The 51,415-nt window shown below is 43.8% G+C and overlaps 3 protein-coding genes and 1 long non-coding RNA gene across 7 annotated transcripts; all 4 read right to left on the bottom strand.

Moving 5' to 3' along the window:
• Positions 1–2,951: 2,951 nt before the first annotated feature.
• Positions 2,952–24,801, bottom strand: LOC135914260 (lysosomal alpha-mannosidase-like). The gene is made up of 9 exons (XM_065447040.2): positions 24,701–24,801; positions 23,851–24,118; positions 22,933–23,051; positions 12,852–12,971; positions 10,993–11,065; positions 9,797–9,883; positions 7,145–7,363; positions 4,854–4,985; positions 2,952–4,551 (listed from the first exon to the last, which is right to left on the bottom strand). Exons 2-9 carry the CDS (start codon positions 24,070–24,072, stop codon positions 4,300–4,302), a joined length of 1,224 nt encoding a protein of 407 aa, XP_065303112.1. The 5' UTR covers positions 24,073–24,118; positions 24,701–24,801; the 3' UTR covers positions 2,952–4,299.
• Positions 13,747–20,695, bottom strand: LOC135914218 (uncharacterized). The gene is made up of 4 exons (XR_010568253.2): positions 20,456–20,695; positions 18,058–18,143; positions 17,227–17,446; positions 13,747–13,837 (listed from the first exon to the last, which is right to left on the bottom strand). It is a non-coding gene; the product is annotated as an uncharacterized lncRNA (long non-coding RNA).
• Positions 23,925–38,172, bottom strand: LOC135914237 (lysosomal alpha-mannosidase-like). 3 transcript variants are annotated; one of them, XM_065447000.1, is made up of 11 exons: positions 38,040–38,172; positions 37,253–37,312; positions 36,428–36,610; positions 34,817–34,963; positions 32,606–32,666; positions 32,045–32,084; positions 31,884–31,953; positions 30,644–30,775; positions 29,123–29,248; positions 24,730–24,920; positions 23,925–24,063 (listed from the first exon to the last, which is right to left on the bottom strand). In XM_065447000.1, exons 1-10 carry the CDS (start codon positions 38,088–38,090, stop codon positions 24,765–24,767), a joined length of 1,026 nt encoding a protein of 341 aa, XP_065303072.1. In that variant the 5' UTR covers positions 38,091–38,172; the 3' UTR covers positions 23,925–24,063; positions 24,730–24,764. The 3 variants fall into 3 exon arrangements, with proteins under 3 accessions (XP_065303072.1, XP_065303073.1, XP_070395994.1); XM_065447001.1 differs by lacking the exon at positions 23,925–24,063 and having other exon boundaries at positions 24,783–24,920; positions 29,123–29,223; XM_070539893.1 differs by lacking the exons at positions 23,925–24,063; positions 24,730–24,920; positions 29,123–29,248 and adding an exon at positions 29,360–29,423.
• Positions 38,173–38,620: 448 nt separating this feature from the next.
• Positions 38,621–43,620, bottom strand: LOC135914238 (lysosomal alpha-mannosidase-like). Of its 2 annotated transcripts, none has more exons than XM_065447003.1 (5): positions 43,471–43,620; positions 42,264–42,366; positions 40,004–40,153; positions 39,396–39,592; positions 38,621–38,759 (listed from the first exon to the last, which is right to left on the bottom strand). In XM_065447003.1, the coding sequence occupies exons 1-5, from the start codon at positions 43,606–43,608 to the stop codon at positions 38,634–38,636; spliced, it is 714 nt and encodes a 237-aa protein (XP_065303075.1). In that variant the 5' UTR covers positions 43,609–43,620; the 3' UTR covers positions 38,621–38,633. The 2 variants fall into 2 exon arrangements, with proteins under 2 accessions (XP_065303075.1, XP_065303076.1); XM_065447004.1 differs by having other exon boundaries at positions 42,266–42,385; positions 43,471–43,593.
• Between the last annotated feature and the right edge of the window lie 7,795 nt (positions 43,621–51,415).

Here is a 51,415-nt window from a genome sequence, read left to right as displayed (position 1 = left end):
GTGCCCTCAAGCGAACGCGTCGCAATCTGTCAAGTCCTCGGAGTGATGGCGGCGAACGACCATTGTTTCTTTTTCTCATCTGGTAGCCGAAAAGCATCCCTAAAAACTGCCAGGCCAAAATCCACTCGGTCAGAGGAAAACGAATGCGCACCGAAGTGCGCCGCGCGGTGGTTGGGGCAACACGAGAAAAACGCATGCGCTCTGGCTGGCTTGGGCAGTCCGCGGGTAGCGAGAACAGAAAGAATTGAACCTCAATGTGTCCTCGCGAGTGAAAGTCAAAGTAGAAAAATAAGAACGTAGTTACCTTTGCTTGCGTTAGTGTCTAGACATGGATGCTTTGGCGCAGGTGAAAAAAATGTTGATAGTCTTTTCTGTGACACGACGGCACAAATGAACCCCCACAACTCTGTCTCATCGGACCCCACTGCGTGCTTTGTCAACTTGTCTGATAATGCGTTGATTTGGCTTATCTCGCTGTATGGTCCGGTGTACGAGTTTAGAAAAGTCAATGGGCCTTTGGCCTCAAATGTTTATAGGAACATTAAGCTCACAAAGTTCCGGAATTGAAAATCTAAATCACCACATTGGAAAATGTCAATGCACCTTTTGCATCAAAAATTTGAGAACTTTGTACCCATAAATTTTCGAAATCGAAATTCGATCATGCGCTCCGGCATCTCGCGTCGTCCGCGAGATGAGGGTTATCTAAGAGGGTTATCTAACTCTAAGAGGGTTATCGCAGGAGTGGGGAACAAAATCAAAGGTGCCACGCACACAACAAAGGAGGTTCACAAATCAAAGGTACAAGACACAGCAAGAAATATGCTGAAAAGAAAAATCGTCTCAATACATACATATATGCATATAAACATAGTATCTAATGGTCCTAGGAATGACGAGCATCAATCAGTGAGTGCCTTAAGAGGAAGCTTTAGCTCGGGCCCAACTCCGACGCGGCCTATACAAATACATGTAAAACGCAAAAACGTTTTTATGAGATAACCCCTGGACCGATTTTGATGAAATTTGTTGCATTTGAAAGAAAAAGTTAAATTCTAGTGACTGTTGGAAGCGGAATTTCGATTTAGGGCTTGAATTTTCTTAAAACGATTTTCAAATATTTGACCGTTTGAAAAAGATAGAAGCACGAAGTTTACAAATTCATAGATCTACATCAAAAACAGATATCGCGATTCTGTAAACGGCATCCATTAGATCATTCGAAGCGGACAAATTCAATGTCATTTTACATCTTACGTGAATTTGTTACGTTGGTTACAACGGTTTTGCAAAAGTTGTATTTCCCTATGATTAATTTTTTTTATATTCATGTGTAACATATCAATTTTGTCCGCTTTGGATGTACTACTAGATGCAATTCACAGAATTGTATTATCATTTTTAGTGGTTGAGTTACAGAGTTGTAAACTTGATAGTTTCGTTTTCTGAAAATTTTCGATTTTCGCCAATTTGTAATAAAAAATTGACGACCTAACTCGAAAATTCGAAACCAACAGTCACTAGATTTTAAGTTTTTCTTTTAAATGCAACAAACCTCGTCAAATTTGGTGCAGTGGTTGCCGAAAAAAACGAATTCTCCTGTTACATGTATTTAGATAGGAGCACTCGAGCTAAAGCTTCCTCTTAACAGAATCATCAAGTGTCAATTTTCGTATGTTAGGGGCAAGCTGGCTCCACATTTTGATGGATGGGGGCAAAAGCTGTATTTGAATTTGTCAGCCCGGGCGTACAGGGGTGTTATATTTCGGAGGTGAAAATTCCGTGTGTTAGACGCTTTAGTAAACTTAATGTATTCCAAAGATGGAGCAACGTTCAGGGTTAACAGTGGTGCAAAACAGTTTAAGGCTCTCTACATGACGCCGCTCTACTATCGAATAGAGGTTTAAAGAGTGAAAGTTAGAAGAGGGGGAGAAGTCCTTGTAACGCCGGTATATAGATCGAATAGCTTTTTTTTTTTTTGACGGATTCGAGTTTTTTTATGTCGGATTTCAGATATGGATTTAAAATGGCACACCCGTAATCCAAGATTACAGGTGTGCCAGCACTAGGGTTTTGTACGTGAGAAATTTTGGTTCTTTAGGGGCTGAGTGCAGATAACGTCTTGGGTAACCTAGACGTGCTAGAGCTTTAGAACAGGTTGCTTCAATATGTTTGGACCAGGGTAAATCAGCTGTAAATAGAAGCACTGTGAATAGAAGCCAATGTACTTATATTGAGAAACGTTTCCCAGAGGAATACCATTGAAACAATAATACAGTTTTGCGAAAATTGATGTTCGCCTACCACTCGTTACACCAAGTACAAAAGTTAGAAAATGCTTTATTCAGAATGACGTGATCTCCATAAATGGTAATTGTGTGATAGATAACGCAGTCATCGGCCTAAAGACGGATTTTGGTTGGTAGCACGTTGTTATGTAGGACATCTATATACAGGAGGAAGAGAAGTGAGCCTAAATCTGAACCCTGCGGAACACCAGACGTAACGGCCACCGTAGGCGATTTGGCAGAATTGAAACAAACGTATTGCGACCTATCTGAGAAAAAACCAGAGATCCAGGCTACTAGGCTGGGATTATTTGAAATACTATTTAGTTTATGCAAAAGTTTGGAACGTACAACTGTATCAAAGGCTTTGAAAAAGTCTACGAATATGGCGTCGATTTGAAGGCTATTTCAAGTGCGTGGCAGACGTCATGAGCAAATTCAGATGTTTGCGTAATGGTGCTGAGGCCATTGCGAAATCCATGCTGGAAGACTGCTAAAATATTGTTGGTTTCAAGAAACTCAATAATATGTGTGTAGACGACATGTTATAAAGGAATTAACTGCAACTAGAGGCTAAGGAAATTGGTCTGTAGTTGGATAGGTCTTGTTTAGTCCCTTATAAAGGGAGTAAATGTTCGCGCCGAAATGTCTTTTCGAGAGAGAGAGAGAGAGAAGAAACTTTATTAATGAATGGCCGGCAATTTCGTTGTGGTGGCCTCAGGTGGCGGCTCCAAGTCCTTGGACTCGGGCGGCATCTTTGGCTCGCCGGACGGCCCAGAGTTGGTCTGCCAACTCTGAACTTTTGAGAGCCGCCTCCCAGCGACGGCGGCGCCGATGAAGAAGGTCTCCGGCGGGACCCGCAGCCGGGGCGGCGTCGGGGAGAAGCGAGCTCGAGGCTTCCCGTACTGATGTAACGGCCGCGATTACGGTCGCGTCGCGAACGGATGTGGTCCCATTACCGTGGTTGCCGGCACATTCCCATAGCATATGTCGCAGCGTTGCTCGCTGTCCGCAAGCTTTACAGGCATCTGTGGGATATAAACCTGGGTTGAAGTGATGTAGGACCGCGGGGCTAGGGTAGCTGTGCGTCTGGAGCAAGCGTAAAGTTACGGCCTCATTTTCGAGCGTGAAAAAGATATTCTAGACAAAATCCAGAGTGATTTCTGGCGCCGGGGGTTGTTTTGGTCGGCGGTGCATGACAGCACGAGAAAATTGTAGGGATCCGGTGGTCGCTGCGGCATGTTCTGCTGTTGTGCTAATCTTCCCAATGCGCTCGAAGCGACGCCAGCTTCTTTTGCCCAAAGGTGCTACTCACGTGAAGAGAAGGACTAGAAAATAAAATAAAGAAATCTAAATAGGAAGAAATCAAGAAAGCGAGTGCTCACATGCCAGATGTGTCAGTGCCCCTTGACGTCCACCAACCCGAAACTTCTGCCTAGCCTTGCTCTTCGTGAAGCTAGTGGCGTGAGCGCGTTGTTCCTTCCCGAAGCTTCCTGCAGAGCGACAGTACTTCTTTCCCCACCCCGAGATGCTAGTTCGTGCCTGAAACCGCGGAGAAAAATTTTGGCTCCGAACTGTGTTCTCGTCATCCGTCGAGCCAGCGCCGGTTTTGTTGGGGTCGCGCTGTGTTTAAATGTATAGCATTTGATACTCGGGGGTGCGTTTGAACTGGTCGCGTATTTCACTCAGTAACGAAATTGGCGACGCGCAAATTCGTCCGAACGCAGCGGCTCCGAAAAGGGGTGGAGTGGGAGCGAACGTCTCACAGGTTCCATTGCATGAGGGCACTGGCACCCTCTAATATAGTAAATAAGCATTGGTATCACAATAAAAAAAGTTTGTATAGGCAAAACGAGCCCGGCTCTTGCACCCCACACTCAAAAACCACTTTCGGAACCCTTGTCAGAACGCGCTAACTGGCTAAAATTGATTCCCTGGCAAAATCACGACGCCGATGAGCTGCTGTGATGCTTCCGTCGTTTCTGATCGGCCCTGGTTCGCGGGAACGCGCTCACTCGGCGACCAGCTTCGCCAAGAAAGTAGCGATTTGTCCCGGTCGCAGATGGACGTGCGTCTCGCCCGTGCTCCATTCCGTGCTCAGTTCGGGAGCTGTCATTGGCACGTCGTCGACGGGAAGCCGTGACTTCCCGCCGTCGGCCGCCTCTTGCGGGCGCCAGCGTTGGCGCTTGGGACCCGGAAGGAAGCGGTTGGCCCCCAGCGTCGTTGGCCGGACGTTCTCCAGTCGGCAACCCGCCAGCAGACGCTGTGTACATCAATAAATCAATCACTTTTAGAAGCTCTAAGCTAGGTCTATAAACTGTAGCAAGGGATGCATACAGGAGTCGTTGTGAAAGTGTGAAGTCTCTTCGGGATTGTAAGCGAAGTGCGTAACGCAAGGACAAAAACTTCTGTTCTCGCTTGTCTTGCGAAATGTGCATGCAAATGTTTTATTAGATCACCCAGCTCTCCGCAGGAGTCGGAATTTTGCGTAACATTTGCGCATCGTAATCGGAAGTCTTCGGACAAAAGGCGACTGAGAGCTTTCAAGCGTGGTGTACTACTCACGGTGATGCCGATCTTGACGGTCGTGTCGTTGATGGACAAGTGCTCTAGACGGAGGAGGACTTCGTGTGCTTGGAGCGTCTCCAAAGTCAGCACGTGCACGGTGCTCGGAAGCGGCTGTCTCAGCGCCGAAAACTGCAAGACGAGATAGGGACAACACTCTTTGCAGAGTATTATCAGCGTATTTCAGAAGACGGAGTAGTGACGGAGATTATGTGCATTCAAGAGGATTTCCGTTCTCCTCAGAGTCCTGTGACAGTTACGCCACTTTTCTTTTTCATTCTAGAACAAGAAAAGAATTGGTTGCGGCTTAGGTCAGCTAATCCTGGATATGCAAAACGAAAGCTGGTTAAGTCTTGGTTTCACTTCGTTAACCTTTCGTTTAGCTGTAATTATTATACTTAGGTATACAATCATCGTTAAGCCAGGTATGACGGCTGTGCCTAGGTCAGTGGCTAGACATGAGTGTGATTAGGCTTGGGTAGACACGCATCGTTCAACGGTGCGACGCCTCTTGTGCCACAGGGAAAGCGCAAGTGCTAGACTTGCATAGAGACGCCGCGAACGCGGTCGCTACATTGATCTCGACGGTGCGACGCCTGTTGCATTCCGGACCCTGTCCAGTGAAGCAGCTGGCCGGGCGATATACGCGGGGTGGACGCCGATTGGCGACGACGGCTCAAAGCCTCGCGCTTCGGCGCAACGCTCAGAGAAGACGGCCCCTGCGCTCACATCCATGGCCAAACTCGCACTGACTAGGCGAGCGCGGCGCCAGGCGCGCGGCGGGTCACGTGGTCAGGCGGCGACCCAGCTGCAGAGGGCGCATGCGCCAAGCCGGCGGCGGTGGCGGAGCTCGGCCAACACCCTGCAGACTATATATATATATATATATATATATATATATATATATATATATATATATATATATATATATATATGTGTGTGTGTGTGTGTGTGTGTGTGTGTGTGTGTGCTGGGCATGTTCTGGAAGCTTGGGCCACTGCATGGTACATGCCCATTCTTGGCCGATCCCCTAGAATGGATGTGCCGCTGTGACACAGGGGATATGAAGCTTTAAATGTATATTTTTTATGTATGTCTTGTGCTTTCTGCTTCGACAAGCATCACGCACTGCCTCTGTCCTCGTGGCGCACACCTTACGGCTGTAGGTGACGAGGCTGCGCTCGTGTCATGCGCTACCGCTGCCATACGTAACTCAACAAGCTTCGCATCATTTACATTTCAACATTGCGTTGGATCTGCTTGTTTTTTTTTGTTTTTTCATTCGTCTCGAAAGTAACCCATATACGAAAACATTAATACTCTGATATACATGACGTCATGCTGACGTACCGGCTCGAGGCTTCAGCGAGAGAAAGACAAAGAGGTAAGATTGGCTTTATTTTCTACATTACTAATTCTATACCGCCCCACACTCCGCGGACGCCCCCCACGGGGCTCCACGAATAAACGTCAATACGAGGAAATCGAACTCCATCTGAGGGATGGCGGACCCATACCCGTGGACCCTAGCACCCGCGTTCTTGGTATGACCATAGAAGCCAACGGAGCTAACTCTACGGCTATCTCCAAGATCCTTCGACAGACTGCTAACACACCCAGACTGCTGAAACGAGTGACCGACCGACGAGGGGGTATGAAGGAAGAAAGCCTCATCCGCCTTTCCAATGTTTTATCATCTGTCACATTACTTACGTTGCGCCCTTTCTCAACTGGTACAAAGCTGAAAAGACTAAACTGGACATCGTCATCAGAGGAGCCTATAAGCAGGCCTTTGGACTACCAAACCACACCAGCACGGAACTTCTATTACAATTATAGGTATTCACAACACGCTAGACGAGTTAATCGAAGCGCAACGTCGACCCCAACTGGAGCGGCTTACCCTTACGGAAACAGGCCGCAGCATTCTAACGAAGCTTTATATCACCTACCACCACCAACATGGAGACAAACACCCAATACCACGCGACATTCAGCAATGAATACACGCCGACCCTATTCCGCAAAACATGCGCCCAGACCACAACAAAGAACGCAGCAAGGCACGAGCTACCTCCCTCATCAAAGCTTATGCCAACACCGCGCACGTCATTAAATTATCTCTCTCTCTCTCTCTCTAATCAAGCTTTTTTTTCGGCCAAACGAACGAAGATAGAGTTACGAAATAATACACTAGGAGTATAAAGTAATTTATTGTTGCTATAATCATGAGTTTAAAGGAATGATAACAATAATTATGAGGCTGTTTCGGGGGAGACCTGCACTCCTACCTTTTCTTTTCTGGGTCTCCACCCGGCCGGAGCAAAGACCAACAGCGGCCGATAGACGAGCTGCAGCGCCTGCAGCCGCATGATGCTCGCAACCTCAGCTAGTGAACCCAAGAAAAGGCGGTGAGTTCCCCTCGCCACCAGGGCCTCGTCATCGGTTCCGGTTTCGAGCAGGAACTCGGGATTTCCAAGGTCGTCGTTGGTCGCGTGCCGCCGATGTACCTGCGGTATACCGTGACGCTTTAGGCATAATGACGGTGTGTTTCCTGGGTAGGTGCCTTTGCTGTTTACATTATCCTACTCGTTTGTATAAGCAAACACTGTAGATCTCCATATAACAATAGACAGCTGAGCAGGTTGGTCAAGATCAAGGGTTGGAAAGGCAGGCGTGCACACGAGCATAAGAGGAACGAAAATGATCCCGCAAGCGCCAACTGCCAGCTGAAAGGCCGCGTAGTGGCTGAGAACGAAAGCAAACAAAACAATAATACACACGCAATAAAGAGATAGAGTTAGAGATAGAAAACATCTGGGTTACCACGCAATAAAGAGATAGAGAAGGCTGTCTGCGTGCTGTCGGCACTGCACTACCGCTATTGCAAGTGTATACTGCTAAATTCTAGAATAGTGAAGCTTTATTTAGACATCGGGATAAAGTAGGTCTTATTGTCCAGGCGTGGCAAATCAATACATGCAGTATAGCGCATGCGTGAGCCAGCCTTCGATCAACTTACTCAAAAAAGAATAATCATGCTTACATTGGTACATTTCGTGTCACCTGTCCTTGTTTGGAGGATTGGCGCTGACTTTCTCAGAACATGCGCGAATGCCCTTCTTTTTTTTTTTTTGTCTTTATCTGCCGTGGTGGTTCAGGGCGTTGTGCGGCTGGGTATGAGGTTGTAGATTCGATTACCAGTCGCGCCTGCCGCACGTCAATGGGATCGGAATGCAAAAACTTTAATGTAGCGTGAGATTAGGTGCAAGTTAAGGAACCCCAGGTGGTCAACCTTAATCCGGAGCTGCCCTCTAGGCGTCACTCCTAGCCCACAGAGCAGTTCCGGGACATCAAACAACGCAATTTCAAAGGATTTAGATAAGAGACGAAAAGAAAAAAATAATTAAATTCTGGGTTTTCTTACGCGCCACACCCACGATATGATTATGAGGCCCGCCGTAGTGGGGGGCTCCGAAATATTTGTGTCCACCTGGGATTCTTGAACGTGCACCTAATTCACGGTACACGGCTGTTTTTGCATTTCGCACCCATCAGGATACGGCCGTCGCGACTGGGATTTGATGCCACGTCCTCGGGCTTAGCAGCGTAACGCCAAAGCCTGATATGATTATGAGGCACGCCGTATTTGGGTGACTCCGGATTCATTTCGACTACAACATTGAAATTGAGACTGAACGAAGAAAAACGAGTGGCTATGACGCCAATCACGGAGGTCGTGCCTTTCGTCTCGCAACAAACTTAACCGCTACAGCTACCCCTCTGCCAGCCAAGCCTTGCGGCCCATATTCATTTTTTTTTTAAATCGCTGCTTTCGGTAGCAGCCTATCGTTTTGATGCCGGTGGTGGCACATACTAAGGCGAAAACCCTGTTGCGGCGTAAACGCGAGCAAATGTGTCAAAGTTGCACAATGTTATTCCGATGCGCTACAGAGTTCATTGAAAGAAAGCGAATGTGGTAGGATTACGATGTGTGCGGTTTTTAGTGGGTCTTCGTAATTTCAGACTAGTTCGATCTTTAATTATAGTGCTGTGAGCCATGTAGTATTTCATTTTTCGTTGAAATGAATCATCACCTAAAAAACACATGCACAAGTGAACTACTGACTCTAGGTATTACTAGAACGAAAAAGAAAGCTTTGTTCACAATTTCCAAAGAAATGTTGAACGTCTTGTCAAACCTGTAATGCCTTCAGTAAGGTCGTCGTGTACATCTGCAAGCTGAAGGAAAATGAAGTTGCACTGGGTAACGCGGAGGCCCAGTGCAACTGAGATGGCGTACATCTCAATGTACCTTTTTTTTCGTTGCCACTACTAAACACAACTGGAAAAAATAAGTCGCGCGCACAAATGCATGCACGGTGACTGAAGGAGACACAATTGGCGTGCCGAAGCTGAATCTCTGTGTTCGAGTCTCGACCACCGGAGCAAAAAAACGTAGCACGTTATAGAACAGGACCAACAAATAAGTAACACATGACGTTAACTAGCAACAGTTTATTTCGAAGCTTGGAGCCTTTTATAAATCAGGCAAGTGAGTTCATTGCGGAAGTCAAGTAACAGCAGAATAAAAATTCAAAAAAGAAAAAAATATGCGAACGTTTCAGTGTATTTTTATATTAGCTGAATACAATCGTTGACTCTACGTTTATCCAACACGTGCATCTGTGCCTAAGAATTTTAATTTTTTATCAGATAAGAAAATCGATGCAGAGCTGACTCATCCGTCATTCAAGCTTGATTCGTTTTGCGTCTCCACAATCTCACGCGCAAACTGATTGCCGCAGAGCCTTGAAACACGCGCTCTCGGCCACAGTACTTGTAGCGCATAGCAAGCCACCCTGTAGCTTCGATCGTAGCTGGCAGAAGAAGAGTTGCTAGAGCAAATTTGCTTACCATGAGCTCCAGACAAATTTACTTACCATGAGCTCCAGATGTCCCCTCCGTAGGCTGGTCCCACCCTGTGGTCGGTCGGGAGCGACCAGCATCTTCAGGTCTCTGGCTTTGTCCTGCGAGCGATGGGTAACAACTCGTCTTGTAGCACAGCCACTCTGGCGCGCAGCTGCGGTTCCGCGTCTCCACATACAGATGTTTTATGTTCGATGCTTCTGAGTGGGCGAACCTTGTCCAACTTTTGAGGTTTCCCTGCACTTACGCAAAATACGCCTTGAAAGATGGCTTCTTAACAGTAAGGGTCTTTCTGCAGAGAAGCCAATATTTGCACTTGGGGGTTCATTTGAGTAAGCTCGTCCGTCGTTATGAAAACTCAGTGCTAAAATGGACAAGAGTAGCAAAATAAAGACAAAATTATCTATCTGCTTCTGTTACTACCTGTCGTTGTGCATAATAACAATCTAGATACAGTCCGCAATTCCTTTCGTTTTATAGACGATATCCACGACGACTGGACAGAAAAGCTCGTAATCACAGCCATGGCGAACGTAATAAATAAATAAATAAATAAATAAATAAATAAATAAATAAATAAATAAATAAATAAATAAATAAATAAATTTGGAAAGAGCTTGAACAGAACGAACACCAGCACGTCTATTGCGCTGTAGCTGGATTACGGGTCCTGCCTTGTTAAGTTAGTGTAAGACTTAAGAAATGCTCACAATGCGTAATACAGTCAGAGCGAATTGAATACAATTTACTGCATTAATAAGTTAAACTTTAGTGACTCAATATTTCAGAATTATGACTCCGACACAGAAATTATTTTCTAAGTGAACAAATATTGCATATCTTCAAATAATTTAGGACGGCAGGTGTCATAACTTTTCAAATCTTCAGCAAAAAAATAAAATAAAAACAATATAGATATTATTTTTATCTAAATTGCCCCTAACAGACGATTTGATGAGCCCCCGCCACACGAATGCCCGAAAGCGAAATAAAGAAAAGGCAAGAAGATGCTTTTTAAAAACATCAGCGTTAAAATCATCATGACCCAACAGGAAATAACGTCATTTCGGAAAAAAATTAAATACGACTTATATGTTTAGGTGCGCACCACATTGCATGCTATAAATTTGTAGGTACACGTTCTTATGTGCGCATCATACGCACTTCATGCGCGAAGTTCATGTGTGCGCCATATAGCGATCAAGCCTACCTCGATGTAGATCCAAGACGTGACCGGATAGTAGTTGGCGGGAATTGGAAGCTTGTCCTTGTGAAACGTTACTCTGCGTACCCCGAGAAAAATAATCGTGCTTGATACTGAGGTCAAAGGCATTGTTATGTTTCTGTGAATAACAATGGGCTTACTTTCATGAAATTTTCTTTGAGCATTTTGCTACTTCTCCATAATTTTCTTGCTTGCTTGAAAGTATTAGTGAAATTGAGACGACAGTTTGTTGCTGTCTCTAGTATTTTGTGGCTGCGTACGGGTCTTATGAGTTATTAGATGTAAAGGTAGCGGGAAATGAGACGGTTAATTTTCATAAAAGCACTATGTCGTGCTGTTATACCACTGCCGCGAGCACATACTTAAGGATACTGATAGGATCTGGGGTTTTTAACGATAAACACATGTGCTTTCCTCAGCTTTCAGATCCGCCCTGTAGTACGACCCCTTACAAGGTCATCCCTGAACACTATGTTACGTACAATCGGCAAAAATTGATCATTTTATTTGCTGAGGTGGTCGACGCATGCGCTGGAACGTGTGGCTGGAACGTGGGTTTCGCGTGACGGCTCACAGACTGCGGCGTTTGCGATGCCGAGCTCGTGGTCAAATCCCTCCCAAGGCAGCTGCAATAGGATGTGGACGAGGTGCCGGAAGGCTCGCGTACCTAACTTTATGTATACGTGAAATAGCATTTATTTTTCAAGCGCAGATTCTATTGCCTCACTCGTGTCGGCGTCGGTGTTGGTGTTGCCGTACGAAAAAAAACAAACAAGCAGCACGAAAATAAAAATTGCTTGTCGGGCTGCGGATTCGAACTACCGACCTCTGGGTTACGAGACCACCACGCGAGCATATTCAGCTACTGTCGTTTTTTTTTCGTTATTGCATGGAATTATGAATAGTGTCAAACCAATATTGTTACATTACGTTTGAACAGCTCAAGTGCGTAGTGCGGTTGCTACCTTTGATCCTGTACCTGAATGGATTTCGTGTCTGGACGCTTGTGTTTGTTTGCCCGAATTTTGAACTTTATTGGAATGCGCACCATGTGTGCATTTGTTTCTCAGCCACTGTCGGTTCATCATACGCGCCCTTTAAAGCGGGGTTTAATATGCATGAAGAACTAGACGCAGCGCAAGGCGCGAGCCAATCACAGGCGTTCCCACCCTACGGAGGAGGAGGATGAGGAGGAGGAGGGAAGGGTGTGATCGCGTGTTCGCTCGCCTCGGGCTCCCGCCGTTCCCCGCCAGCTCAGGCCCGGCAGTCAGATGGAGAGGAGGCGTTTGGTTCGTTCTGCCGAAGAGCAGGCTGCGTTGAAGGAACGGCAGCAGGAGCGGGCCGCGCGTTGTGCGTTCGGCCGAAGAACAGCTGGCGTTTGATGAACGCCGCCGGGAACTCGACTGAGAAAGAGCTCGTCGTCGACGTGCCGACCTCGCCGTGGGGGAGCGCGAAGCCAAGGCGTTACGACAACGAAGAGCCGCGGATCCCGAGCTTCGCTTGTACCCCTCTTGACAGTAGTGGAAGGGCGGGTATTTTGTTGTAGAACAAAGATCCAGAAGGATGGTACACTGTGCATTAGATTTGTGAATCAAACAGTCCGGAAAAATATTTAATATGAAGGCAAAAATAAAATCTTAAAAATTTATATGAAGGCAAAGAAAGACGGCATTTTTTGCCACTATTTTGTTAAAATATACATAATACTTGTGAGTTCAGTGAGAACTTCAGTTGATAGCGATGTGTCCATCTTCCTCGCCTTCGTATTAGGTCCTTTTTCACGCTGCCCATCTCAAGAATTCCGGCAAGCAGAGAGAGCTCTCGGCGCTAGAAGGTGTACTCACGTCCTTCGCATGCTCCTCCAGCCATTTCCATCCGTGTGAAATCCTTCACTGCCGAGGTCAGTGTCGAACCGGCTAACCACGTCACATCCCGTACTGCTTTGCATGATGGAAGGCGTCAACCTCGAAAGGCGGATAGGAGTTAGGAGAGTTAGGAGAGTAAATGTCACGGCACAAGTTAATTACGGAACTAAGCAATGGTGTTAATTCTTACAATGCGCAGATTCACTGTCGCTTGCAGTCGTCACTAATCTGGAGCCAGGTGCTAATCTAGGCGTTGCGGTTACCTCCGTCTTCGAGTGAAAAGCGTCCGTTTTGGTCATGTGCGACGGAAAGCAGCTAATGGCTATGCAAGTTAAAGGTTTAAAAAATATTTTGCTTCCGCTGTTCAAGCAAGACGCAACTCATGGAGCGTTCCGGCTTCTGGCGAGAACTGGTGCTGTATATGTTAATTACGCTCTCGGATGTATCAGCGCAACCTTCGAAATAATGGCTTCCCTTACAAAAAATGTTGTTGGAAATCCACTGATTTTCTATCGATATATTATTGTACCATCAACAGAAAAATTGTGGAAATTCCATTGGCATTTCATGGAGGATTTGTTGAGAGATCATGGAAAAGTGGCCACCGTGAATCCATTGTATTTCCATGGGAGTATTATGGTGTGGTATTTCCATGGGGTCTCCATGGTATTTTTATTGTGTTGTTTTTTCATGGGATCTTCTTTGGATTTTCATTGTACTGTTCTTCCACTGGGTTGCCATTGTATTGCGCAGTATCTTCATGAAGTTGTCATTGCATTTAGTCCTCAATGCAATGACTTCATGTAAGATGCTTACTGAGGCTGAATATGAGGTGCAGCCAGCAGTAACAAACAAGAAGGCATATAAAAAGGCATGGTCTTACTTCATTTTATTTATCACGAAAGCAAGGATAGGCTCTTCTTGATGTATGGAACACTGGCTCCCGGAAACTGAGCAGGTGTATCCTGGAAACATATGAGTAAATGAAACAATGTGCAGCTCTGGCAAATAAATTAGCAGGCAATAGTGATTATTTAAGCAACAAAACTAAGAAATAAATATCTGCTAGAAGCTTTCATGTTTAATCCATGTACTACTGATGTTCTGTATAAGGAGCTATAATAACAGTATAAGGAGTCATGGTAAATCTGGCAAGAGCTTTGTAGGAGCTGCTAGACAAAAAGTATACAAGTGAGCTTCTATGCAGTTTAAACTAGCTTTATGCTTGAATTATCTGCCTGAAAAATCCTGCAATATTTTTGTTTTATCGTTGATTAAATGTTATTACAAATAGCATTATGCTTTAAATTATTTGATGGTCACTATGGCAATGAAAAGCTTGAACATAGCATATGAAAACATTGCAACTGGAATTCACTACTTTCTGTCACACTTTAATTGGTTTAAGAGAAAACATTCAGCATTCTTAAAGTAGGTGCAGCCTGCTGGTTACACATCACAGCAGTGGTGGTCAGACATGCGGCAAATGAACTAAATTAGCTCCATGCTCAACGTGACTGTCACACGAATGTGTGGGGCTCTTCCTCTCTGCATTCACTAAGTTCCTGCTGGAGTGAACCTTTCATGCAACATATATATTTGACACTTTATAATAACAATAAGCGCTAAGTTAACCCAAGAAGTCCTGAAAAATAGTGCAGGCTTTGTTTCTTAGTAAAGAAACAAAGCTACAAGATAGCTAGCACATAGCAAATCGCCGAGCATATATTAAAATGTGCCATCACAAATAGCTGGTGCAGAAGTCAACCTAGGAATATATGTGTGCTATCTGGCCAGCTATGATCTTGAAGCAGCACACTTACATCTGACACGTACACTTAGAAAGGGCGTACACAGGCGCCGGACTGCAACTACTGCTTTATTGCTCAAAGACCCATCTTCTGTAGTGTCTCTTGTGAAGCGTACATGCCCTGATGGCAGTGTGGTATGGCGAGAGCCAGAATAAAATGCATAAAAAACACAAATAAAGATGAAATTTTTGGATTTCCACTCTATGAATAACCAAAGTCCAAGATAACAGCGTGCTTCTTCAGAGAATGATACCGAGGGGCAACTGATACACCTATCTGTCTATTTGTCAATTTCTATTGCTTCAAGAATTTCCCGTTTGTTTTTTTGTGTTCTCTGCGCACAACTTCCGTATCTTTCAATGTGGTTTGCAGCCACAATCCTTGCAATGAAACGCTAAATGATCTGAATCTTTAGCCATGTAGTGATAATTGTGCTCAGTTAGCCTCATATTCAAGGACCTGCCCGTCTGCCCAATGTATACCTTGTTACAGGACAGAGGGATCTTATAAACCACTCTCTCTGAATACTTCATATAGGGCTTTCAGTGATTGATTGCACAGGCACTTGTTCCTTTTTTTGCGCCATTCACCTTTTTGCATACGCTCGACAATCACAGAGGCGCGCAAAACACCACATCAATGCAAGCCCTGCGACCTATCTTTAGCAGATTTGGGAAATTGTGTGTACATAAGGCATGACCAGCTTGTAATGCCTTGTGTCTGTGCGTGGATCTGCTCACTATTTCTGTCTTCTTTAGTAAGCATTCTGCAACTGATATCAAGAGCTTCGATGAATACCCAGAGCTCTTGAGGCAGGTTACCTGGTTTGTTAAGCTTGTTTCACATTTGTGATGACATGTTTTTTGCAGTGTGTTAAGAAAGCAAGAGCGGACAGTCACCCTTTTCACAAGCTTTGAATGGGCCGAGTGGTAGGGAAAGACAGCTTTGTTGCTCTTTGGCTCATAAGACCAACAGATTTGATCGGAGGATACATATGCACCAAGGTCTAAAAACCTAATAAAACCGCTGATAGGTAGCTTATGTGTTAGTAACAATGACCTGAGGCATTTATAAAACACTGCATTGGTGTGTATGTTGGTCTTATGAACCAAGGAGCAACAAATCTGTCCTTCCCTACCAATCGGCACATTCAAAGCTTGTGAAGAGGGCAATTGCCACCAACACCCCCAATCCCCAACCCCTTGAGCGATGGGAGACCTTGTTATCCAGCCCCGCCCTACCAATTCAGCTCGCACTGACGGACAGGGGCCAGGAGCTGCTGGAAACATATGGGTCCCGTAACTAGGGAACCACCCCGTCTGGTGCCTGCGTGCACCACCGATTTATTTCGGGCCCAGCAAATGTTGCTTCATCATCATCATCATCCACTCTTGCTTTCTTAACGCATTGCAAAAATCATGCCATCACAAATGTGAAACCAGCTTCACAAACAAGGTAACCTGCCTCAGGAGCTCTAGGTATCCATCGAAGCTCTTGATATGTTTCAGGTTACTAAACACAAAAAAGTGAGCGGATCCACTCGCAGTCACAAGGACTGTCAAGGCAACGCAGTCATACCTTATGTACACACAATTTCCCACAATCTGCAAAAGATAGGTCAAAGGGCCGGCGTTTATGTAGTGTTTTCCGCACCTGTGCGGTTGTCGAGCCTGTGCAAAAAGGTGAATGGCACAAAAAAAAGAACAAGTCCCTGTGTAATCAACCATCGAAAGCCCTACGTCAATTGTGCAGATGGAGTGTTTTATAGTCCTGTAACAAGGCATACACTTGGCAGACATGCAGGTGCTTGAATATACAAGGCTAAATGAACACATTTATCACTGCACAGCTAAAGATACATGTCATTTAGCCTTTCATTGCAAGGATTGGGGCTGCAAACCCGTCCTGAAAGATACGGAAGTTTTGCGCGGGAAACACAACAAACATAGCTACAGAAACTGACAAATGGAAAGATAGGTCTATCAGTTGCCGCTTGGTATCATTCTCTGACAAGGCGTGCCGCTATTTAGACTTTGATTATTCAGAGTGGGAATCCGAAAATGTCACCTATATTTGTGTTTTACTCTCGCTCTTGTCACACCTCACTGCCATCAGAGCATGTGTGCTTCTCAAGTGGCACTACAAAAGACGGGTCGTTCTTAAACAATAATGCAGAATGTGCAGTCCAGCGCCTGCGTATGTCCTTTCTATGTGATGCGTATGTGTCAGATGCAAGTGTGTTGCTTCAATATGATGGCTCACCAACTAGCCCATCAGTATCTTTTAAGCAGCTGTGATCAATCCATAGCCCAGCCAATCATTTCTTTTATCGGGCCTCTAAAATTTGTGCATAACTTCGTGGCCATAATGCAAATAATGAAAGAAGGGAACTATTTCTTTTTTTACATGAAATATTAGGAACACTTACTATACTTCATCCAGTTGCTAACAGTACAGTTTGTATAAATAACCTTTCTTCAACTTATATGCATGTTCTGATTTCATTATTTAAGACTAAATGACTACTAAAATAGCGTACACACCTATCGGTCTCCTCGCATACGGTGTCGAGGGCCTCCTCCCGAACCGTCTGGCCACGTAGGCAGCTCTTGCCCACAAACAGTGGCTTGCCGTGGAGCCCACCATCAGTAAAGACGTGGTGCAAAAGTGCCCTGACGAATTTTCCACGGCCACTGATAATGTCACAGGCCTGGCTGAGCTGATCGAGGATGTTCTTATCAGCGTCCCGCCACCAATGTCAACCTGTACACATAAAATTAAGCGACACTTTAAAAGCTCACTTTTGATCACACAGAGCATAAAGGTGAACAATTTATCATCAAATGGACAAGCCATAAATGCCAGCAGAAGAAAAACAAGTGTCTTGCAGCATCGTTGCATGGTTTGCATTGCAGAGGCATTTCTTTGACAATTACTTGCAGTTACTGACACTGCAGCACATGTGCACGTGTGCGAACAAATATAAGTTGTTTAGAGGTGGACTTAGTAGTTGCCGGCTGGTTGCCCACAGATACACAAGCTGTCGTCAGTGAGTGTGATCTCGTACACGATCATTGTTAATGATTTCTAAATAGCATACAGCACCAGTAACTTTCCTGCAACGGCTTGCTACCTGCCACCATGCTGGCCAGATATAAATTTTAGTCATAGTCACACATTGCAAGATCAACTGCAAATCTTTAAATGATCCATACAGATCCCTTTCGCTATCTGAAGTGATTCCAGGGGCCAGAAGTTGGGAAACACTGATTTAATCTTGCTTTGTTCACGGAATCACTTCAAATGCACTATATTGCCAAAAAAGAAAGTAAAAGAAAGAAGGGAGAACAACTGGCAGCACACAATAAGCGTACCTCTGTGCAAGCAATTACTGGTTCTTCTGGCTTGTTCTCGATGTTGTTGAGGATTTTTCGTAGCCTCTTCACTCTCTTGCCAGCTTCTGCATAATGAGAAAGCAATACAACCACTGAATAAAAGTAATATGTACTTTAACCATTTCAGCGATAAAGCACCAAATGCTACTTCTTTATGCAGCGAAATATCTCACACTTAATAATGAATTTTGCGACACTTTGGTTCTTTTTGTGCATCAGTCACTGATGCGTGATTTGGCGAGCCTGGCATTTAACATGAGTCGGGTGCATGACACTTCGCGATAGTCGAGTGAAGCGAGAAGCCTTCCGTTAAAGTGTTGCAGGTTTTCACACATGCTGCACAGATAGTTTTGAATTTAAGAATAGGCATGTTTATCCACAAGATTAATACAAAAAATTAATGGGTATTTCTTTCAAGCAGCAAAAGGGAAAAATCAGTACGATCAATACATTTTAGTTTTTTTAAAGATGCTTCAGTATTCAATATTCCTCATAAATTCTAGTACGGATTGAATACTATCAGACACAAACACTGCTGCAGTGTGCTTTTTGTCTCGAGTCATGGAGTTCCTTACATAAACCGACTAGAGGGCCTCGACACCTATACTTCCATAAATATTACAGGGCACGTACACAGGAGCTTTTGATGTGGAAGGGCATGTTCAACTGGTTCTTGTTATGTTAGCACTGTTTATTCAGTGTGGCAAACTAGATTCGCACATGCAGGGAAGGGCCTTAAAGATCCTTTTTTATATTCACAGAAAGCATTAACCAGATGGTGTAAGATTGTTGCCTGCTGTTGATGTGTCATGCAAGTTTGCAATAGCATCAGACACAATGTGCCCTGCACTCTTCTCTAGATGCTGTGGATGCCACTATTTAAAGTATTTTATAAATGCAGTATTACATAACAGCTACACAGTGAAAAGCCATCAATAATAAAAAATGTATATAAGTGCTTGATGCTTATGTAACCAAGTGTTTCTTGCTACCAGCTACTGTGTTAGCAATGTATTTTATTTGTGTGACTGAATGAATTAGTCGAATATTTTTATTGTTCTCTGCATATGTTTTAGGAATACTGAAATAGCAAGAACCAAATTCTTTTACCAACAGTTTTTCACAGGGCGTTTAAGAGGAAATTTCAAAAGAAAGTGTCTGATATTACGACATCTTTATGACAAGGCACTTTTCTCTGTGAACATAAAAGTAGGAATTTGGGTCAGTCCTCCGAAGGAAAAAGTATCCCAGATTTGGTCTAAAGGTTGCAACTTTTCTCACGTATTCAGAGGCTTCCATGCTTTCATAATCTTTCTTTTTTTTTTGCCAGAAAAGAAAGAAGATTGACTATATTTATAGTAACTCCGGATTAACAAGTCTTTTTTTGTGATACACTACAGCTTTGAGTAAAATCTTGTTCTTTAACATATCCAGAGTACACAAATAATTTCGTAGAAATACTTTTGCAACATGAAAAAGATACCCAGGGCTGGGAGAGAAACTGGTGGCGTCAATCAAATGCGCTTTAGGCATTCTTTTTCTACGTTACAACACGGTGGCATTCGATTCGCGAACGATCAACCAGCCTGTTTTATAGGACGATCCGCGTTTATTACACATCCCACGATATCGGCCACGACATTTCTGCATGATTATTTGATGACAATACAAGGAAAAGACGGTCCGCCAATTTGATGTTCACATAAACGGCTGTGGCATGGGTCCTGCTGCAACGGTAATACTTGAAACAGGGTCATGCAAGTTAAACATTCAAATTTTGTGATTTTGCTATCCAAAGCCACGATCTCATTACAAGGCACGTCGCAGCGTACGACTGAATTAAATTTGAATCTTTAACAAGCACCCATATCCAAGCACGAGCGTTTTTTGCATTTCGCTCCATCTAAATCCGGCTGCCGCAGCCGGAGTTGCACCTGCGGCCTCAAGGTCAGTGGCGCAATAAGCTACCGCAACGGGTGGGGACGAGCATGACAACACAGGAACAGGCGCCCTTGTTTTAAGTGGTTCCGTGCATTTCAGTTCGCGATAAACTTGGCTACCGTGTAGTACAGACGAATAGGCCAGGCTGCTAAATACACAGCTTAAACAGACGACATGACCCCACCTTGGCGCTCGATGGACCGAATGAGCATGCAACACGCTACACATGCACCCGGGACCGGCCCGGCACGAAATGTTTTGAAACACCGATGCCGTGCACCACGCGTGAATCAGACATACAGCTCGGAGTGGTTGACTGACACAGCACCAGCGCCACAGGCACAAGTCAGCCCGACGTACATCCAGCAACAAAAAAAGCGCCCCGCGACTTCTACGACACCAGTCAGAACGTTGCCGACACAAGAAACGTACTTACCGTCGGGTCAGCCGGCGCTCCATTCTTCATGCACGCTTCCACGCAGCCCAGTCGGTGGCATACCTCCGCGTCAGCCAGTGGACGGACGGGTACATTCAGCTTTTCGTCTCCGACGCTCTTGGCAAAAATGTCTCTTGTCGCGCAACAGCAGATCACAACACACACGCATGCTTACAGCTCACGACGCACACAACGCGCACACAGAGACCACGAAAGAAAGCAAAATGGCGACGGAAACAACTGCCAACACAACTGGCAAACAACCAAACACGCGAAAAAAAAATTTCAATGTTGCTTGTTAACTTTCGTATATTTGGCTAAGTTTGGTAAAAAAACTTTCAGAACTAATTTGTTCGGGAAGAACTCCTATAATTTCTTTGCAAAGCTGTCAGTTATACACAAAGTGTAATAAAATAAATTATGTTGCTGCGCAAATAGCAATTGTCTGCGTTGAAACAATGATTTAGTATTAATGGCAATGTTGAAGCATGACCTCCGAGATTCCCTCCGTGACGACACATTGTTCTGATCTCGAAGGCTACAAATCCATCAAGTTGTCACGAAGCGATTAGTTGCAAATTGTGGCGATTCACCACTGGTTTGGCTCATTCCCTAAGTGCTCGTTGTTTCAGCCGCGCGAATGCAGTGGCAAAGCTGTGCTGCCTAACCAATGCGCTGAAGCTTACGTTACGCGGCAACGTTGGCGCGAGAAGTGAACGGCATCAATCGACAAATGTTTTCTTCTGACGACGGGCAGGTCGCGCTTGCTGATGCGAACATGAGTCTGTATGAGTCGCGTCTCGGTCGCTATATGTAGATGTAAAACTTGAATAAATCAAGCAGACTAGGAGACTATATTTGTCTCCGCCCTGTTTCAAAAGTTTTTGGAGCTGATAATTATCATCATCATCATCATTTTAGTTGGTCGCGTGACCTCTGCCAATCGGCGTGTGGGCGCGCTTACACTGAATTTTGTTGCATATTTTGCCGTAATGTAATAGTGTAAATTTACGCGAGGTCGCCTTTCCGCAGGCTCTGTATTGTTGTGGTAGCTTGTGATGCGACGTGATATAAATTTTGGTAAGGTCCAGTAGGATCCGTACATCGACGTACCGATAGTTCAACAAAACAAAAGTTCAAAAACCGGTTACCTCTCAGTATTCTGGATGCTTCTGCATGCATTGAGGAAGACATGAAGCTACGCCGACGACAAAGGCGCTTTGTCCAGCCAGTTTCAATTTCAAGGAGCCTGCCAAGGGGAACTAATTGTTCGCGAAGCTCCCACATAAAATCCACTATTCAAAATTTGATCATTGGGATAGGTAGTGTCGAGCACGGGCACCAAAGTACTCATTTTCTGTAGCCACCTATTGCTGATAATTAGAAAGTTAATTAGCGTAACTTTGCTAATTACGCACGTAAGTGCGGCAATTGTTCTGTATCTAGAGGCCGCCAATCTGTACACTCGTATGGTAAACATAACATTACCGCGATTTATATTTTGCAATTTTAAAAATTTGGTGCAGCAAAAAAAAAGTACCCTGTACGCTGCCCAGTGGTATGAACCTCTTCTCTCCTTGGTAGTACAATGTTCAAGCTTTACACTGCATCACCTACACTCAATCTTTTTCAGGTCTCCCATTGCAGTTATAGCGCACATTGCAATATCCGCAGTGATTAAAATAAGTTGAACCTATCCGGAGATTGTGCAGATTGCAGATACAGCATTATTTTGCATTAATAATGCATTAGTACATTATCTTGCAGTGGCCTTTATTCTGCACTTGAACGTACAACTGCCTGTGCAACAAATTTTTTAATAATTGGTTGAAGCTCTGGCCAGCTTAATTACGCCATTTCATGTTGTAGCCTAAACTAAGGAACTAAGAAACTAATTAACTAAGGAACCTAAACTAATGGTTATTGTTTCGCGTAAATTGTATGTCGCCTGTTTAACTCGGTCCAGTTGTTGGCATTACACAATGGAATTTGAACATTATTTTATCAATAAAAAAATTACTGTGTAGTTGTCAATAAAAATTTTATTGAACAACCATGGTGCTGGCACAATGAATGTTGTAATTTTGTGGAGTTTCTATGGAATCAATGATAGTACAACAGATCAACAATGGAAATTCAAGAACCATTTTTGTAAGGGTTCTTTCATTTTGTGCATCAAGAACTATAGGTTTGCGGTGCACGAGCATGAAAAATGCAGCTCGCCTTTCATGTAATCTTGTACTGTCAGGCACGAAACGCGCGCCGTGAGAAGTCGTGGTACCGTAAATGGAGTTCCCATCTTTACATGTGTAGGCAAGAACGCTGCATAATTAAGGCAAACAGCGTTGTGCAAGTCTTCGAATAGTGAGTTGAGTGGTAGCCGTCACCCAGTATACACAGTTAGGCGCCTCTGCCAACGCTGCTTTACATCTGTACCAGATCGTGGCGTGCAACTATGCGCGTATCTTGAGTCTTACAGTTCAGTAAGCGGACCCACAGTCCAGGTGAACTCGATATAGGGACTGTCCTTGTGAACGGCTATGACTTGCGAGACAAAGCCGTTGAAGATTTGGTGGATCTCTTGCACCACAGGACCCTGCAGTAGCAATAAACAACTGCACTGAGCCTTGTCATATTAGTATTTGAAAATTTTACCAAGTTTATAACGTATTCGCGCGTTAGTATGGTTTGTAACCTGTCTTTTTTAACCGTTTTTAAACAACACTGGTCACAAGTTTTTGAGCCGTTCGCTTTTATGTATGTACATATTCACGCTAAACTGATTTTATGATGTGCTGAGGCATGCTGTAACGGATGAAGAATCTGTACACCATGAATCTTACACGCCATGAATATGTTCATGGCGTTAACTATGCGCGTATTTTGAGCACAGCTGGCAATTTCCTTGCCGAAAGTGATCGCTTGTTTCATGTATGACTAATTTATCAAGTGTTGTACTCGAAGATGGTGTACGTGTACTGTGCTTCTTCGAGATCAGTAGTTTAGGGTTCCTTGTGTGTTATCATACAAACGTATTCCTCAACACTTGAGTCAATAATATAGGAGTGCTCTTCGTAATCTTTTTTTTTTTTCGACCCACGAACGTACTCATATTGAGCCGCGCTTCAAATTTGCTTTGCAGTTTCTACCACTTAAAGCACGGAAAAGCGCGATCTGTACGGCTGGGGATGTTGAGTGAGATGTTGAAGCTCTAACGACCTTAATCACGTGATCGCTCGGGTCAGCTTTAGTCAAGAAGCCACCAAATATGTGCTGTATCAATCTCAAATAAATAAATAAATAAATAAATAAATAAATAAATAAATAAATAAATAAATAAATAAATAGGCTTGAATAACGCTCTAAATGATGGTAGTTTCCGCTGTCGGGCTGACCTTGACGATGCGGTAGGTGACCTGGTCTCCCATGTCCTCCGCTTCGCGGTAGGCGCTGAACACGTAGGGACCCGGCGGGCTCATGTTTCCCGGCGCCTTGGCCGCGAACAAGTAGGCGCCGAACGTCTGCCGAAGCTGGACGTTCAGCCCGCGCCGCAGTAGCACGACGTTCGATACCAGGCCAGTCTCCGGGTTCACAATGATGCGGAATCGCTGAGCCATGTGTTCACATGAGGAGAGCTTTAGACCTCGGCAGATCTTTGAGCTGCTGTGTAGTATTTGAAATGAACGTGCATTGCTCTTATTCGTCGCAAAGTACGGAAGTACGAACGATATTATTGTACGCGCTAACGTTACGTGGGAAACTTGCGGAGAACAAGACAAGGAGTGACAAAGAGTGAACGCTAGCAACAAACAGATGGCCTCCTGGTCAGCTCAACTGGCCGAGCGACGGCCTCAAACGAGTGGTAGTTTCGAGTATGACCCCCTGCCCATGAAGAACTATATTTGTTTTTTTTTTAGAATACGAAACCTTTTTTCCGAAAGAAAGCGTAAGGCACTGGTCGTAGCATTATTCGTCATTCAAGTGCGCGACGGCTTTCCTTGTCATTCTTCTACGTCCAACTTGCAAATGTTTGGAGGTATCATTTCCTTAATTATTGTTCAAACAAGCAAGCTAAATGCTATCTGAAGTAGACCGAACAACTCTAAGCTACATGCGCGTCGCCTGGCGCATTCGAGGAGGAAGAACGTATGACGTCACGAAGGAACATCTGCTCAAAACACAACAAACGATGACGTAAGAGAACCCAGGGTGATAGTTAAAGAAGGTATCGCATTATGAACTTACAGCCGTCTATTTATGTTTGCTTGGTGTACCTCATTCTCTATGAAGTTGGCTGGTTCGTCGACTTCTAGGAAGTCCTTGGCACTTGTACAGCAGATGGTTCGCGTTTAACATGATACAGGCTGGCGCCCAATGGCTCCACCTTTACTTGAAATACCAGTGATGACGTGGCATTACCCAGAACCTCCGGGATGGCATGACGGTGGGGAGCTAATTGGACCACCTGTAGATCAAAAAGGGAAACGTAACTACGCTGCGCGATTGAGCAAAACACGTAGTGGTGGGTATGGAAGACGCGCTATCATCGTGATATACTTAAATTATATTTGCATCTATCATTACCTCAATCCTACTTTGGATGTTAAAACCAGACTGATCGATTGGTTATTTTTGTTCTGCGTGTCCGGGCCTGGGCAGAGAGAGTACACTGACGAATTCATCATGAACATCAATTTGCCTTTTTTTGTTCTTTTCTCTATGTTCCTATATGTTTTCATGCTATTCTCGTGTTTGTAAATGTTGTTTTCTACATTCGTGGAGTTGTTTTGATATACTTTTGTTATTTCGTCCCTTTTTTCTTGCTAAAATTTTGGGATAGACCGACCACATAAACGGCCGACCTCTCCATCTTTCACTGCTAATAAAGAAAAAAAAAATAAGAGTCCTGTGTCGAAAAAACTATGGCAGCGGGAGAGTCTCAGTTTCGTGTCAGGGATTGGAAAAGAGAACCTAATGTGACGCTCGCAGAATCAACGCCTTGAAGGGATGCCTCCATGTCGGGAGGCTGGCATATGACAGACGTCTCCTTCTCACTCTTGTTCCACCATATTTTCTGCAGTACACTTGCATCTTTTGCTACTTTCGAAATAAAGCTTCTGCTTGAGGCTTCAATTTTTCTGTTCAGATATACGCAAAACGCAGAAGTGCTGTAACTTGCCAACCGACGAAGCGTTGTGAATAACATTTGTTCTATTTGATAAGGAAAGTTACATCAACGATAGGAAACAGAAATTTTATTTAGGGCCTCAATACTTATTATAAAAAAAAATTGCACAAGTTGGTTTATAAAAAAAATTACTCCGAGACAAAGTTTACATACATGGAAGTCCGCAAATATCTCTTTCCTAATCTTTATCTATAGAAGTGCCTAAAGTAAACAATTATGACAAAAGAAGAGAATCAGGCTACTTAGCGCTGTTGCTTTTGCTGTGCATAGTCTCTAGCAGGAAAAAAAATTATGATGCGCAAGTCTTCAATGTTGAAGTCTATAGCGCTCTGTCTAGTTTTCTTTTTTTCTTTTTTCATGCTGTAGGTATTGTGGCCCAAGCAGAATGCCCAAGGTACACTGATAAATATACTATACAAAAGGATAGAAAGCTAATGAAACATTACAAGAAAAAAGTTAATCTTAAGAAAACAAATAAAACAGCGCAATACAGCAATTTTATTTATAAGCAACTGTCGAGAACGTGAGTATGAACTAACTGTGCAGAGTTCAGATGATGAAAATGTGTGACGTGCCATTCTTTTATAGTTCCGGGAATAAATGAGAAATTGAAGTGGTCGGTCCTTGCAACGTAAGCACAAACCACGTTTGGTTGGGTGTAATTCGTACATTGTGTAATGAGCCTTCCAAAAGTGTTACTCACAATGTACTTCCATACATCAGAGCTGTGTTAACATGCCAGTTTCATACGCTTTTGATGACCTATCTTGGAATGGTATCTGGAATAACACGGACACAAGTATCGACAGACAGACACAAGCGCTAACTATCAACAACGAAATTTTAATTCCGTGATCGGTCATACTTATGCATCCCACACAACGCCACGTGCGCAGCAATATCAAATCCCTGAAGGGGTCCGTGTTTTGCTGCGATATGCCAGATACCATTCCATGATGACCAACCAACAAGTCTATATTGCCACTCTCGTTTGATGACCTAATTTGCGATGTTCATAAATTGTGATATCGTTTTTCTATTAAGATTTACGGTTGTAAACTTGGTGCTTTGCTAGTCTATAATATTAATTTTTCATTATTATCACACGTATCACCGTGTTCTTTCATAGCGATGCTTCATTTTTGTTATGTATTTGCGCTCATGTTTTAGTCAAGTATACATCGATTTGTTGCCTGCTGTAATAACAATTCTTATTTTCTTGTTTGTAAGTATTAAAAGGAGGTCTCGCCCTTACAGTCATTGACTGCGAGGCCTCCTTCTGTATATATTCCATACCTGAATGCAATTATATGCAATAAACATTTATTCTCATTCTGATCGTTCGTTGCGTTGTTACATAGCTTCGTCTCTATTTCTTTTGCTGTCCTCCAAGTTTCAGCGCGATATGTTACTGACTCACTGATGCACTGATAATATAAAAATTGAAGGACATCGGTAAGCTGCCGTTCATGGCTTGAAACCATCTGGTAAGTGCTCCAACATCTTTTTATCCCTAAGATTTCGTTCTTATGCCGACTCCCCTGTTACTATACATGACTTAGATAAAGATAAGACCAGTTAGCTGTTATTCTTGTTGAGATTAAGAACAGAAAGTGTATTACGGTAGGTCATGCAGTGCGTAAAGAGGGCAACCGGTGGTCTATTACAACGAGGTTTGATACCGGTTTTGTTGGTATTTCCATGTGACTACAGATTCCAAGATTACGGTGTCTATTAAAGCTTGGGCACAGGAAGAGAGATACAGTTGAGAGCGCCACAGGATGGGATGGGTGCGACGCGAAGAATTTCGCAGTTAAGCGTATCATAGAATTGGCTTCTAATAAGGCTTCCAGTGGGGCTACTTGGTACGACGTAATTCAGCTTACTGCGCTGTACACGTCCGTCTCTTATTCATAGTATTTTGTGTGAAATACAAGTGCAGTAAACCGAATGATGGATTTGGCTGACAGCGAGTGTAAATGGTAATTAATCGGGGTGATATACTATGAATATTGCGGTGGTGGAAAGAACTAAGCGGAATTTTATAAAATCAAGAGAACATAACAAAGGGATATTAATAGTAAATCAATGAATAACAATAACGAAGAATCTTAATTTCTTAACCCGGTTGTGAGCTATAAAAGTACATTAAATCATTCTATCAGGGGCTTTTTACAGCTGCACCAGATTTTTAAAGATCGGCTGTGGCAGGAAGCACAAGTCTAATCCTCGAACTACATTACTCAATGAGATGAGTATTAATTATATGAGAAATAAAAATGATTACTCGAATAATTATCATAATCACATTAATTATCTTTTTATTTAATCACTTTACGGTACATTGTAATTTACGGATTGTATACCCGGTGAGTTCGCAAGGCGTATCCACTTGGAACGAATTCCCATGTTGACACCAGTTTCTAGATATTAATTTTCAAAGTGTGTGATTGACATTGGAGTTTCAGTTACTTTGATGCTTCAATGCATGAAACAGCGTTTTCTCAAAAAAAAGGTAAGTGGAACAACAGTGAACTTTTCTACAAGTTTGAAGGCGCGTGCCTCGAGACTGGTACCATCCTCAAAATTCGTTACAGGTCTATATGATCTGCGAATTCGCTACCTACAATTTGTAAATCGCAATATATGTGCAGTAAATAGTTAGTAAAAAACCTAACTAGTGCAATTTCGTTAATTAGTGAATACGCACTTGACGGCGCGGGGAAGAATGCCTGCCTCATCGGGTAATTTAGTTCAAGGGTTACATTTATGCTATCGGCCACAGGTGACCTTTAAAATTTTGGTGCTGCCAAAAAAGACGCCATATACAGTAGACATGAAGAGGAAGAAGAATATCATGACGAACATGACGACGATGATGATTAAGCAGCATATTGATGTTTTATTATTTATTTTAATATGTTCAGCAATTGTTTCAAAATAATTAGGGCTCAACTGAGGAATCGGCTCCAATAGATGGTAGAGTTTAATTCGTTTAAATGTGGCAAACCTCGCCAAACTCAGTTCAGTTCCTGAAAAGTTCGCTGCTATGCTGCCAAAATGTTTTAATTCATGCAATGTTAAATTACTAATAGGAGGTCCCCCTGACAGTTCTTGTAACTCCGGGACCTTCTTCCGTACTAATGATGTATGATGAAAAAAAAATGTACTATTTACACTGGGGCTACTTTGCAAGAGCCAGTGAAATCTGCCTTTTTAAACTGCGCGCAATATCATGCACGTTCTCGGCACAATGAATCAATGGCGTGGCCAGAAACATTTTTCGAGAGGGGCGCCCACTTGAACAGGGACGAGGAGGGACATGAAGAGGGGAGGGGTTTGGGGGGGTAGAGGGTGTGCTCGGTGTGCATCCACCTGGCTATGTCACTGCATTGCAACGTACACGTGCGTGCACCACCCATAATAACAATAATAAAAAAATGCTCAAGTTTCATCTGATTAAGTCGTGATTAGCGTACCTGCGACTCGGTCTTCTCTCCATCAGGTCCCACGACGCTCATAATCGGCTCATCGGTGCCACCAATGGGAAGCCGCACGTGCGACGAGAGTGGAACGCTTGCTGGGTTGTACACCAACACGGTAAACTGTTGGCACCCGAAGAAACGTTTCACCAATGATTTCATCCCACACTTACGCGGGTGAAATAAACCACCACCGGGGTGATAACGTAACGACTCTATTCCAGTGCTATTGTTTTTCGCTCTTCATCAGCGATCAAAGTGACAATCCGCCCAACGATATCACCTAGAACGGCCGTTCCTGAGGGGCAGACGGTAACAAAGAAATATTATCAAGTGAAAAGAATGCTTATTACTAAAGAACTCATCTGTTCAACTGAAATGAAGACTAAAAGCAAATAATGTAGCACCCCGTAAATTGTCTGATGACACTTCTACAAATCTTGAAAGGTGCGGTATACTAATGCTATGCGTCAAAAAATAACTTAGTTTTAGGTAAAATCATTCAGATCGCTTGCGATGAAATGTTTCGTAGCGGCGCTGGAGATTTCGGAAGTCATGCTCTCCCGGGTGCCGCGCCCTGCTTTGAGTTGCACTTGGAGGGCGCCACATTTCCGTAGAAAAACCAGCGGCGAAACAATGCAAAGAGGTAAAACGAGTCTTTTTGTCTGCGTTTTGATGTCGCGTGCAGCGTAATGAAGCTTTTTGTTCTTTGTGTGTTGCTACATTTTAATAATTAGTAAGTGCGCATGTTACTTCATGGGAGCTGATGCCGTATTTTCGCAGTTACTGCGCAAATCGGGTCTTACCGAACGGCTCTAGTTTTAGATACATACATCTTGCAACCTACTGCGCATGCGCGGTAAGTGGCAGGCGGTATTTAACTGCAGAACCGTAGCGCTTTGCTAAAATATACTCGATCCTCTCGAGTAAGAGTGCTGTGCTCCTGACAAATGTGGCACGTTGAAAACCGTAAAACACTATGCCGACTATACTCTGTTACCTCATCTTGGCCTGAGCGTTCATTTAAGATATGCGATAGATAGATTTTGAGATCGCCAGTTCAGAAAATGAAAGTAAAACTTCCTGTTTTTGAGTTTCGTGCCGAATCCTCTGTGCCGGCACGTCATTGTGACGTCAATATCTGCTGCGCTTTGTCGCGGAAATGTTGTGTGAACTTGCTAGATTGGGGTATTTCGATCGTTTCGAGTAGTGCAGTGCGGTTATTCTTTACCCGTAAGCAGCGAACATGAGTTGCCGAAATCTTTGGAGTCACGGCGAGCCGATTCGGGAACAAAGTCAGCGCGGTGTATTTCGCATTTGCATTTTTTTCTGCCTAACCAAGACGGCTGTCGCTGGTGTTTCCTTTGACGGTAAGAGCGGCTCATGGTAAGAGCTAGGGACAATTTACACCACAGATGCGTAATTTCTTCGTACTACTTGGTATTATTCTTTTGTATTCCTTTTAAATACGCAAGCAAATCTCATGAAGGAAGCTTTGAAGCGTTATTGTGTAAATACCTCGTGTTCTCTTTCAGTGAGGGGGCAGTCGCTCTGGTTGAGGAGGTGACAGAAGCCCAGCTGGTGGGCCACTTCTGTCGACGGTGTGGCGCCACGGTTCATCATGGAGACCAGGCCACTGGCAATCACCAACTGGACCGGTATGAACGGATGCCAACGAAAGCATGGGATAAACGCATATTTAAGAAATGTGCACTTAGTAAAAATCCTCGAGTCTAACATCACTTTCATGATACTCTCCACCAAACTTGCGAAGAGATGCATTTCCGTTCCAGTTAACATAATATATTAAAAGAAATAAAGTCTGCTTCGCATTATGCGGGACAAAGCTATATGTAATGTGCAAATTAATAAGCTATAATTAAGGTTCCCGTACAATTATTGACGCCTACCACCACTAGTATTGCGTTGCCGAAAAAAGATACGTTATCTCCACTGCGACGTCTTTAAACATATTGACTATACTTCTAGTCGGGGCAGGTTGTACTTGCTTTAGTCTACGGTGGCGTGGCCTATGCTAATACCAACGTAAGCTGCCAAGATGAATTAGATAAAGTAACCAATAACAAAATCATAACAAATTAACTAAACATAATGTAAATAAATATATTAGGCTACAACTAATAAAGATTTGGCAGCCCGTCCCTGCGATGTAAACGAGAACAAACAGTGGTAGCGGCAAAAAGAAAGAGTGGTTCTGAATATTCTTCTTTATTTTACTTGTTTATATTTCCTCATAAAGAGTGCTTAAAATAGCAGGTTTGTACAGCACAGCATAGTTGTATGCATACATTATAGTCGCTCTCGAGGAACAAAAGCGATGCGTACTTAATATTTGTCCAAGGGCGAAGGCCTCCTGCTTTTGTCGACTTTTATCTGTGTATACCGATCGTAAATCACACGTGCTGACTAAATGCACATATAGCGTGAACTCCTTATCATACACTGTATAATGACTGTGGAGTTATTGGCTTTGACGCATGAGAATACAAGAATGTGTGATCACAGCACTCTTAAAGGTACCTTATTTGTCCCATGACTAACATCCTCACACATGAGGGTGTAAAACATTTCCACTGTATACAGTGTATGCTGTATACGGGGCAATGTATAGACCACATGTTCCTGATACTGCGCGCGTAGCCATGTTAAAAATAAAAAGCAAACAGAGGGCCAACAAAAAAAAGCTGGTTAACGTCGCATAAGCGGGTACTCGATGTACAAGAGTGCAATGCCTTGCCTCGCATCTCTTGATGCCTTTGTAGAGGATGTTGGCGTAGTCGTGGGCCACATCTTCCGTGCTGGTGCCCCTGCACATGGAGCGTGCCACCGAGTGTTGTCAAGGCGACGCCCGGTGTAAGCTGGGAAGGATGGCTGAGGCTCAGCCGGCTGGAGACTCACGTGATGCCGTCGTGGTGCTGAAGAGTAGCCACCGCCTCGCCTATACACACGCGCGGTGCGGACGTCTATATGAGCTGGATGTTGGCAATACTGCTATAGCCGTAGCTCTAAATGACACTTGAGAGAAAACTGTCGCATCTTTTCTTTTTTCCTCCACTGTCAGTATGCGCTGCCATAATGAGAACGCTTTTCCAAATAACCAAACAGATAACACTGCACCGCAAAAACCACGTTCTATTCCCATTTAACAAGTGCATATATTACTAATGGCTAATTTCACTTCGTGCACAATTCCAAACAGAGAGACAAACTACAAAACAAGCAAACGAAGAAGTAAAGTAATTAAACACAAGGTCAAAGTAAGCACCTTATCATGAACTTGTCATTATTCTCTGTGAACCTGGAGACATCACTGCGCGCTCTTACGTCAACCTGTCGGGTGCGCATCTTAACCGTTCATGTTGGGGCTGTTAAATAGATAGGGTCAGTTAAAGCGGTACAGTGTTGCACATGTTTTTTGCGAAAACATCTAATCAACTGCCATAATGGCGCGATGCTTACCCAGCTCATTGACCCGAGCTACAGCATCTTCTCCCCCATGAAGCGATAACTGCTTGCTTGCCTGTTCAGAGAAAAAGACATGGACCAAAATCGATGAAATCGCCATTTCTATGGTGTAGCGTAGGTGGTCGAAAACAAGGGTGTAGCCGTTCGAAAACTGCATTAATGATGCAATAATTTCCCCATATCTCTATCGTATACACTGACAAGCTTTCGGCGTATGCGACGGACGGAGCTGCGTTGTATGCGGGCTCTGTAGTCGCGGTAGTCTTATACAAAAGACAGTGCAGCGAGGAAGAAGGTGGGAAAATGTCACTTTGATTTTTTGCTGGTGGTTTGAAGAAGGGCAATAAATAAGCATCCAGTTTGCTATAAAGCGAAGATATAGCGATTTTAATGCTCGGTGCGCTGTATACCGCCGTAACTCTTCGCTCTTCCTTTTCTAAGAGCACAATTTGACAACCAACTCTTGCTTCTTTGAGATACTAATTCTCTTTAACTTTGGATATCCCAGCACTTAGTTATAGTGAGTGAGCTTAAATTGCAGCAAAGTAGGAAACCGCGCCAGTTGGTGACTATTCAGGTCAGAAAGAGCTTTCCTTATCTACTCTTATCACATACTGTTTTGAGTTGATATCTAAATAGGCCAGACATCCACAAGAAGATGGAGATTTGAAGTGATCAGCAGTGTTCGAATAAGAAATATCACCGGAGCTAGTGCTTGGGCGAGGATACTTATCTTCTTAAGGTCAGCAACTATTGTTGTTTTCGTTGTTCAAAAATAATATTCTGGGGTTTTTCATGCTAAAACCACGACCTCATTGTGAGACACGCTGTAGTACTCCGGATTAACTTTGACCATGTGGGTTTCCTTAACGTGCATCTAATGAACGCTAAAAGAAAGTCTTTTTACACTCCGCCTCCATCGGAATTCGGCCGGCATCAAACTCGCGAATTCATTCTCAGCCGTGCAAGGTTTAGCCACTTGGCTACTGCAGCGGTTAAGTCCCCTTGTCGAATCGTTGGTTCCAGTGACACTCCTTGTTCGTCTGTTGACCCGTATCGGTTTGCGCCTCCCGCTGTGAATTTAAATTGCCCTTAATGGAACTTCTGCTTCAGAGCAAGTTATGTGTAGTGGTGGCGATGACGATGGGGAAGTGTCCAAACGTATTCTGCCTAGTAGAAAGAACTGGGCATTCTCCCAGTTTTGATCTCATATATAACAGTAAGCGCTTGCTGTCACCGCTGCCACCTCGGTAAACTAGGCAGTCCTTGCAGTGCTAGCTAACCCGTGCCGTGCACGCACCTGGCAGGGCGGCAATGATTAGATCGGACGCGCGGCGTTTCGAAAGTGGCCGGAGCAGGTAGCGACAGGATAAGCTGTAGCGCTATAACTGGCAGCACGTGGAACAATAGAGCTCCACAACTACTGGCCTTAAACGACAGTGTTCGTTCTGGATAAATTGGTTATAAGTTAACAGTGCAGGTATTCTATTCAGGCAATCTTGGCAAATCAGCAAGACTTGTAGACTTTGTCTTTATTTTCTTACAACAGCCTTAAGTAGCGCATAAGCAGACAATGTGTGTGCCTAGTGAATATCGGATATGACGTAAATTCTAATGCATCGCCCCTCTGATTTGTATCACGCCGATGGCGCAACCTAATCTTGGTGGTCACGCCGAGGAGCCGTGGTGGTTCTCAACGTTCTGGGTCGCGCGTCAATTCTCGCGAGCTGTAGCGGTAACGCTTTCGTTTCAGTTTCGGCATTCAAAACGTTTATGTTAGCGTGATTTCTGTGATGCCTCCACTAGCATTTCAAGCATAAAATTTTGCACGGAGGCTACTTTATATCTGCACTACATTAAGCAAGGCATTTTACGTGGTCCAAAATTTTGTTGCAGTTGGTCTTTAAAAAAAAACGCAGCAGCTCGAGCACCGCTGTCTAAATCTCCACTGCGTGGTGCCCCGGCATTGCCAAGACGTACATAGAAACAAAAGCTCCTTGAGGTCTAATGAGTAAAAGTGATAGCGAACAATGAAGACCTCTTTGCCTTCGGTAAATGCGTCAATCCTGGATTGAACTGAAGCCAGTTCCTTTGCTGTACATAACTGTCATAACTCATGACCACGGCCATGTACGGCCATTTTTGCGCAATGAAGCAGAAGATGTGAAAAGGGTAGCACTGAAAATTCACGGACTGCTCTCTTGCCTGTAGAAACCCGTTGGCGTATCGCACCATCATCTTCAAATTGGGCCTGGTCGTGTAGAAGCCAGTCCAGGTGCGGCCAGGCCGGTCTGTGTAAGGCAGCAAGTCTCCTTCAAATCGAGGCCATTCTCGAGATGCGGAATGCAAGGCCTTTGTGCCATATGCAAGTCAATGTATGCAGAGGAAGAAAAAGAGGAAGAGAAAAAAAAGATGACAAAGGGCAATCTTTAGAACCGGGTTCAATATGCAGCGCTAAATGCAGGCCATATGATCCGAAAACTGGCACTACTAATATGTATACAGCCATCGTCGAAAACGCAAGACAGACTTGTAGCGGTCTTAAGAAATGCGCTCTCTAAACAACTGTCAATTGGCAACGTTAGGCTAGGCAAGTATCAAGCTGCCCATGGCCAGAAAGTAGGAGCTGCGCATTTAGAAGAAGCAAACAGATGCTTGGACAGCGAGTTTCGATGGTGGGTATACACCTTGGTGGTATTCGTATCGAGCAATAAGACCACACGTTATTTCTTGCTGTTCCAGCCACGCGACAAAAAAAAAAAAGGATAAGCATCCCCTTTTACAGTCACAGCCGCTAAGAATCCGAAACTGGGTTCTGCAACGTGTCCGCACTTTTCTTTGCACCTGCTACGATTGCCTTTGTCGTTCATCGTCAAGTTGTCGTTGTTATAATGTCGTTGTCATCAGGCCATCTCCTCATTCCGAGATTCGCCGTAGGATGAAGAAAAACAAGACAGTACTCATTAGATAAACACACAGTAACAGTACGCTCACGCGGCATGCGCAAGGGCGCCTGAAATTCAAATGTTGTCAGCATGACCCACCATAGATGCATTCTGTCGTTTTTTTTCCATTTTCTGTATTTCTGTTCTATAATTTGTTCATATTCTAGCGAAATCATTAAGATATATGCATTATCTCAGTACGTATGCCTTGTATTTGACCACCATCTCTCTATTCGCTTTGCCAATGTCCGCCCATGTCTGATTAATTCTTACGTATATTCCGGTGTTTTATTTCTTGTTTTCTTGGCCTGGACACTTATGTGTGTGTGCACATGGAACCGAATGCCTCGCCGCGCCCACTACACCGCTCGTCGATTCAAGAGCGCCGACGCTAAGTGCTCACCATCGTATCAATGTATTTGTGCATGTTCCTATCTGCTCAGATCTCCGTGTTGCTTCTACATATTCACTAAACAAACAAATGCTGTTGAAATACCGGTGATAAATGCTGCCAGAATTTTCAATATTATCGATTAGATAAACCAATTCTGTCAAGTATATTCTGATTGCAAATAATGTTGGGGTTCGTAATGCCCGTATACCCTTCCAACCAATGAGGCAGGGCATCCCCAGAGGACAAAAAGAAGTATTCGGGTCCCTATATACTTAGTGACACGTACCTACATCTGCTTACACCGACAAGCGCTACTGCAGAGTTGTCTGTGTGGTCTGACTGCCTCGGAGTTTGGTCGTCGGTCATTCTCCTCAGGCCAGCGCAGAAGCACCATTTTGTATACGCGCAATGAGCAACGTAGAAGCGTGTCCAAAGGTGAATGAAATCCCTCGGAACGCGGAGGCCCCCCTTTCGCACCTCCACGTAGCAGGCGGGCGTCGAGTGCACGACGTGCACGCGTCGCCGCTTCCGCTGGGCGGCCGACATCCGGTTGGCCATGGCCAGGACGCCGTCCTGCCTCAGGAACCTGTCCTTGGCGTCGGTAAAGCACAGGTCACAGCCGGACATCACGGCCACCGTGTCGTTGGCGTAGACCTCGGTCTGCGAAGTCGAAGCAAGTCCCAGAACAACAGGAGCGAGCGATTCAACAATTGCTGTACACAGTCACTCGCAATTTCTTTCTTTCTTTCTTTCTTTCTTTCTTTCTTTCTTTCTTTCTTTCTTTCTTTCTTTCTTTCTTTCTTTCTTTCTTTCTTTCTTTCTTTCTTTCTTTCTTTCTTTCTTTCTTTCTTTCTTTCTTTCTTAATTTTATAATTTAAGCCGGTAAGAAGAAAAGTGCAGATGGGGGAATGCGTAAGATATATTAAAATTACAGCAAATGTGGTTAATATAGGGATAAAAAATCTCACGGGCTTGCCGAATAAGACTTCGCACACTGACATGCTGTATTTTATTTATTTTTTTGAAAAAGCATTTAGAGGCCACCGAAGTCTCCGAGACTAAACTTGAAATGTCGAAGGGTTATGGACTGCGAAATAAAGCAATGCCTTTGCTATGTCACTTAAAATGCATCGAGTCGACGTTGCACAGATTTTGTTTCTGCCTACACCATGTGAATTATTACTGGTTTTAATTACGTACGTTCAAGGTGAAAGCCGAACGTTTCACCAAAACACGGCGTACTGTATTAACACTGATTTCGCGTCTTTTGCTGTCCTAATTATTTACAGCGTGAAAGTCTACCTGATATCTCGCATATTCGATGAGAACAGACGGTGTCAGACGCTCATTCCGAAAGGATTCCTGCGTGTGAAAAATAAAATAAAAGTGTGAGCACGATACCAATCACAAACATGAAGCCGAGTTTGTATACCCTCGCTTTTTATTCAAACAAGAGTTTTGTGAATACGAACCGAGATGATTTGTACATTTGCATACTAAACTTAAGCAGCCTAGAATAGAGTCAGTCTACGAGAGACAGATGTAATTGGAGGTCGCTCGCTGGGACAGGCTTTCGTGTTACAGTGGACAGGGAAGTGGCTGGTGATTATAATCTTAAACTCATGTAGTGACTGATGATCTGATATCAGTGAACTCGACTGGTAACTTATAGACTCGCACTGCCTTGTGTCATGCCAGCAGACTAATATATTTTCTCGTATTTTCTTACCTCCAAGCATATTCAAGTTTGTACACATAGCTCATGCTATTGCTCACTTCCTCACTGAGTCACCCATTGTGTCACTCCCTCACTTACATCCTCTGTCCGACACTTTAAATCCAATACTGACCCCTACGCGCGCCGCTTTTGCCATAACTTCTATATCACTTGTTGACTGCGTTTGCACTATACGCGACATAGAGCCCACGTCATTTCACAGCATGTCACTTTGATTCATTTCGCCGGTGTTCGAATGTGTAATGTCAGCTCTTGCGTGACGGCGTCCTAAACATGAATACCTCGCCCGAGTACGATGATGTGATGCGGTCATATTCATGTAAACGCGGACGTTCTTTTGATCTTGCTTACTCCGGGTTGCAGGCAGTCATTCCAGCCGAAGCATATCGCCTGCGGCGTCATGTACGTGTTCTCAGGCACCCAAGCCAGAATGTGTCCATCGTCACCACCTGCGTCAAGCACTGTTGCAGATAAAAATTTCTCCCGGCAATATAACCATCATGATGGCTCGAATTTCTCACTCATGTGCTTTGAGGATGCTATACGTAATTTATATTGCTTTACATGTGTGAAATTGCAGCGCTCCAAAGTGCAATTTTATTCCAGAAGAAAGGGTAAACCAATCTCGATGCTAAAGAAGACAAGTTCGACGTACACGGTGGTTCAAATGATTCGATGATTAAATGATTATATCCCTTTATTCTGTCTCTTTCTGTCTCTTTTTCATGTTCAATCTTTACACATTTTGTATTATATTTTTATCACATTATTTGTATGGTATTTCACGCCCAATCACGTCGACCTTGTCTTCTTCAGCCTCGACACTTGGTTGAGATAATGATGCAATTACATTGTGTGACGTCCGACAGCATTATAAATATTATCAGTTAACTATTTATATGTGTATCTGATGAACGTGGGATAGATTTGCACAAATATTTCTTATCAGCTGGCAGACTCCCCCTGTTCGCGGCTGTCGGTTTCCCAGACGAACTCCATGCTGCGATTCCTCTGCCAGTCATTCTTGGTGTCTGACGATATTCGGCCCAACATGACGCTGCTGAAGCCCATCTGCAAAGAGACGGTCATGGTTACGTTAACGTGCGCGCGTGAATTCTGTCTCTGGAGACAGCAACATTGTTTTTGGTCTTTCGTGTAATTGCAGTGAATAGCCAAGTGTTCCAGGGTTTATCGGTGTACGCATGTTAGCCGAAAAACTTTCGTGTGATTGATTTCCTGACGTGTAAATATTTTATGTACTACGTGCAAATATTTTGAAAAGATTTTGTGCACAACTGAAATTCTATAGACCCGAATGCGTTCCGTTTATGAATATTATCCGGAGGCAATGAGGAAGCGACTCAGCAAAAAATAGTTTGCAGAAGACTTTAATATGAGATTGACCCCATTAAGTTTGTCATTAGGCGAGACAACTTTAATTATGTTCTTTTTAATAGTGCACTCTACAGAACCAATCGAGCGTGATTCCCTACATGAAGCAGGATGTCTAAATAATTTCTCACAATTTTCACGACTCTCCCATTGTGCAGATGCGTTGTAAAGTCGGTCAGTGTTAGCCAGAAGTGTGATGCACCTTGTTGAAATATCGTATTCTATACAATCACATTAGCCATCCAGTTCCTCCAGCGATTTTCATATTACTATGTTCAAGAATCAAATAGGTTGCAAGCGCTGTTCATTGCGCACCCTAGTGGACAGTGCGGCCTGTGTGACGGAGTGTCCAAACGGGTCAGCTTGCCACGCGACACTGGGCGAGCCGCACTGTGGTCCGAATGTGGAATTCAGGAATCGAAGTCCCAGCGTCATCTGGTCGATTATGGCGGTGTAGTGAGTCACCGCCTCGTCATTCTGCGTCCATCCGCCTCCCACGAACTGTAGACGTCCTGCGAGAGAATGTCTTGGCACCGTGAACTGGAGAACCGTGAGCTGGGCTGCACCCTACAAGGGTGCGCATTACTGAGAGAAATGGTTGCGCAGTCACGTGCCCAGATCGTAATGCGTGTTTACTCAAAAGAAAGGTGGCATGTCGCGCCGCTTGTAAGCAGAAGCAACCTCACTCACTCACTCACTCACTCACTCACTCACTCACTCACTCACTCACTCACTCACTCACTCACTCACTCACTCACTCACTCACTCACTCACTCACTCACTCACTCACTCACTCACTCACTCACTCACTCACTCACTCACTCACTCACTCACTCACTCACTCACTCACTCACTCACTCACTCACTCACTCACTCACTCACTCACTCACTCACTCACTCACTCACTCACTCACTCCACGTACCTGAGAGGACTAACTGTCGCACGCTGTCCTTGATTTGTGCTGGCTTTTGTCGCCACCACCGAGCGAAGAAGACGTTCTCGGCGGAAACGAAACGCCGGCTCGGTTTCTGGACCAGGGCAAACGTTGTCGTGTCGTAGATAGCCGCCGCGTCTGCGAAGATGTGCGACGTCCTGTTTGCACTCTGGCACCTGATAAAGGGGTTTAACTTAGCGGAGACGGGCTCCGTTATACACATATCAAAATACACAAGGACGTGTTCAACTGTCTTCATACGCACAGCTGCGAAGGGCGGTTGAGCGTGTGTGCGCAGGAAGGCTCCCCACACAACAGCTGCGCCGTTAGCGGCAACTTTCTCGACACCGTGATTAATGCTATAGAAACACTCTTGTTTTGGATTACTCTTGTAATCGAGAATGTAATAGCTTCGGTTAGGTGATGCCGCTGTCGTCACGTTTACGCCAGCAGATAATAGGGGTACAGTCGTTCGTTTCCCTAAAACTTCTGTGCTCTTCAATTGTACAAAAGTGCCATGAGATGTCGGAACCAGCCCTACTCCTCATCGTTTGGTGTCTCCTGGGATACGTGTACGTATAGCTTGTCCAAGTTACGCTAAAAGCTGCCCTCTGGTTGGCGTGCTTCCTAGAGTAATTACATGTACAATTTAAATCGCTGTTAGCACCATTTGTACTAAGAACCACGTTAGGTTTTATGCCTTCTAGGCAACGGTATGCTTTAAGCTTGTTCGCTTGCTTTCAGAATATTAGCTTTATTTACAAGCTTTGAGAAATGCTATGTCTACACATTAGAATACACCCCCCCACCAAGTGTCCTTTTCAAATCGCCTTCATTTGGAACGCAACACTCCGAGCAACACTTTACAAGTAAAAAACAAAACCACTTTTCCCTTTTCTGGGACCTTTCTGAGACACTCTCTCTTGGTCTCTCTTAGGCACGCCATAGTGGGGGACTCCGGATTAATTTTGACCACCTGGGAATCTTTAGCGTGGCCCCAATGCTCGGGACCCAGGCGTTTTTGCATTTCGCCTCCGTCGAAATGCGGCCGCCACGGCCAGGATTTGATTCCGCAACCTTGTGCTTAGAACACCATAGCCGTTAAGCCACCACGGCGAGCAACCGCGCGGGGCCAGACTGATTAAACTGACAGATAGCCTTCTCTCGGGAACAAATTGTGCTATTCTGATGCTTGGCCGAAGAGAGTCTTTTCTAGAGCACTCAGCGCTGGTTCGTGTAGTGTTTTTTTTTTTTTTTCACTCATTCGAATATGCACAGCGAAATGCGAAAACACCCGTGTACTTAGATTTAAGTGCACGTTAAAGAACCCCAGGTGGTCAGAATTTCCGGAGTCCTCCACTACGGCGTGCCTCATAATCAGAAAGTGGTTCTGGCACGTAAAACCTCATAATTAAAAAAAAGTGTGCACTAAAGGACTTGACACACAAGAACTTCGAAGGAGAGTGATAACAAAAGCAAGACGTGCATAAACAACAACAACAACAACAACAACAACAACAACAATAACAACAATTTGTAATTGTGAGTCAGTGGTCGTGCGGGGGGTACCTTCCTCTTTTCGTCTGATCTAAATCTAAATCAGACAAAAGTGAATATACTGGTAGACAATTTAGGTGAAGTCGTTCCTTTGCCCTGATGAAGACAACTCCTTGTGTCGAAACGTTTGCTTTAGGCTAGACGTTAGTTGTTCGACAATTGTAATAATCTCGTTTCCATCTTTTTGTAGACCCTTTCTCTAGCTACATTGTTAACATGAGTTTGTTAAAGTACTAAGTAAAAATTGCTCGCATATTTCAGAGCAATGCATACCATGATATATGTGCGCTGTAGTATGTACAAATACTGCATTTTGCAAAAGTGTGACGTCTATTTTTAATGTGGAGTTATACAGGGTTTCTAAATTTGATGCGCAGACTTAGCACTTTTCGATATTCAGCTACATCTGCAAAACGACGAGGCGCTAAATAGAAAATTTGCGCTCAGTAGACACTAAAATTTGACTTTTTTTTTCAATTGTTACTTAGTCCATTCAAGTTTGTTTTAAGTGTACTGTAACAGGGAGGGTTGCAGGTATAGAGATGTCTTCTTAAGTTCGATCCGAGTGGTAAGAATTTTCATAGCCGATAAACCTTCTAAAATAGACGTTGGGATGAAAGTTTAATGATTCGGATGAACTACGTGATTAGGAGAGGAATGCAACCAGCGCAAGAAGTAAGTTAATACTCACACGTTTCATATATGACGTCCACAGTCTGAAGCCATCCAGCGTCGATGTGGCTGTGACTGAGAACGTGAACGTTGATGTAGCCCGGCTTGGAGGCAGGGCAGCCCTGCGAACGTCAACAAAAGCTACTCCTGTCTGTGTTACCAAATTAATAGCGCTTCTGCAGCGTTTAAGATCCCTGGTTAAGAACCCTAATCTTACAGTGCAGAGCCCTCAGCTGGATAACCATCCGTCACTTTATTACGCTTTATATGCGACTAGGGCCGAATTTTTCAATCCATACCGAACAACGTTTCCCGCCAATAATCACTTACACGAATGTTTTTTTTTTTGGCTGTAGCCGGCAACGTCTTGCGTAACATGAACGACCCATCATGACAAGTGGCGCAAAGATGCCATGTAAGTGTAGAAGAACTTGATTAGATCAAGGAGGTTATGTGGCTATTTTTCGCTGCAGCGTTTCAAAGGAGATATCAGTAAAAATCATCGTCCTCAAGCACGTTGCTCTGCACTATGTATATCTGTGCAGATGCACTTTAGTGCGTCCATCGGTGGCCGGTGCTTATTACCGGCTTCAAAATATGACAAAAGAGTAAGGCTGGCATAGGCGACTTTTGGCGACGTAATATGACCATAGCAGTAAAACGAGAACGAAATGACAACCCGGAAATTACAGCGAATGGCTGCAGTTCCATAATTTGACAAGTCTCTGTGACCAGTCGCAATCAGGATTTGCACCTCCGGATGAAGCTGCACCCTAAGAAGAGCATTGAGTCACAGAAAAAGTTCTCGAATTGTGCAGTGGTCCACAACGGAATGGGGCAGCGGTCACAACTTAAATGTCTTTCTTACCGCATATGATCACTGTGTCCAATTATAAACACAAAGTTTTCCCTGGTTTCCTTCCTTTTCTGTATTTTATTATTTCTTTCATTAACTTCCTGTGCATATCCGCGCATTTTGTCCTCTCTAAAGCAAGTGCCTCAACGATAACACATTTGCGATCAATTCAAACTCGTCAGAATTCAATACTCTTTTTATTTTTTTTACACCTAGAATCACTTCTTCTCTTTGCATGCTCTTCAAATGCTAAAAATAAGCTCACAAGCAAATTTACAAATCAATCAATCAATCAATCAATCAATCAATCAATCAATCAATCAATCAATCAATGTCCGTCTGCGTAGGAGAGGGGATTAGTGGCTCTCACCTTGAGTTCGCATGGATTGGCTGCATGGATTATTCCATCTGTCTGCTTTACCACAGGTACCAGTCGCAGCCACATCGAAAGTAGTAGCCGCAGCAGTAGCGGCTGCATCGCAAGGATCGCCGAGCGCAGTCCACGCATGTTTGCACTGTCCGCGATACTCCTGCTTTCTGTGGCGTAAGCAGAGACGCGGCTCGGCTTCGCTTCCTGGAAACGATCCGACACCACGCGCACGTCGCTTTTGCTGTACTTTTTTAGTGGGGAAAGCGAGTAGAGGCGGATGTGCTTGCTCTTTGTATATGTACCACGATCCGAGTTCACTTGTATCTGTGTTTAACAGTAGATGTATACGTTGGGTGAAGTGAATCTGAACAGCAAAACACAAAATAACGTAACATTATGAGTCTGATTTTTATTTAGGTGCTTTAGTAAAGATATCAAATAAACATTTAATTAGCACATTTTAGGTAATTAACGAAATTATTGTTGACAATGCTGGCGGCTAATGCCCTCCTCGGCAAAAAACGTCAAGGTTCAAGATATGATAGCTTTTTAAGTTTTCTGCATAAAAGAAAAAGGGGAAAAAACACATGATATACCTTAGTTCACCGTAACACCATAGTCTGCACCATAGCCAAGCTTGGAACCAACAATTATTCGAAAAATGCACGCTTAAGAAATAGCTCTAGGTCAGTACGAAAATCGACTACCTTAAAGCAACACACCGGAAACGCAGAAATGCTCTCGTCAGGCAACCACTGAAACATTATACTAAATAAAATATACTTAAAAAATCACAGTATATGAACCTGCGTGCATCACGTTCTTATGTTGCCGACACGTCTTTTGGCCGAAGAAGAGGCAAAATTCACAAGGAATCGAATTACAAGGTTGCACAACCCCGCGGCTTTGCATTGAAGATAGATATCACAACTTAGGCAATGGCATTAATTAGAGCGACTAAAGTAGGCAAACCCAAGGCAACAAATTAGCGCTTCGGTAGAGTATTTCTTCTTCATTAGGACTGAAAACTTTTTATGGCAAATAATTTATGTGCATATTCATTGTACACCATATCAGTTTTCGCGTTAGACGCCGCAGTTATTCGAATTCACTGTACTATGATACCACTTTTTAATTGCGGCATTAAAAATTCTAAGCTTCGTGCTTAAGTTTTCTTGTGTACATATTCTTGAATTTCCGGTAATTTTCACAGAAACAGAAGTTCACATAAAAAAAGTTGCTGCTAGTACATTTCAACGCGTTATAGTTAATGCATCAAATTTTATGTAGATTGGTACAACGAGGGCGAAATACCATAATATTTGCCATTTTAAATATATATAAACTGGGCAGGCCTGAGATTGATCTACCTTTTGTCTAACGACCGCATTTTCTTATTCTCACCATATACTTTTTGAACGCAAGGGCTTCTCTGCACGCTTTAATATTATGCGGCAGTGCACGCTTCACAGGGCAGGATGTTAAATTAGTAGTAGTAGTAGTAGTAGTAGTAGTAGTAGTAGTAGTAGTAGTAGTAGTAGTAGTAGTAGTAGTAGCAGCAGCAGCAGTAAACTTCACCTACTACAAATACGATATAAAAGAGGGGCAAAGCGATGTTGGGGACCCTCAGCTCAGGATCCCGTTGGCTGCTTGCACTATCGCAGTGCCATTCTTTATTGAGTATAGTGACATCTGGGAGGATTTTTCTGATTAAGTTGTGCAGATAGCTTAAACAATTACCCCAAGAAAGGTAATTAAAGACGGTAGCTGAGCAATGAACAGAACTCTGCGAACTCCTTTCTTTTATGTGTGAACCAAAGAGGATACATCTCGTTCATTAGTGTGTTGTTTACGAGAAAAAAAAAGAATATATATATATATATATATATATATATATATATATATATATATATATATATATATATATATATATATATATATATATATATATATATATATATATATATATATATATATATATATTACTGGATAGTTTTTCGAGAGCCTTTTCAGAAATTGCATGTTAGTGTTTCAATGGAATGCATAATATATAAACTTCCTCGGCTTAAGTTCGCCTGTTGGATACGCTTTACAGTATTGTGATATTGTTTCTGCTGTGAGGTCTGCGAACTTTATTTCTGAATTTCTCGGAATCTTCGATTTCTGGGTAATTTTTCCAAAGAAATTGGAGCCCTACATTGGAGTGCTGTTCCAATAATATTAAGATAAAATTTTTTTTTAATGAAGCAGATGTATCGCTACAACCGGTCTTTGGCGGTGAGGTGATATATTTTCTTTTTGTATAACACGTATTTTGAAAAAATTGGGCGCGCTGTGGAACGTCCTTTTAAGTTAGTGTGCTCTTCCATCTTTCCTGTCGCTGCGCACATCGAGAAGCAGCTAACGGAGCCAGTCTCCTGCAAAAGGTACGAAATGTAAAATTCTAGAACTTGTATTTCCCTGCTCGCTTATGGCGCAGTCATGTGCAGTGCAGTCTCATCTAAGAGTACGTAGGCTATTCATATTAGAGCAGGTAAATCTAAATTAATTTGCTCAAAATATCCAAACAGTATTTTCTAGCGACTGAAATTTGTCGTAACCTTCACAACACTTTTTAATAGATGTACGCTTAACTCGTGGTACCCGCCACAGTTTTCTCACAAAGCAGTACAAATACTAAACTTCTGTCGCACTGAATTCTAACGAAGTGTTCCCCTTCATAAGGTACGGCCTTAAAGAACAATCAGTGCCACAAAAATGAAGCCCACTGCAATCATGACCGCATAAAACTCGATAGCTTGTTCCCGGGCTGCAGTTTCGGCCATTGGATTCTTCTGGTACATTTGGAAGTCAAGTCTGCCAAGAGTGTCCGTATTCTCATGGTAAGCCAGAAATGACAAAGCCATTTCTGCTTCAAGCCGACTTCTTTAGCGGCCGCAATAAGCTTTTCATTTCTAGCTATTACTTTACGTATTAGGTAAACAAAAGTGAACGGGTGTCGTGCCTCCGCCTTATGTACCGAAGCCCATGCATAATTTATCTCTATGTTCGATGAAACGCTAGCTGTAAATAAACACTGCCTTTGGTCATAGGCGTGAGCACAGTTATCATAAGGGGGGGGGGGGGGGGGCGGCCGCCCCATGTTCACACGTCTATATGCCTTCGGTTAGAAGAAAGCTCTCTTTCTTTCTTTTTCACTCTAATAGCTGCTGAGGCTACCTCGTATGGATTTCGTAACGCATCTCCCAGACATCATCAGCACGCTCATTCTCACCGTGCGAGCATTCATGCCGTCGTCATCAGGGCTGTAATCACCACCGTAGCTTTAACCGTCGTTGCCGAGGTTTTGGTCGTTGGGCTTTCTATAGCCGCTTTGAGAAGCACAAAAAAATTTCCTTTATTGCTACCTCACATTTTTTTGTTTTTTGTTTAAGAGCACAAACTACATCGCTCCCGTAAGCTACCTACTGTGCTAAACAGACGCAGGCTCGTTCTGTCATTGAGTCCGGAAGCAAAAATAATCGCAATGACAACAGCTGCTCCCATCGCGGCCCGCATAGCGCTGTCAATCCAAGCAGCTGCGTCTGCCTTTCTTTTTTATCTTAGCCTGTGCGGATCCAGCGTCGAGTCGGCAGGGTAACGACGGTCAGCTCCAAATAAAATCCATTCCCCCGGGGCCTGACGCATGCGGGTCGCGCAGATTTCTGTCGCGCCAACGGCGCTCCACTTTCCGGGCGCTTCTTTCCGGACTGGCGGCCGTCTCGGCGAGTTCTGTCTGTTGCTTTATCGAGCGCGTAACCGCAGTTCTCGTGAATTCACGTTCTGAATAAATAGCGCGCGAGAGATTGGATGCGAAGTTTACATCGACCAACATCCAAGTTCATATGTACAGTAGGACGCGACAGTTTGCGGGACATATACTCTCCATGATAAATGCCGATTTCAGATCCGTTAAGACAGGACGCTACTAATCGAATGCATCACTGTGTTGGTCGCAAGGGCATTGAAGCTGATAAACGTGGAAACTTTAAGCTGGGAGCTATATGACCAGGGTTCGCGCTAATTCCGTTGTATCGCAGGTCACGTGTCCCTTCAACTTTATTTATATGGAGAAAAAGTGCAAGAACGTTCGTTTTTCTCGATTTATGTACATGTTAAAGAACCCCAGGCGGTCACATTTAGTACCAAATTCCCAACTACGGCGTGCCTCACAATCATATCGTGTTTCGGCACGTGACACACCAGAATGTATTTTTTTTTCTTTTTTTGCTATTTTAAACTGCAGTGGCTGGCTTACGTTATCTCGTACGTAATAGACACCAAGCAAGAACAGATACAATGGAGAAGACGGACGCACCTTGCCCGTGTTCTTCTTGTGTTCTCGTTTAGCGCATCATACGTACGCCACGATGAATTCATACAACTAGCATGCATGCAAATGATGTTCTAGAAATAGTCGCGGGTAAATGAAGTGAAGGGTCTTCGATCAATGTAATTAAGGAAACAGAGACGAACAAGTTAAGCGAAGAAAGAGGTACTAAAATAAGTAGTCATACTTGTAATCGTAACCGCCGCAACACCATTTACGCAGAAAGCAGAATGAGCGTAATCGGCACGAAATCGCGTTACAGGGATCAATCATATATATATTAAATGATTTTTTTTGTCAACGTCTTCAATATTTTTTCTTACTTCTGATAATTTTCACGTTTAACTAGTTCACATCGCCTTAGTGCTCGCATCGTTAAGGCGTAGCATGTGTTTTGTTTGTCCTGGGGTTGGGCTTTCGTGTACATATACACGAAAGCCCAACCCCGAAGTATACTTTGAAGGGAAATGGAGCAACAGAAAGGAATCGATTTCAAACCTTTCCCTTCGGTTCCCCGCTTACCCCCCCCCCCCCCCCCCTCCTACGTCTTTCTCCGTGACCGATCTATAGCGCTTCACAGAGAAGTGATTGGACACGGTTCCTCAGACATCGTAACAAGCAATAGTATTACCTTTAGTATTATTATTATTATTATTGCGACAAAGCCAATCTGGGCATATTCGTTTATTCATGACGTGAATCGGCGTTAGCGCAAGCATGAGGAGTGATGTATGCGCTGAACCTAGGCTTTTCAGAAAAGTGATGGTGCATGGCTGCGCGGAAATTTTAACAAGCTGCAAGACTCATTCACTGGAGAGAGCGAGAACCTCCTGTCTGGACTACGCAGCGGGAATACAAAGGCACCTGCCGCATATTCTGCAATGAGCACAACCCAGGGGACAACATGGCGACGGCCAGGACGCTCTTCTTGAAATGGTACTTAGGCTTGCGTTCTTTTTTATTCTCGAAAACCAATCTGGGCGTATGCGTTTATTCATGGCGTGAATTGGCGTCAGCACTTGCATTAGCACGAGCAGTCAAGTATACGCCGAACTCATACCCGTTTCCATGATTTGCGCAGTACGGTTACTTTAAGCTGCTCAAGGTTTATAACTCTCAGTTATTTTTTTAATATTTAGCCTAGCCGTTTAATTTTACGAAAGAAAAAATAAATGGAAACAAAAAAAAGATTAGCCCATCATTTCTAACACTCTAACGGTGCAATAAAAACTGCCATCGCAAACAGGGTCCTATAGGACTTCTAAAGCGTGCGCAGTCAGTCTACTGCACACCGCTCTGAAGCATAGAAACAATTTGCGAATAATACCTTTGGAAGCCGGGGCACGTATTCACAAGAATCTTTCTTACGCTGTTCGCAAAAGCAGATGTCAGCCAATCAGGATGTCAGAATGATTATTATCGAAGGAAGCTCCAACGAAAAAGGATTAGTCAATACGTATTTTTGAGCTATAGTTGGCTCATATCCGTAGTAAAACAGTGCTTGAGAACACATGGAACCAGACGAGGAACGACGGCACGTACGCAGGACGCCCTGCGTACGTGTCGTTCTTATTCGTCTGGTCCCGTGTGCTCTCTGGCGCTGTTGTGCTACGGACGGGAAACTCTTACGGACGGAAAGCTTCGTGATTTCTACATCTGACGTTAGAATTATAACGATGCAAACTGGTGAGTGGTACTTGTCTGTTTTAGACGCTATCACAGACATGCTTTGTAAAATTTCTTTATCTATTTTTGTTCGATATGACGGAATGTCAATTTGATACTTCAATTTATCTTTTCTTTTTAGTTTACTGTTCTCGGCAACATCTGTAAAGCAACTGATGCTCTACATCAGTGCCCCGCGCGTAATCTTCGCTAAAATCAAACTTTCTCTCTAAACGCAACAAATTTCCTTCAAATCCGTTCAGCGGCTGTCATACGAGAGCATTTCTAAGTTTTACGTGTATCTTAACGGTGAAATCGGAGCCGTCTATGAGGTAAGGTTTCCTGTTTGCACTACGAATTGCACTTGTGCCAATCGTTTCTTTTTTTTTATTTGGAACGTGCTGTGACTTATTTACGTGTATCATCTATAGCGATGCGCTTTATTTTCCAAGGTGTGCAAGGTTCCGTCTAGTCTTCTATGTCATGTAGTGACCGCTCGGATGTTAAGGTCGCGAGATTATAGGTTCATATGTTGCCGTTATAATATGTGCTCTCTGACTGTGCATAAAGTATGGCAGGCTATGCTTGACTTACGCGATGTTTTTATCCTTCTGATGTCTCTCGTCCCCCTTTTCGCTTTTGTTTCTGTTATTTGTTCTTCAGATTTCTTAGCCGCTGGAGTTTATTTTTGTTGGATTGCCAGTGCCTTCAGTGGCTTATTTTTTGTGGGTCGTATCATTTAATCGACAACAACGGAACAACCACTACTTTTTCGCTCGTCTCATATCAGGAAAGTGTCTGCACGCACTAAGCTTTGACTTTCACTATTGATAAATCAAACGGAAGCTGCATTTTATTTCTAGAAGCAAGAAGTGGTGGTGCGGTCACCCTTGACGGAAGTAAATCCACTATGTGCTCACATTATGTGGAGGTCGTATTACTGTTATCAATACATCTTAGAATACCTTGCGTTCAACCCAATGCATCGCATGTTTAGCTAATTACTTTCTTAATTTGCCTCACCTGTCTGGTTGACAGCAACCTCGTCGGTTTTGACGCGGAATACCGGTTCTCTCAAACACTCTGTCTAAAAAAATGTTTGCCTCATGTTTGGCGCTATACGGACGGACAGGAACAGATAGGCATACTGATCCCATCCACTGTGCTTTGTGTGCGTGCATCTAGAGGCTCTCTCATTAATCTCCAGAGTTTATACAGTTTGAGTCACAGCGCTGAGCTTCTGGTGTTCGATAGACCTCCTCCCCACCTCCGCGTCTGTGCAAACAAACAGCTCGCTTAGAAAAAAAACCGCTGGCGCCGCTCGGCGGACAATTCGAGCCGACGCCATATGGTCTCGGCCCACGCTCGGATTGCGAACTCGTTTAATTTCGAGGATTAGGTCTCCGCACGCGTGATTGTGCCAACGGAGATCAATGAACGGGCCTTTGGCGAGGAGGTTTGGTAAGGGAGGATTCGCGCCGTGCTTAAGGAATGCTCGTTACACTGCACGATACGCAAGCGTAGACAGGTCAGGCGGAGGACTTTGTAGCGCAGCCGCAGGTTTGTACGAGCTTTTCTCCCGGCATTCGCCAAAAAACCGCGCCATCTATTTGCCTTTTGAGCGTCGTCCGAGAACTGAATCAGGCGAGCCGTGTATCTCCGATCCGAGCTGCTGCAGTTTCGCGAGTATTTGAGAGCTCAAATGGAAGTTCACGCAGTTCACGCAGATCTGTCCGAGGTTTTACACGTGCTAACCTTGTACGATGCATGGGTCACGTGCGTCCCAAATTATATATATTTTTAAACTTCATTTATTCGGAACAGTATATGCGCCCGGAGGCCTTTACTATAGCGGCGGTATCGTGTATTGGTTTTCAGCGAGTAAAATAAATTAAAAGCTTGCGTTTGGTT

The sequence above is a fragment of the Dermacentor albipictus genome, chromosome 6 (genome assembly GCF_038994185.2).
Source record: "Dermacentor albipictus isolate Rhodes 1998 colony chromosome 6, USDA_Dalb.pri_finalv2, whole genome shotgun sequence".
In the NCBI taxonomy this organism is placed as follows: Eukaryota; Metazoa; Arthropoda; class Arachnida; order Ixodida; family Ixodidae; genus Dermacentor; species Dermacentor albipictus.
The sequence above is the reverse complement of the archived record's forward strand: the minus strand, read 5'-3'. Positions and strand labels throughout refer to the sequence as shown.

What these genes read in the sequence shown, in the direction of transcription:
- LOC135914260 (XM_065447040.2), bottom strand. Translation starts at nt 24,072, where the DNA reads ATGGCTCAGCGATTCCGCATCATTGTGAACCCGGAGACTGGCCTGGTA. An exon ending in TCACCTACCGCATCGTCAAG is followed by an intron (nt 23,052 to 23,850) that starts GTCAGCCCGACA and finishes TTGCTACTGCAG; the next exon opens with GGTCCTGTGGTGCAAGAGAT. An exon ending in TGGAGGAGCATGCGAAGGAC is followed by an intron (nt 11,066 to 12,851) that starts GTGAGTACACCT and finishes CGGGGTACGCAG; the next exon opens with AGTAACGTTTCACAAGGACA.
- LOC135914237 (XM_065447000.1), bottom strand. Translation starts at nt 38,090, where the DNA reads ATGACGCCGCAGGCGATATGCTTCGGCTGGAATGACTGCCTGCAACCC. An exon ending in ATGACTGCCTGCAACCCGGA is followed by an intron (nt 37,313 to 38,039) that starts GTAAGCAAGATC and finishes TTTCACACGCAG; the next exon opens with GAATCCTTTCGGAATGAGCG. An exon ending in AAGGCATCAAGAGATGCGAG is followed by an intron (nt 30,776 to 31,883) that starts GCAAGGCATTGC and finishes ATACCGGTCCAG; the next exon opens with TTGGTGATTGCCAGTGGCCT.
- LOC135914238 (XM_065447003.1), bottom strand. Translation starts at nt 43,608, where the DNA reads ATGCGTGGACTGCGCTCGGCGATCCTTGCGATGCAGCCGCTACTGCTG. An exon ending in CCAATCCATGCGAACTCAAG is followed by an intron (nt 42,367 to 43,470) that starts GTGAGAGCCACT and finishes TGACGTTCGCAG; the next exon opens with GGCTGCCCTGCCTCCAAGCC. An exon ending in GCGACAGTTAGTCCTCTCAG is followed by an intron (nt 39,593 to 40,003) that starts GTACGTGGAGTG and finishes ATTCTCTCGCAG; the next exon opens with GACGTCTACAGTTCGTGGGA.